The 72,089-nt window shown below is 34.5% G+C and overlaps 3 protein-coding genes and 3 pseudogenes across 3 annotated transcripts; 1 reads left to right on the plus strand and 5 right to left on the minus strand.

Moving 5' to 3' along the window:
* Positions 1 to 11,498: 11,498 nt before the first annotated feature.
* Positions 11,499 to 17,678, minus strand: LOC121392251 (silicatein-like). Its single transcript, XM_041523559.1, has 11 exons — positions 17,445 to 17,678; positions 17,352 to 17,380; positions 17,211 to 17,286; positions 16,983 to 17,097; positions 16,768 to 16,877; positions 16,566 to 16,718; positions 16,394 to 16,508; positions 16,240 to 16,338; positions 15,260 to 15,472; positions 12,967 to 13,185; positions 11,499 to 11,710 (listed from the first exon to the last, which is right to left on the minus strand). Exons 1-11 carry the CDS (start codon positions 17,676 to 17,678, stop codon positions 11,499 to 11,501), a joined length of 1,575 nt encoding a protein of 524 aa, XP_041379493.1.
* Positions 17,679 to 20,547: 2,869 nt separating this feature from the next.
* On the minus strand, positions 20,548 to 24,519 carry LOC121392252 (annotated as a pseudogene).
* A 735-nt stretch (positions 24,520 to 25,254) lies between these two features.
* Positions 25,255 to 30,045, minus strand: LOC121392253 (digestive cysteine proteinase 1-like). Its single transcript, XM_041523560.1, is given in 7 exon segments — positions 25,255 to 25,369; positions 27,879 to 27,992; positions 28,257 to 28,359; positions 28,411 to 28,490; positions 29,656 to 29,693; positions 29,743 to 29,842; positions 30,014 to 30,045. Coding segments are annotated over 7 exon segments (582 nt in total).
* Positions 30,046 to 30,493: 448 nt separating this feature from the next.
* Positions 30,494 to 32,329, minus strand: LOC121392254 (procathepsin L-like). The gene is given in 9 exon segments (XM_041523562.1): positions 30,494 to 30,599; positions 30,689 to 30,816; positions 30,874 to 31,026; positions 31,073 to 31,176; positions 31,228 to 31,246; positions 31,248 to 31,344; positions 31,395 to 31,425; positions 31,428 to 31,479; positions 32,321 to 32,329. Coding segments are annotated over 9 exon segments (699 nt in total).
* Positions 32,330 to 33,243: 914 nt separating this feature from the next.
* LOC121392255 lies at positions 33,244 to 37,914 on the minus strand (annotated as a pseudogene).
* Positions 37,915 to 48,623: 10,709 nt separating this feature from the next.
* Positions 48,624 to 56,771, plus strand: LOC121392256 (annotated as a pseudogene).
* Positions 56,772 to 72,089: the final 15,318 nt, after the last annotated feature.

Here is a 72,089-nt window from a genome sequence, read left to right on the forward strand (position 1 = left end):
CTATCCAACTTCTCTTCTCCAGGAATAGCATGTGGTATGTACACAAAACGAACTTGTGCCAAAGAGTCATTGATTCTTTGTTCCAAATTTCTAGCAAACTGCACAAGATCTACACAATATTAATGATAATAAATAGTATAATGTCATACTTGGTAATAAAATAGAAATACTTATTTATAAACATACCTGTATTGAAGCGATTAGCCTATAGGCATTTCTGTTTGGTAAATCAATATGACGACAGGCGTAGGTAGGTTGAGCATCATTGCTGATACTGGGGAAGTTGGTGGAGTTGAAGAGACTATTAATTCACCCCACGCATCTTCACTTTCATCACTGCTATATTAAATTCTTTTTTACTTCCTCCTCCTCATTCCCAATTGTTACAGAGCCACACGTTTGAGTAACACGTGCGTCTGAATTCTGTTAGGAGAGTTTGTCATTCTTATCTTGACAAACTATTCATAGGATCCTGTGTACAAAGTATATTATCAATCCACTCTTTTGAATTCAAACCTATCATTGTCACATGATGTATGTTACAAGATATTATACCATAATTTCCATATGATGACTACAATAATTCCATTGAAACTACAAACAGTATATTGTATTTCCTGTAACAATTGACACATAGTCTACATGTATATAAAGAATATATGGTTAGGATCAGTGACTTACTACCCTACTTACTACTATACTAGTGTTTGGAGGTTGCTGGTTATAATATTCCTCAAGCCGTCAAGCCCTTGGGCAATGTCACAAATGAACCTCCATGTTTCACAAGTCTGGCAGTGTTATCTCCTATGCTTCTACTAGCTAAGGTTACATTTCACATACCTCAATATCTTGATCATAAGCACTCTCAATGTCACATTTAAGATCCGAGTTTGTTCTTCGATGTCATGTAATGAAATTTACGGGCCTCATTTTCCAATTGTCCTTCTTATTTGCATCTGAGAAGCCATATCTAGTTGTAAGAGAAGACTAGTATATTTTTAAGGTGTTCAAAAACTGACCTTGTGCTTCAGCTCTATTTTTTTCTTATAGAAATAACAAGCCTAATGCATAAATCATTGACAATAAAATAACATCAGATAGTCTCTGCCTTTTTTTCAATAATGTTTACTATTTTAAGGAAACAGCTTGAAGCCTATATGTATAAAATATAAGTGATATAAATCATTGACAAATCTTATTTGTGCAATTATTAATTAAATTGAATTGAAATAGATTTATTCAGTAACAATTTAATTCCATTTACTAGATACTGTAGAGCCCACGCATACAAAAAACCTACCAATTTTCATCTGTTGTTATTCCACTGGCCTCTTTATGTATTGAATTGACAGGTGTTGTGCTATTTTAACAACCCCAATGCTCTCTCATACTGCATTTTCCATATATCTAAGTCAAGTTTTCAATGCCACATAGGGTAATCTTGCACATAGTGCCCAATATGCTGAACATGGATGATCAAATCATCATAAATATCACTTTTCACATCTTGGTTGAAACACGGCTCTAACATCTTCCTTGATTTTATCTGTGTTACAATTGGTTTTGCCTGGCTGGTGGCGGTGCTGAAAAAGTCCTATCAAAACTGGTTTGGCAACAATCAGGAGACGACCCCCATCTTGAAAATAGATCGAATGATAAGTTTTTGGTATGTTTTAATTGAACCCCATCATGCACAATAATATGTTCACAAATAGAAATGTCTGCAATTACATTATATTAGTTTACATGTAGTGTGTTTTTTGTGATTTAATTGATACCTTCATCTTTTATTTTAAGAAGAGTTAAAAACATCAAACATCTAATTGATCTCTCAGTTTACTGCAATCCATAACATAAATGTATGCACAACAAGAAAGGAGAGCAGATTCAGCCAATCATAACATGAGAGTTGCTTTTCATTGCGTGCTTCTCCTAGACCAGGAGTGTCCTTGTAAAATGAAAATCAGGCTCCTTCACAGTTGATTACAGCTAAGGCAGCACATTAGCAATAATTAAAAATTTTTTTCACTCCCTGTAGAAAAAAATCAATACAGAAGAAAATAATGTAAATTATAACCTCCTTTTGTTTACGAGCTTCCTGATTTATTCCAGTAATTTTCTCTGTATTAAATATGATCCACAGGCTATTTTTCCACTCCCATGTCATCCTGAGCCGAGGACACTTCTAAAGAATAAATTATTAACTTGTCGACAGTTAGTATAATTAACATACAAGACCAAAGGTCGTGGTTGGGGTCTTCACATGTCCTTTTGTGGAACAGTTCTATTTGTGACATATCCCAACTATTACAGAGGTCTCAGGATTACAAGAATCAGTTGGAAAAAACCTGGATAAAATGGTAAGAGTTGTGATAAGTGTACAGTGCTAATTGTTTCCATGCATGTGTCTGTTATTATAACCTTTAGGATTAAACATTTTAATTTAGCATTTTTGCTATTATACTCAGTTGGTGTATATTATATCTGTCAAGGCTTACTCAGATTGTGTAAGGGCATCAAGAAGATGTACTCTTCCTGATTTGAGCCTCCCAAATACACCTATAGTTTAAAGTTTTACTGCCCAATCTCTCTCTATTGTCACTTCAATTTGCCTCGTCAGTTTGACATCTTGATAAAGCTCGTTGAATTCTTTCTTCCTTTGAAGAAATTTCTAAAATTTTTATAATAAAAGCCATATTATCTTTGAATTTAACATATTAAATTTTTTACTTTTGTCAATCTCTTGACTATTGCCTTTAAAATCCTCGGTGTGGATAAGTGGACCTGGTCCTCGATCACGGGAGGACAAACCTTGTCTTTTTAATGTATTGATCTCTGGGATTAGGTATAACCTGATAATAAAAAGATATTGCAAAAACCATCTTCCACCTTAACAGCTTTTTGTACCAGCTTTGCTGAATGACTTCATTCTGTTTTCTCTGGAAGTATTTGAATTAGCTCTACCAGGCCTACGACCAATTCATCCTGGCACTTATAGATGCTAACCTTGGCGAGATATGATTTGTTCTTCAAGACCATCCTCTATTTCATGAGTGTTATTGACAACAACACTAAAGATGGCTTATAATTATATTATGTGCACTGTACCAATATGAAACAAACTTAATTCAGGTTCCAGAGATTCAGCCATGGTCACAACTGAATCCAGCCTTGTTGAAAATCACTCAGACTAAACAAGAAGGCCAAAGCAGTTACCTGGCATGCAGTTTAGTATTATTATAAAACTGTTTTTGTCATAACATACTATATAGTCAATCAGATTTCAGTATGTCATCAGTTATGACAGGTGACTGATGGGACAGTTAATAATATATTAGCGTGTATTTTTTTTACTTGGTTGATATAGCTCTGTATTGTACTTGTGTGTGGTTAAGGCATATATGATAACTATATTGGTAAGGAATTTTATAGAGTATTTTTCCATAAAGTAAATTTGATTGATAATGTGGTTTAATACTATGTCATAATTACATAATCATCAGAATCTCGATTTTAATGTCTCATAAATTGGAGGAGTGTTTAGCGATGGATGTTGTTTAACTGAACTATATGATACATTCTCTTCCACTTCAATTGATGGCTCATTATCTGGTGTCTTTATCTTATTTCCACTATAGGGTTCATTTTTGAACTCTATTACTGGATATTTTATCTGTTTAGTACTGAACACTAGTAGGACACATACAATATACGGTAATAGACAACTCACTACTATATAGTACTTACCTTTATATAACAAGATAGCCTACAATAGTTAAGACAATAATTATTAGTACTAGTAAGATAACAATACCAGTGACAATGCCAGCATAACTCCATCATTTAGTACTAAGATATAAGAGAGCTGTTGAATATAGTAGTGATAGATAACTTACTACTGGGTCCCTATCTGTTGGTGGACTTGTTGCAGTAGGTGTGGCTGATACTGGAGTGATAGTGATACCGGAAGTTTTACTGTGGCTACAGGAGTAGGTCCTACAGTCAACATAATACATAATCATATATTAGAAAGAGTAGACTGCTTATATAAGGATGGCCTGAATTGAATGGCAGAAACATTGAATATCTCAACTAGAATCACTTGAATATACTTGGCAGTCTTTATTTCCTACAACAATGTCCAAATGATGACTGATTTATACAATGTAATGAATATTTCTGAGAATTAAATAGAGAAAATTGTCAAATCAATGCTTTTGGTATTGTTAATTTCTTCCTTTTGTTATCTATCAAAACTCAAAAACTAAAGGATTTAGCTACCATTTTTGTAGAGATAATACTTCTTTCAAGAATGTGCCTATTTTAAGCCTTTTTTGAAGCACTTCAGAAACACAACTAGTGATTTCAGCAAATGAATATTACAGTTACTCTACTATTAGTCCATCATCAATAAAGGAGCATAAGGTTTCTTTAAATGCTATGATAATTTTGATGGTTTAGTATCAATCCAATTAAAACACAGAGTAGCACCAATGGCAATAGCATCCATCACCTCTATAATATGGGGTGCGTTTGTATCAAAATTAGAAAATTATCATACAATAATTCAACGTGCTGTTTTGAAGACTTTGCTTCTTTGAAGATTTTTTTGTTTCTTTATTTTTGTCAGAATGATGCTATCACCATTGTGCAAGCTAGTTTGTTTTGTTTGTGTGCGAACTTGTGGACATTGTTACAATGGCATGAGAAGTAAAAGTACCAGCAGAGGAAGATGGAGAGAGTGTAGGATTGGCTCCTAAAAAATGAAAAAGCAATATAATATCAAAATCAAATTAAAATTGATGATGTGTTAAATGAGTCTTTGGTATTGGTTGTATACTATAACTACATCTAATGTATTATACTACCTTTGGCAATTGTCTGGCAAACAAATTTTAGTATCAAAAACACCCAAAATTTGTGTAGTATGATTAAATGTAGCAGGAGAGGTGAAATTAGTCACAGTCCCATTATAAATCCACAGGATATAATTATCGACAGACATCAAGGTCAAAATCTTGAGTTTTATCAGAGCTAACAATAGACGAGTGAAGAAGCTGTTAAAATTCCATTGGACAAAGAGTTGATGTTTGTGTAAGGTCCTGCTGTGTATCATAATATAATAGGGTATTGGAAAGGTTAAACCACCTAAAAAAGAATACAATTGCTGCAAGGAACGTTTATCTAATAACAACAGACCTGTCTTCCACAAAGGTTTGCCCTCGTCCATTGTCTCCAGCAAAGATTATATCCATGTTTCTCTGCACTGATGACTGAGAACACAATAAATAAGTATTAGATATTTATATGATGCTCACAAAATCTAGACTTGAAGAATTAGAGAAACCAATCCCTATGTATGATTATTGTTACTTTGGAGCAGACATAGTGAACATCACATTTGTATCATCAGCAATCCAGCTGAGAACAAATGATGAGTTAGTAAGATTACCACTACATTGGCAAACATCTGGCAAACAAATTTGAGTATCAAAAATACCAAAATATTCAGGATTGGATTGAAATGTAAAAGGAGAGGTAAAAATTGGACACATTTCCTCATAAGCCACACAATATGTCGACAGATATTAAGATCATGATCATGAGTTTTATCAGAGCTAACAATAGGACGAGTGAAGAAGCTGTTAATATTCCATTGGACAAAGTAGTCGATGTTTGTGTAAGATCCTGCTGTGTATCATAAACAGGAGAATCATTCCCACCTAATAACCACCTAAGTAAGACAAGAAATTAAACAAGTTAGTACTGATTATTATTAACAGACCGTTCTTCCACAAAGCTTTTCTCCTTGACCATTGTCTCCACATAGACAAATCAAATTCAATTCTTTCAAACTGAACTAACATTAACTAACACTCAAATAATATATAATTACTCACATTAAACTTGAAGAATTAGAGAAAGCAAATACCTATCCATTGATTGCTGCTACCGGAGAAGACATAGTAAACCTTACATTTGTATTATCAACACTCCAGCTGAGAATAAATGATTAGTTAGTAAGATTACCACTGCATTGAGCAGTAGTAACAGTCAACAAGGTAGCTAGACTGAGAATTAGCAACAGTACTCCAGACATCATGTTTCAATAGTTCCTTTGTAGATAAACTATTTTGGTTAATAGTTCCTGTGGATAAATAAGAACAAACTATCTTGCTAAAGGAACTACTTGATTATCTTGCTAAATACACAAAATACGAACACCAAATATTAAAAAGGAAACTACTGGTACATTTATAGTCATCATTAGGTAACCATAGAGTCAACAAATTACAATGAATATGGTACACAACATAGAACATTGAATCAATTCAAATCAGTGAATGAAGCTTTATCTTAGATCATGCATATAAGTAAACTGAATCATAATAGAATCCTTGTCCTCTCAATATAATATAATCATATACCATAAATCTAGAAATTAGTACATAAATTGAAATAGAATGTAATAATAATAATAATAATATAATAATAATAATAGAATATTATTATTATTATAATGCAATTTTAAACACTATTGTTGACAATATAATCAGATTATACAGATCAACATGTAATTGTTGAACACAAATAGACAAATATTTTGATGACGCAATGTTTAACATCAATTATATTATGAACTCTACTTTAGCAATGGGTATGTTACAAAATACATTATCTCATAACATTATTAGGTTTTGTATTCACATCATATGACATTCATAGCAACATGACGAAAGTAGTCAAAGATAACATTTTGTTTGTTAAAAAACAAGAAAGATCAAATCAACATAATGATTAGAAGAGAGCATTCCTGAACATGAATGAACCAAAATGTAAATATCTAATAAAAACAAACAGAAAAAAGTAGAAATTAAGAAATATTATATTAACTGTCCACAATAGCTCAATACAAAGAGCAGACAGACAGTTATTGCACTCACATATAATACACAAAATACGAACAACAAATATTAAAGCTGTTGATTCAAATATTAAATATAATAGTAAAACTTTGAAAGTCTAGAGCAATGGTTTTCGACCCAATTCTTTTCAAATTAGTGCAAGACGAAGTGCAATGTCACCAATGAGAGGTCTGTTCTGTGTGTCTCCCTCCCAACACGATATCAATAAGTTCCCAACAGTCAGTAATCAAACCGAGGTAGGCGCTCGGTCTAGACCTTTACGAACTGCTGTCCATAATTGTTCCTTGTTTTTGACAAGCATCAAAGGCTCCAGGTAGTTTGGTGTCATTTGAGCATATATACCTTCAAAAACAAAAATAGAGTCAATCAGTAATCACTTATGTTATCAGCATAGATGACATACAGTATGTGTTTTGCTTACCAGAATAGAATGCCAAAGCATAAATGTCTACGGCACTGTCATATTGTCCTCCAAATAGCTCTGGAGCCATATGAATAGGTGTCCCAACTATGGGGCATGTCATCATGGCCTCAGGTTTACAGAAACCGAGATCTGTGAGAGTACCACGATTGTTGGCATCAAGCTAGAAAGAGAGAGATTCAAACAGCTCAAAAGAACCACACCCACATACCAATACATTCTTGAGTTTAATATCACGATGTAATAATCCTTGGCTATGTAAGAAACGTATCCCTTCGACAACATCAAGAGCTATTTGCATCCGACTACCAAAATCCAATCCAACTTTCAATGCAGCATGGAGATCACGAGGATAGCGGGCATGATAAAAAGCACAACAGCACTGGAACCATTAGAATAGTCATCATCAATAAGAGCACCAATAAGATTAACAACTCTGTCATTACGAGGCAAAGTCCTAGAGAGTAAAAAGAGAATGTGATCTAAACTGCATTAGAGTAACCATCCTTGACATGGAGGGGTAACAATTTATTACCAGGTGTAATGGAACTCCAATGCTAAGTCATTCCAATGTTTCTCGTCAGGAGGGACAACACTTTTAACAGCTAGCGGACCTTTTACCTGCCCATTCTGCACACTGGAACACAACCACCATATTGACCACGCCCTGTTATGAAATAATTAGTTATAATCAAATTAATTACATGAATTGTATTACATGTTGACACTTCAGAGATATATTAGGAAAGTATTGATTACACAAATGTCACACCCAATATAATATGATTGCCATATTAAGTAAACTGACCTAACTCTCTTCCAGTGACAGGAAGACCATGTACTATACCATCTCTTAGAGCAACACTACTTAATGACAACCTAGCCATTTTAGGAGTTAGAACCTGAAAAGAGACATCACAATCATGACGTGACCACGTGATAAGAAAAGTATGCTTCACTAACTTTTTTTCTAATTGTCTCTCTTTGTCCCTCTGTTTCCTTTAGACGACCAGAATGTCTGTTTTTCTAACTTTTTCATAGCAGCTAAAAATGCCTCATGAGGGATGATGATACTTTGTTCCTAAACTGAGAGCAGATACCTTTCGCTAGTCGAGAGGCACTGAGACTCTCTATAAGTTGACGAGTGTACTTCTCTCTCCAAGAACCATCACGTAGATTGATGGTCTTGTAGGAAGGACCAGAAAAGGTCTGTTTTAACACGCTCAAGAAAAAGACGTACAGCTGATTGCTTGTTCTTTCATTGAACTCTAAAGAATATGCTGAATCAAGAATATGCTGCAAAGCTTGAGAGCTCTCTCCTTCTATCATGTCGTTAGAAGCTCCCTCTTCAAGTCCCTCGATAACACGTTTAAGAGTGCCAATTACACTCTCGCGGAGATAATTGACAGAACCAACTAACCGAGACGAAATCTGTAACTAAGTTGCTTGAAAATGTGATCTTGTATGATCGAAGTACACTGACGTAAAGTCTTTGCATCAGATGCTGCCCCTGACTCTTCAAGATTGACTCCTTCCAGTTCTAATGCTATTACTTCTTGGACAATATCGTCAGTAGCTTCAATAATAGATTGTGAGACAATGTCTTGATTTCTGATTGTTTCCTTGAAGCTAGCTCGATCAATTGTGTATAGAGACGTTCCTCCATTTGTTTGCAGTACTTGATTCTTCGAGGTGTGACAAGTACGTCCCGGGCTAGGTCATGTGCATAAAGAATCAGAGTCTGTAAGCAACGGCGTGGGCGTCATGCAGGGAGTAGGCAGCACTGGTGATCTGTTGTCTCATATTACACTGAACAAAGTTGAGTATTCTGGAGTGAATTCAGTAAAACTTGTGACTATCGTATCAACAGGAACAAAGTTGAACGAGAGTTCTGGGTTGTGATCAGGGTTTATCATGAGGGTTTATGGAAGGGGGACCGGTAGGAGGTGCATCACTAGTCTCAGAATCCTTGAGATATCCGAGTTGACAGAGTTGGTCATAAATTCGGTTCAAACAGGCAACTAAAGCAGGATTGTCTGTAGAATGTTTTTCTTCCCATAGCAGCAGCGATAGTTGCCGAGGGTGCATCTTGAGCAATAACAGCAAAGAGGAGAGGAACATCAGGCATAAGTCTTCGCAATCATTTCTAACTCTTTACATTGCTAAGGAAGAGAAGAAGAAGTAACAGTTGATAAATTATGTCACAAAACAAATAGCAAGTACATCACATTTCTAGCACATCTGTATACAACACAGCATATCTTTAAAGCTAACCATGGGGCCAAAAGGGCATTATCAGACTATGAATATTATTAACTATACAGCAGGCATGTGTTATCAACCAAAAGGTTTATTTTAATAGCCTTTATTATTGAAGCTACTAGAGAAGCAACATGAATGACCTTTAAACATAATAATATAGATTTGATTTAGATATGACCTCTTCAAAGGCAATCAACCACAGTATACCTGATTCGTTTACATTGTATCACAACATAAAACAATGACCACAGTCTTTTCAACATGGTTACCATGCCTGTTGACACACAAGGGACTATCTGCCGCAGACAAGCTGACGAAACAATCAATAACTGTAGGTAGGTTCTTGGGCAAATTATTAATGGACAGTGGTGATTAGACAATAATTTTAAAGGAATTTAAAAGTTATTTGGGCTCAAATAATGCACTATTTTTTCTTGCAAAGTAGGAAATATGAGAGAGAATTGAAACCAAATGCCTCAGTAGTTTATTTATAAACACAGGTAGAAAAAAAAACAACTATGTCATTCTTTAGTTATGTGTAAGAAACAAATGTACCTGCTCAGTCAAGGGTAATTTAGCATCATGTCCATAAATAAAGAAAGGATGAAGCTCTACTTGACACACTTGTAGTGTCTTTTTTTATAGACTGGACACCTTCATACGCCGTAGGAGAGCATATAATTTCAAACCCCCGCCTCCAAAATTGGATTATTTAAACCTACTTCAAGTGTTGCAATCACCTAGAGAGAAGTCAACTCCAGGACCAGTGAAACAAATATTCTAATGAGAGAGAACATAAATAGAGTTTATTTACTAAGTACATTTATTGTATGTATATTTTTCTTATTGGACCATCCAACTAATACAATAACATTCTATTCATTTTCAAAGCAGTTCTTCCATCTGTTATGATATATACATAACTATTATGTCCACTTCTCTTATAATAAATTATAAAATTTTACTTACTTCTCTTGGTATACGACTAAATGGAAGAGAATACCCGCCTCCTCCTTTGTCAGTTGCCTAAATCATAACCATCCCGTGTATGAATCATGATTCGATGTTTTCTTGTACTTAAAATGGACCAACCGCCAATCCTCATTGCTCTCCCAAGGAAGTGGCAATATTTGCTTCACCTAGGATCTCGTTTCACTATACAAGAACGGAGGCGTGTCTCTCCGAAAACTACCAATGCTGTTCGTCCAGATACACATTAGAGATACATTTCTGAGCCTCCACAGCTAAAATACTATCAATGGACAGAGACTCTCGTCAAAATCTTGCAAATCGGATAGAAGTTTTGACAGTTTCTTTGAATATCTTTTAAGTTTCTTGGCATGGTGTCGAAATGACATCACCTGCTTGGCTAAGTGTCTTCGTTCTGGACCAAGAGCACCAAAACTACCAGGAGATGCCATGTTGGAAAGTGCTCAAACGAAGACGTAAAAAAACACCAACAGCAAAGAGTAGAAGTGATATTCAGTATGTGCCTACAGTTTACAATCGTTCGGGTCTTTTCTGTGTTTATTATACGCCTTTATACCATCCACAGTCTTTAAAGGGAGTAGCTTGCTGGCCAGCGGGGCACTGTAGACAAACTGAAGAACACTACAACCTCAGCAATAACTGTCTTCTCAGCAACCAGCCCCTTGAAGAAATCACGTGATAAGTCACGTGAACATAAGTTATGAATAATTTATTATTGAACATTATTCCCGCATTTACTGGTGTTTTCAAATGTGTGTAAAAACTCATTGATATTAAACACTGCAATAAGTTTATAAATAAAAAATTTGTTGGGAGAAAAAGTTCAGATTTTAAAACTGAATATGCTTTTGAAGTCAGGTGAGCGATAATACAATAACGAAAATCTTCAATCGTCAGAGCTAATCTAGCATTCGTGACTTTTTTTTTCCTTCCTCATTTTCAGTAATTTCCTCAAAGCTCAATTCTGATCCACCTTCTTCGTCGTCATTCCCTGATGATTTGGTTCGAACTGTTTCTCTTTTATTGCACTCAAAGAAGACACCATCAATCATCCAATTTTTAACACGGTCCCATCCCTTCTTGTCTGCTTCATTGGTCAATGGTTCATCAACTAAAGACAACAAATCAGGTTAGTACTAGTAAATAGAACCTTACATGTTAATCACAATTATATTGAATTAATCATTGATTGACCTCTGAAAAAAGAAGGCTCTTCAATCAATGATATCTAATACATTAATGGTAACTGATACATGATGTAGTAATAGTAAATAATAACTTAGAAATAAGTAGCATTAAAGGAAAACATGTACGACTACAAGTATATAATATACATGTACATATTCTTGAGAATAATCTTCAAAAGCGACATGTATACAATTACAGTACATGTAATTCCGTACAAGTTTGTTATAATTATATGTATTCAAATTCTGCACTGTCATTAAGCCATACAATTTCCTATAGTAATTGCCAACTAATGCACATACCACAGCAGCTGTACTGATTCTATCAATACAATTATACTTTAAAAGGAGGGAAAACATATAACTTTCAGTTTCAAAATGATAATAAATTGTTAACAATACCAAATGGAATTGGGTTTTTCTCTCTCTGCCTATATACTCATTCATGGTCAACACACACACACACACACACACACCACACACACACACACACTGACACACACACCCACACACACACACACACACACACACACACACACACACACACACACACACACCACACACACACACACACCACACACACACACACCACACACACACACACACACACACACACACACACACACACACACACACACACACATATACATATCAATATTCATTTAGGAATATCCTTGATTTAGTGTCATCTTAATACTACTATCAACTTAAGTAAATTATAATGCAGATCCAATTCAGAGTATGAAAGGATATCCTGTTATAAGATCGATATCTCAATTACTCAAATAGGATCTTGTCTCTGTTACCAATGTGCAAAGCATTGCACCTTACCTTTAAGTGATCTTTCATGCTTCGTGAATATTATTGGTTTATTTAATATACTATAAACATAGTAGTAGTACTACTTAAAATACCTTACCTATACCAGCCATCATATCCATTACAGTATACAAATCATTGCGACTCAGCAGACCATCACAGTCATATCAAAAATTTGAAAAGCGTGATAAATCTTTTTTCAATATCAGCTTTAGGACTGAAAGATGATACCATGTCTAAGAACTCTGTGAAATTCATTTGGCCATGTCTGACACACAGAACGCTTTGCATATACGATATTTGAACGGATTGTTTTTCAGTTCTGGTAATTCATCCATTATATAAGTCAATGGTAACGAACAAAGGGGATTGGCAAATCCATGATTGTTTTGAATATGATGAGGGGTGTCCATGTCAGTGGTGTCACGATAAAATGCCATGTATAATTCTCTAAATCGTGCAAAAGTATGAGTGATTTCAGCTCTATTGAATGGGGTAGTCTCTTCAAACTCTTGCAACGTTTCTTCTTGGAACTTCATCTGCTGGCTACCCATTGTGTCTTGTTCTGTTTTTAAAGTAACTAAACAACAAAGAATTGTTTTATAATCACACACTCATAGACGAACTTCAAAAACGTAAGCACATTCCAAAGCCACGACCCATCCCTCCAAATAACTCAGCCACACCTTCTATTAACTCTGTATCAGCAGACATCGATTAACAAAACAAAAATTCAATATAATACTAGAGCTAAAACAATACAATTAACATATAATATAATTATATACAATAGATACGCTGAAAATTAAGTTATAATATCTGGTAGCATTTAGCCATTCACAATGACGTTAACAATCAAACAATATAAAGTCTACTACACAATTTTTAGTTGCTTTATATGCTACAGTTTTCTATGTCACATCAAATGTTGTAGCAAGGTACTCATATGGTTGGATAGAGTGCTCTGGTCGCTATACCACATTGATTGTACTTTCCTCTGACCATCATGACATAACCACTGTTTTCCCCAATTATAGCCCCAACTGTAATAAAATACAAATCAATCGATGAGTCTGTTTATTATGCACTGTGAATGACTTGCCTGTTTTTAACTAGCCAATAATCTGTTCCTTTGTATGTACCATACCCTACTACAAGCATAGCATGTGTAAGTTTTGAGTAGGAGCATGAAGGCTCATAATATATGCCATGACTATAGAACTGAATTCATCATTAATAATAATCATGCATAATGGTATAGTGCAATCTTGTTTTACTTGAAATGAAGAATGTCTATGGTCTACACCAACAGTTACTGGTCCAGCAATAGCGACTGCAGCCATTAAGTCACTTTCGCTTCCTCTTCTCACTCTTACCATACCTGTGGCTTTCCCTCCAATTTTTGATGGTTGAAAGAGGCATAAAATATTGCTGCAAAGATAAACAGTGTAATATACATACATACATACATACATCATACATACATACATACATACATACATACATACATACATACATACTACATACATACATACATACATACATACATACATACATACATACATACATACATACATACATCCTATATATATATATATATATATATATATATATATATATATATGTATGTATGTATGTATGTATGTATGTATGTATGTATGTAGGCATGCATATTTCATCTAAAGTAAAAATCGTACCGACTCAATATAAGGATAGCTTTTTGATGTGTCCTATGCCATTGTTGTCCCCAACATAAAGAATGGCCACTTCTCTACTTCCTCCACTGCAACCTTTGTTGCCATATATAACTACAGAAGTATGGAGTGAATTAAGGTACTATGGTGTAAGTACTGCGCATGCTGTCTGTACCTGAACAGTCAATGATATTCTGTTCGCTAAGAGAAACCAGTTTCCGACTAGCCAATGCTTGCATACCCTCGATTGAACCAGCCACACTAAATGCATAACAACTTAGACAACGTCCCTAAAATGGAATTAATGGATACGTGTTACTTGTATAGCTGTTTTTCCAGCAAGAATTGAAAGATCGTGTTGAGTACTGTTATACTCTGAATGGGCAAGCAAGAGTGTTGGTATAGATATATGTGTTAGCAAGTACTACAGGGACATTTGTCATGTGATACTCTTACGTTATGCATGCCTACATAACGTAAGAAGTTGTTTGAAATGAGTCCATTTTTCTCACACTAAAACATATTTGACTACATTTACCATCTCTATTTTATGACCTATACATGTTAACATGATTGAATAGTAAGTCAGCTGTCATGCTGTTTAATCACAAAATATTGTGTTTTTTAACATATGAGCAGGTAAAATACAATTTCTATGCAGTATAATATATATATTTGTAAAACTAACTTGATCTTTAACACTAGTTACAGCACCCATAGTACGCCAATCAACTTCACTTGGTAGACTTGATACATTCAATCCTTTTGGCCATTTGAATTTTTTTTGTTTTAAGTTTAGGCTTTTCTTGTGTTGAGTTTCGATTAGAATTGTAAGAATATCGTAGAAGGCACCTAGTTGCATAATAATATTCAGAAGATGTCTGAAAAGAAATAACAATGAATTTGAAATAATTTTTACTAAAACAATTATATGATCATTGACTTTTATAAGCTACTTACCAAATCTCCAAACTGGTTTTATGGCCAACCTATAACCGAAGTCAGATTTGAGCTGATTGTGTGCCTCGATGAAAGCGCGATTTGATATCCACGTAACGTACTTCTCCAGTTCGTGAATGTCACTTTCGTAAGATTTGTCGTGTTTTTGTTTCCATGTTAGCCACTCTGAGTCTTGTTTGAAGGCCAGCTCCACTGCGTAACTACTTTTTACCGCTATTAGACAGAAAAAGATGAAGCTTAAAAGCTTCATTGTACTATACTGCAAAACGTTGGTGTCTGTTAGTCCTTCAGATGTGGTCAGAGTTTCAATGAGAAATACACTGCAGAACTGAATAGAAGTGGATATTTGTGAAGGTGGAGCTGTCACAGTACAGTCATGATGCAATGGCTATACAATACAGTGTGTGATTGTCATTGTCAATTAACTATTGAAGAGTACATCACATGCTATTGCAATTGCGAAGAGATTAACTATTGAAGAGTACATCACATGCTATTGCAATTAACTATTGAAGAGTACATCACATGCTATTGCAATTGCGAAGAGATTAACTATTGAAGAGTACATCACATGCTATTGCAATTAACTATTGAAGAGTACATCACATGCTATTGCAATTGCGAAGAGATTAACTATTGAAGAGTACATCACATGCTATTGCAATTAACTATTGAAGAGTACATCACATGCTATTGCAATTGCGAAGAGACAGGACCCAACCTGTGTTTTTAATTGCACAACTGAATAGAAGTGGATATTTGTGAAGGTGGAGCTGTCATAGTCATGATGCAATGGCTATATGTGATACAGTGTACTTTTGTCATTATATAATAACTATGGAGAAAATGTGACTCATTACATTTCATTGCACAGCTGAATTATTGATCAGTGATATAGGAAACAAAATTACACATGTAACAATCAATGAAATTTAAATTAAATGCAATTTTTTAAAGCAAAATTCTCTCAAACGTATCACAAGTAGGGAAGGAAGCATCTGTTGCAATACCACATTGATTTGATTTGTCTTTAGCCATCATGATGTAGCCTTTCATTCCCCAATTAGTACCCCAGCTGTCAAGAGTACATACAAAAATTTAAAATAATTCAACATCGTTTAATTTTCTTACCTATTTTTACTAGCCAATATGGCTTTCCATTATCCTTTCCATAACCAATAATTAGAACTGCATGTGTAAGTTTAGAGGAAGAACAGTTAGGCTCATCAAATATTCCTTTCTCGTAAAACTATAGACGTAATAAGAGTTAAGATAACATGCTATGGATGTAAGCAGTTTTACTCACTCTAAAAGCATTGGAGCTCCCATCAATTGCTACAGACACTGGCCCGGCAGTAGCTGTAGCAGCCTGGAGTTCAGACTCACTGCCAGGAGGGATCTGAACAATACCTGCCTCGGTTCCACCAATAGATTTATGTTGAAAATTGCACTGTCCTTGCTGCAGGAATTGTTTGTGAATTTAAGAGGATATTTTGTCTTATACTTACCCTTCCTTTGTATGGATAGCTTTCTTCTGTGTTAATGCCATTATTATCAATGACATAATGAAAAACTTGGTACATATTGCCTCCATTGCATCCATGATTACCATAAGGAACTAGAGAACAGGTCATAAAGATGATGAATTAAATGTCACTAATACTCTCTAGCTGTTTAAAATTATATATAGAGAGAGTCTCAATCTGTTTTTTAAGTGATCTACCTGAGCAATCTATGACATTCTGTTCACTGAGACGTACTAGTTCATCGTGAGCCAATGCATGTGCTCCTTCCAAAGCTCCAACAGCACTGAAGGCATAACAACTACCACATGATCCCTGCATATACAAACAATAGATTAACACAGCATGTTTTGGTAATTATTAGTAATTGTCCATGAAAAATACAACAAAAAGTTAGAGCATTTCATACAATTTTTATCTTTTCTTACTTGGTTTTTGACTTCAGTAACAGCATTTTTTGTTCTCCAGTCTACTGTGTCTGGGACTTGAAGTATATCTGGATTACTTGTTGGAGTATATTTCTTGAGTGTTACATTTGGTTTAAGGCAGCATTTTGCATTTCATAGCACAGATACTGAGCTTGATATTCCTCAGTTGTCTTATAAAGCAAACAAAATAAAGAGCTTTATATAGAGAGAGATATTGTATGTTGTATATCTTACCAAGTCACCTAGATGATTCATTTTTAACGTGTAGCCATGCTTATAAGCTTCTTGATTATGGTTATCAATATATTTCTTGTTTGCTAACCAGATGCTTTGTCTCTTGATTTCCTCTTTCAAACAAGGGTATCTCTTGCCATGTTCCTTTTTCCAGAGATGCCAATGTTTATGATGAGCAATTGGTGTTGATGAAACGAAGCAATAACTCACAGCCAACAAAATGATAAATTTCATTGTAACTGTGTCGACTTGACCAGCTGGACAATCTATCTCAACTTTTTTTTTGAGTTTCTGAGGTTTTGCACATAGCTATAAAGACCTGCAGATGGTCACTGACTTTTAAAGCTTTTGTCAACGAATAGCTTTTGATACAATGACTAATCCATTTCACACTTTATTGTTCCTTTCTATCGACATGACTACATGTACAAGTTCTGTAAATGTGATACATGTACATGTAATGTTGACATAGGGTTATAGAAAAGTTGTTAACACTTACAAAAAACAAAGAAATATTATTGTATCTATATAGACAGTGTTAACTAGTATGCTCATATGTTCTCAGTCAATATATAAGTTATAATAATCATTATAACTTTGGAAAGAGAGCTCTTGTAGCAACTCCACATTGATTGTGACCATTTCTGGCCATCATCATATATCCTTTGACTCCCCATCCATGTCCCCAGCTAGCAATAGGAGAAAAAAGATACACATACACTCAGTAATAGTACCAATGATACCTGTTCTTTATAACCCAATGATCTTTGCCATTTTGTTGTCCATATCCAACTAACAACATTGCATGACTTAATTTATTTGTTGAGCAACTTCTCACATCCAAAAAACTCCATAACTATAAAACTAAAAGAAATCAGATTGTCTCCCCTAATGATAAATGTTATACTTACTCTAAATGCAGCATGGCGATGATCAATGGCAATTGTAACAGGTCCTACCATAGCGAGAGCAGCCTGGAGGTCTCTCTCCTTACCTCGCTTAATACGAACAAACCCACTTACAGTAGCTCCAATGTTATATGATTAAACTTACACATCTCTCTTGCTATAGAAAATGAAAATAATTATATAAAAGAAATGATGTATTACTGAAATATGATCACTTACTGAGTCCTGTGTATGGGTAACTCTTAGCAGTATCAATGCCACCATTATCCAAAATGTACATAATAGTTGCTTCTCTATTACCACCACTACATCCTTTATTACCATACAACACTACATTATTAAAAAATGATTCATTCAAAATTTGAATAGTGTATTACAAAGTGACATAGTTGTCATAATAAAAATACAGCTGACTCAATTTAAAATTTGAATGTTTTTGAGATCATGAAATATACAATTCAAGCATTGTTTTCTTATTCACCTGAGCAGTCAATAATATTTTGTTCACTGAGAGGCTCCAGTTTATCAGTAGCTAAAGCATAAGCTCCTTCAATAGCACCTGTTATACTAAATGCATATGAACTGTGACAAAAACCCTGCATATAATCAATAGATACATATCAGAATATTCATTTGTCTTTTACCTGGTCCTTCACAGGAGTCACCACTCCCAAAGTTCTCCAGTCAACAGATTTTGGCAGACTGCTTTTGTTGAATGTTTTAGGTAAATGAAAGTATCCCTCTCTCGCACTCCATAGCATGTGACCACTTACAATCACCTGTTGTTTCATTGACATAGTGATGCATTTTGTTGTCCTTTCCTTTGTTGCCATGGTGATGATCAGAATTGTTGTTGTCATGGTGGTGATGATGATGATGATGATGATGATGTTTTCCTTTACCTTTCTTATCATCATCATATCATCATTTTCTTTTTCTTGCAATCATGTTTCTTAGATTCAAAATGGTACTCTTTTTCATGTACGAGGCTGTTTGTGTTTTCAAAAAACTCTGTAGATGTCTGTGTAGAAAAAATAAAAGTAAAGTCGAAATGTTGATACAGATCACTCTAAAATATTGTGTCATTTTACCAAGTCGTGGTTATCATGGTTTCATTAACATAACTTGTTCCTGTTATGGACAGTAAATACTGTAGTAAGACTGTAGTCAGCAAGTATGTGATTACTCATCATGCATTGTTGATGTAATATCATTCTCTTCATTGTTGCGTTAATTATTGGAAAATGTGTTACTACAAAGGCTCAATCTACATAGCAATGTACTTGTGTTGTATTATTACAGAGGCATCCTTGTAACTAGCACTGTGAAAATAATGATTCATTTCAAGTGAAAGGAATATAAGAATAGTAATAATAGTTAATAGAAATGAGTCACATTCTTAGAAACATTTTAAATAAATCTGAATGTACACACACACACACACACACACACACACACACACACACACATGCACACACACAACATACCATATCTCCAAAATGATTCTTTTTTAGTAGTGTGAACCCACATATATCAGCATGTCGATTGTGCTCTTCAATATATCTTCTATTAGCCTGCCAAATAGCATATCGCTCTAATTCTTCTTGCTTATCAGAATAGCTGCGTTTATACTCCATCTTCCAAAGTGTCCATTCCTTTTCTAGACCCACTTCAGCTGACAAAGAAGTACAGAAACTTTAATAGTAGAATAACAACAATCATGATGACTTATTACTGACAATGACTATTAATTTCTATAATACTGTGTACTGCTACACTAAAAGCTCTAAGCTCAGCTCCCTTTTATGTTTGTGGAGACTGACAGAAGGTATGATAGCTTTCCCTTATTTATCAAGATCAGCTGTCATATATTGCACGCTAGCTTTAATAGAAATCACCCTGTACTTGTGATCTGTTTAGCATTGTTTTTCTTTTGAATTCTTTTGTAGTAATTTAAATTTGAACATTTAAACTACATAAACACCTGTGAAGGACAAACACTTCTAATGGGACTGTACACTTCACTCTCACTTATATCTAGATGTTGATATCATTATTTTTATTTAATAATAAAAATTTAATAATTATTACTAATTATGCATGTATTATAACAGACAAATATTACAAAACAGCATAAAAGAATTATTATTAATCAAAACAATAACTTTTAAGATCAATTTCAGCATTAACTACTACTAATTATTTAAATCTTTTTCCTTGAGAATAACAGCTTTAAGCCTTAGGTATGAGGCCTGAGTGGCAATACACAATTATTGTTCCTATTGCGGCTCATCATGATGTAGCCCTCCATACCCCATGAAGCTCCCCAACTAAATAAGTAAGAAAAAGATCACAACTGGTCTGTCCTCTTCAATTTCTCACCTGTTCTTGACAAGCCAGTAGTCCTCACTATTGTAAGTACCATAGCCAACAGCTAACACTCCGTGATCAAGTTTAGTAGAAGAACACTGACTGCTTTAGTAAGACACCGCTATGATACAGCTACAAATATAATAAATCATTTAAAACAAGAACAATCTGATTAATGTCTGTTAAAACAATAGACCTCTTCAATTGTTCCACTATCTGTCTGTATTACTTGGAAGCTTGTGTGACCAGCATCAATGGCTACTGAGATAGGACCAAACATTAGCAACAGCGTCCTAAGAGCACTTTCATCCCCACTCGGGATATCTGTGTATCCACTGCAGGTTCCACCAACATTAGCTGGATTGTAACGGCAAGTAGAGTCCTAGAAATATATAAGAATTAAAAACATTGTCAACATGAAGGACTATCCAACACTAACTTACTTCAGCTAAGTAAGGATAAGATGATTCAGTGTCATCACCAGCAACAGTTTTAAGATATCTGAAAGCATTGTCCATAAGTCCTCCTTTGCAACCATGATTCCCAAAAGAAGCTGTTAAAATAAGATGACCATAGTTACAGGTCATCCTTTTAATATTTTTCAATGTACATTAGCATTTAGAGGTAAATGAATTTATTTACTTACTGGAGCAATCATTAATTGTTGCTCAGACAGAGATACAAGTGTGCCACTTTTTAAGGAAATTTTGGCCTCAAGTGATCCAGTAGCAGAGAAAGACCAACAGGAGCCACATCGACCCTAACAGAGTAAAAATCAACCAGCTATATATAAGATTAATAATTATCTTACTTGGTTCTTTACTCCAGTAACAGCTCCTTTTTGGCGCCAGTCAACAGTATCAGAAAGTTTAAGACCAGAGGACTGTATAAGTTTTTGGTATTGCTGTAGTTAGCAGGACGAGGAAGAAGACCATTATAGATGTTAGCAAATTCACCAGCATCCTATCAAGTAAGAAAAACTCATTTATAAACAATACAGTTAAGCCAGTCATTTGGCTAATCTTATGATAGATTAAAAATTTATATAGTAGTGAGAAGTTTCAAAACTTACTAGATCAGCAAATTCATTCATGGCCAGAATGAAACCGAATTTGTCAGCATTGGCATTGTGATTTAGAACATAGTTCTTATTTGCTTACCCAATTGTTTGTCTTTCTAGTTCAATGTTAGAAGTATCATATTTTTGTTGTACTTAGTTTTCCAGTCCTGGAACTCTTCATCATACTGGAAATGAGCACTAGCTAATGCCACAAGAGTAAAAATGCAAAGAGCTTCATTGTAATAGTGGAATGGGGATAAGTCACAATATAAAACAACAACATATAACGATGTAAGATAAGCATATAGGCAACTTTATAAAAGACTAACACTCTGCATTCATTGTCTTGAGTATCTTTGCTTAAAAATGTTTTATTGTAAAGCAACCACAAATGAACAACAAACGTAGTATAAACTATATACTCTATACACACAAATGATAAACAAGTGTAGTACAAACTATAGACTATACTCTATAGTAGTGAGTTGTGTGGTTCTGTTCACTATACAAGCTAATGACCACAATGTTACATTTGCATGAATCCACTTTAATAATATTATGCGAGGGAGGAAACCTTTGATTGTAGACAGTCACATGTTAGGTATAGTGGAGCCACAATATGTCCTTATATGGATCCAGTCTGATCAATATTCACATGATGTGATCAATATCCCTATCACACACCACACAATGTTATTTGTAGCAGGTCAAGTTAGTTAATAGATTCATAATGGTAATGAGTGCTGTTGGAATATGTCCCGTGATTTCCTTGAAAGTTAATAGACAAGGTATTTAAGGTGAAATATGACACTAAGCAACTGCAAAATATACAATGCAGAAAGGGTCAAATTATTACAAAATAAATGTGAAGTATGTATTAACTTGTACTAGGACTAACTTCAAAGTGTACGATACTTATAATGGAAAAACTATTATATTATTCTTTACACTTAGAAAAAAGACAACTTGTTGATGTTTTAAATTTTCCCAAAACCTTCTGTACTTCTATAACAATGATGTCCATCTTTATTTGCTTGATACAATAAAACTATCAAATACAAAGTGTTACAATAATTATGAAAGATACATTTCATCCAGACAAACACCTGATTCAATTACAACAAACATAGATCAACTGATAACTTGGAGCAAAATTCGTAGTCATAATCTTTTGAAATAATACATTAGATATTACAACACATAGAAAAACTACGTTTGGAAATACTACAACTATCATTTATAACAATAAATTGAGTTGCTTTTCAACTTACTCTCCTGAGGAAAATCAGCTACTTTTACAAGAAAACCGGAAGGTTCAGTTTAGTGACGGCCAGTAAATATAAATTTTATATAGGACTATTATTAGGATCATGTGATAGCAACCAACTACTGAGCATGCTCATTATTACAGCAATGTTTGCACAGCATGTCAATGGTCACATGTCCACACCGCATATAATCCATATAAAAAATGCATAATGTAAAACTATGAATATAATTAAAACTATTGCATTGATATAATAGAAATAAGGCTTTAAATTGTTATAGTTTCACAGTATTTGGTCATATTATGGTTCATTCTATACATAACGAGTTATAATGTTATTTTACCAAAAGGATAAGAAGCATCTGTAGCTATGCCACACCATGTTTCCCACAAATCGAGCCAACATAAAATAGCCATCAATACCCATTTGGTTCCCCCAACTAATAAGAAAAAGTATAATCATAGTTGAAATAATTACATGTATTGAATGTAAATTGGCTTGTTTGTACCTGTTCTAACAAAGCCCAGTAAGGTTGTTCCTTTATAAGTACCATAACCAACAGCTAGTACTCCATGATCAAGCTCATCATTGGAACAGTAATAGTTTAAATACACACCATTTTTATAAAACTAAAATATGAAAAGAATCAAAAAGAATAGAATATTATGACTAGTAATACTATCACTAATACCTGGAAACTTTGTAATGAAGCATCCATTGCCACAGATATTGGACCAATGTTTATAAGGCATTCATCAAAGCTTTTCATCACCTTGAGGTACGGTGGGGGGGGGGGGTGTGTGGGGGGGGGGGTTTCATAGAACAGAATCTGTTGCTCCAATTGTCTTGGGATGTGAAACGAAGCTTTCAAAGTCTACCTGATACGTCAATACAAATCTAAGTCATTGAAAATGACATATTAAAATACAAATCAAGTCATGTGACATATTAAAAAAAAGTGTTATATAAGTTTGATGATTTATAAAGCAACATGATAACATTGTGCTAACTTAGCAGTGTAAGGATAGCTTTCTTCGTATCATCTTGCCACCATTGTCTTTAATATAAAGGAAGGCTTGCTCCATTACTCCTCCAGTGCACCCATCATTACCATATTTCCCTAATGATTTAAGATACATTGTTCATTCCATTATCTACCCATCCATCTGGATACTGGCCAAATGATCATCCAGTTTTATCTACCCATCCATCTGATACTGGACCAAATGTCATCAATTTATCTACCTGTCCATCTGGATATTGACCCAAATGGTCATCCATTTATCTACCCATCCATCTGATTTGGATACTAGCCAAATGGTCATCCATTTATCTGGCACCTGCCAAATGGTCATCCATTAATACTTACCAGAACATCCATAAGTTGTTGTTTCTGATAAAGATACCAGTTTGCCTTTCTTCAAAGCATGTTGACCTTCCAAATACCAGTAGCTGAGAATGACCAACATGATCCAACAGTCCCGTTAATGAAAAGTTAATGCTATTATATTACGTTATATCCACCTGGTTTTTGACTTCAGTAACAACACCCTTTTTCTCTCCAATCCAACATTTCCGGCAGTGAGCTATTGGTCACTGGTTTATAAAAGTCTGCAACAATTAAAGACTTTTTCGATGAACCCATTATAAAAATATTGGAAAACTCTGAAGAATCCTACCAATATTAGATGTTATGTAAACATACACAATGCTCCTGATCTTACCAAATCACCAATTCATCATCTCAGTGTGTAGCCATGTTCGTTTTGATGAGAATTGTGCTCATTAATAATTTATTGGTTTGCTTCCCAGACAGCTTTGCGATGTAGCTCTTCCTCTCGTGTGCTGTATTGCTTGTTATGAAAGTCTTTCCCGTCCTCCACTCTCCTGATACAAAGGGAGACTGGTAACCTGATCAAAACAAATCCCAATGATAAGCACTGCTAACAGAAAACCCATATTCTTCCCTTCAAATATAAATCATGGTACGACAAAAATAAAAATCAAACAACGCAGGGCTATTTTTGAGATATAATATAAATAATGAATAATTGAATAGTAATATTAGCTTATGCAATTAACAAGCACCGCCCATTTTACAGTTTTCATAATTAATTTTTTCAGTTTTGCACCACCGCAAATTTTTTATTGAAATAAGTGTTCAAAGCAATTGCACTCATCTAAACTATGAAATGTCACTCTAGTTATTTGCTAGTTTTTAAAACTGTAGGATAACTGTGTACAGTAGCCACACCACACATGTTGTCTTTATTACGAGCCAGCATGAAGTATCCATCCATTCCCCATTTTGTGCTCCAGCTAAAAAAGAAATTATCAATTATAAACAGTTTTGTATATATGTATTTCACCTTCCAAACATTGATACCTTTTTCTTCCTATACTGACCTGTTCTTTATTAGCACATAATCTTCTCCATCATCTGAAGTACCCCACCAACCAAGAGGACAGCATGATGAGAGAAAGTGGTGAGGAAGAACAGTTTTTATTAGAATACACACCACTATGATAAAGCTAAATAAAATTAATGCATTTAAAAACTGAACCATCTGTTCCCTTATTGTCTCATACCTGAAAGTTCATTCCAGTGTCCATCCATGAGGACACTAATTGGTCCAAAATAGAATAGCAAGTAGACAGCAAATCTATCTTCATCTCCTAGGAAGAATGACATATCCTGTACAATTGCACCAATGTTTTCAGGTGTTTAAACTGACAAGTACCATTCTATAAAGTGTAGTACTGGTTATACATTCATTGTTACAAATTGTTACCTGTCCAATATAAGGATATGACTCTTCGTGTCAATTCCTCCATTTTCTTTGATATAAGTAAATGCTTTAAAAGGAAAACCACCTTGCAGCCAAAAATTTTCATCTAAAAAGTGCATTCGTCATTTTAGATTATACTGATCATGTCGTGCATACGTGAGCAATCACTAGTTGGTTGTTCAGAGAAGACACTAGTTACCAGTTGCTTTGTAATGCTGTCCCTCAAGAGCACCAGTAGTACTAAAAGCCCAACATGAACCACACATACCCTAAGCAACAAGAACTTAGATTTAAAAACACACATATAGGTACCTGTTTTTACAGGTGTAACATAACCTTTTTTCCTCCAATCCCAAGACTGTGGTACTGATGAGTAAGGTGTCAATTTTTTGGTTTCTTTGGCTTGATTTTCGTGGCAAAATCCCATTTAAGATGTCCACCATACATTTGTGAAAATTCTTCATTTGTCTAAATAATCATATATATAACATATTTTTCTATAGGCAAATATTTACCATATCTCCAAATATGTTTAGTTGAGTGTGTATCCAAGCTTTTTGTGAATTATGTTTTCTCGACCATATTTTCTGTTACTCTGCCAAATACATGTCGCCATAGCTCCTTTTCTTGGGTGGTATATTCCTTATTATAAAGGGTTTTCCAGATTCCCATTCCTCATCAACTGGAGCACAAAAAACAATTGACCACAGAGATAGCTACAACAAGAAAAATCTTCATATCCTAAGAGTAGTGGACTAGTGGATATGAATTCTGGGGAAGTGTATGTCTCTTTTGTGCTTAAATGTTTTGAAAGGGAACAAGATTCTGTGTCATATGATTCATTTCTTCTGATAAGATAAACTATTGAAATTACTAATTGAAACTGAACTGCATTAATTTCTGTATACATGCAACGATCTTTTCAAAATCAGTGAAGTCTTTTAGAAGTTAATTAAATATTTACTATTTTACTTAGTGTTTTTGGTATCAAGATTAACTTTAGTTACAGATATAGTGTTAGTATTAGCTTTCTAATGATTAGAAGCGTTATAGTGTTACTAAAATACTTTCAGTTTTCATTATAGTAGTGTCACAACAAAAGTTGTATTCATAACCTATTACAGTCTCAAGTAGTAACTTGATAGTCTTTCTTAACACACGAGAAGATCATATGACATAAATAAGTAGTACCAATTTTAAAACATCTAAGGTTGAAAAGATACATTGTTATTCTTCACATAAGTTGGGAAAATTAGGACATACTTTACATGTAGCAAATTATTTGATGCAATAAAGTATAAACATCATGTCCTAGTTTTCATTACTAATGTACTAAGTGTACTATGGAATTGACTATTTGTGTAACTAACTGTTAGAACTATAACAATGATAAGATACTGGACGAAAGCTGTTATTATGAAATTCATGCATCATTCAATGTATTTTGTAGGGATGTATGCAACCAAAATGAACATGAATTAATTAAAACAATAAAATTTATTTTAGCAGTGATATGAATCTGTAATATAGATGGGCACAAGATACAGTAGAAATGGAACAAACAGATGTAAAAGATAAATGTGACCACTTCAACTGTCAATTTTATTACCTCGTTCTACAGGCTATCATTAAACGTATGTCAATTGTCCTACCTAATGAGTAGCTCACACTTTAATTCTTATTGGATCTATTCATTTGAGATATTAATAATAATATTAGTTTATGCAATTAACAGACCGCCCATTACAGTTTCATAATTAATTTTTTTCAGTTTTGCACCACCCCGCATTTTTTTTTGAAATCAGTGATTGCAATCATCTAAACTATGAAATGTCACTCTTAGTATTTGCTAGTTTTAAACTGTAGGATTACGGGGTACAGTAGCCACCACACATGTTGTCTTTATTACGAGCCAGCATGAAGTATCCATCCATTCCCCTTTTGTGCTCCAGCTAAAAAAAAGAAATTATCAATTATAAACAGTTTGTATATATGTATTTCACTTTCTAAACATTAACACCTTTTTCTTTCTAACTGACCTGTTCTTTATTAGCCAGTATCTTCTCCATCATCTGAAGTACCCAACCAACCAAGAGGACAGCATGATGAGAGAAAGTGGTGAGGAAGAACAGTTTTTATCGGAATACACACCACTTATGATAAGCTAAATAAAATGAAATCATTTAAAACTGAAACATCTGTTCAATCATTGTCTCATACCTGAAAGTTCATTCCAGTGACATCTATGAGGACACTGATTGTCCAACAGAATAGCAGTAACAGCAATGTATTTTCACTCCTGAACGAAGAATGATATATCCTGTACAATTGGCACCAATGTTTTCAGGATTATACTGACAAGTACCATTCTATAAAGTGTAGTACTGGTTATACATTCATTGTTACAAATTGTTTACCTGTCCCATATAAGATATGACTCTTCCGTGTCAATTCCTCCATTTTCTTTTGATATAAGTAATGCTCTAAAAGGATACCACCATTGCAGGCCAAAATTTTCATCTAAAAGTGCATTCATTCATTTTTAAATTATACTGATCATGTCATGCATACGTGAGCAATCCACTAGTTGTTGTTCAGAAAGAGACACTAGTTTACCAGTTGCTTTGTAATGCTGTCCCTCAAGAGCACCAGTAGTACTAAAAGCCAACATGAACCACACTTACCCTTAATAAAAGAGAACTTAGATTTAAAAAACACACACACATATAAGGTACCTGGTATTTTTACATGTGTAACATAGCCCTTTTTCCCTCCAATCCCAAGATGGGGTGGTATTGATGATAGCAAAGGTGTCAATGTTGTTTGGCTTGATTTTCAGGCCAAAATCCCATTTAAGATGTCCAACATACATTTGTGAAATTCTTCTTTGCCTAAATAATCATATAATTATATAACGTATTGTTCTATAGGCAAAAAATATTTACCCATATCCTCCAAATATGTTTAGCTTAAGTGTGTATCCAAGCTTTGTGAATTATGCTTCTGACATATTTCCTTGTTACTCTGCCAATAACATGTCGCCCATAGCTCCTCTTCTTGGGGTGGTATATTCCTAATTATAAAGGGTTTTTCAAGATTCCATTCCTCATCAACTGGAGCACAAGACAAATGGCCACAGAGAAAGCTACAACAAGAAAAATCTTCATACTGCTATAAGAGTAGTGGACTAGTGGATATGAAGTTCTGTGGAAGTGTACATCTCTTTTAATTTGTGTTTAACTGTTTTTGAAATGGGAACAAGATTCTGTGTCATATGATAATTCCTTCTAAGAACTATTAAAAGCAATAATTATTCATGTGTACAATCTTTCAAAATCAGTGAAGTTTTTTAGAAATTCAATTAAATATTTACTATTTTACTTAGTCTTGTTTGGTATCAAAGATTAACTTAGTTACAATATAGTGTTAGTATTGGCTTTCTAAGGATTAGAAGCCTTATAGTGTTTACTAAAATACTTTCAGTTTTCGTTAGAGTAGTGTCCAAACAAAAGTTGTATTCATAATCTATTACGCCTCAAGTAGTAACTTGACAGTCTATTCTTAACACACGAGAAGATCATATGACATAAAAAGTAGTACCAATTTCAAAACATCTAAGGTTGAAAAGATACGTTGTTATGCTTTCACATAAGTTGGGAAAATTAGGGACATGATTTTCAAAGGATCCTGTAATGACAAAATGTTCTAAGTAAAAAACAATAGACTAACTGACATACCAGCACAGTCCCATGAGCTACTGTTCAGAAAGAGAACACTAAATTTCCTGTTGCTTTGTAGTGGTGTCCTTCCAATGATCCTGTTGTGGCAAAGGCCCAACATGAACCACATTGTCCCTGTCAAGTATGAGAAAGGTAACACTTTCAAATTGCACAATTTTCTCACTTGATTTTTGACTTCAGTCACATAACCTTTTTGCCTCCAGTCCCAAGAGCTAGGAATTTGAAGGTTAACACGAGGAACATATTGTTTAGTGTTGTTTCCTCTGCTTTTAGTAGTGTCATGCGAAAATCATTTTAAATTCAGCAAATTAACTCAGCACAGACTAGGTCTACAAGTGATAATAAAATGTGAAAGAATCAAAATGTAAGAAATTTACAATATATACAGTGGTTGTCTATTTACTAAATGATATATTTTGTAATATACACAATACTCTGATCTTACCAAATCACCAAACTCATTCATCTCAAGTGTGTAGCCATGTTCGTTTTGATGAGAATTGTGCTCATTGATAAATTTATTGTTTGCCTTCCCAGACAGCTTTGCGATTAGCCTTCCTCTCGTGTGCTGTATTGCTTGTTATGAAGTTCTTTCCAGTCCTCCCATTCTTCCTGATACAAAGGGAGACTGGTAAATTGATCAAACAAAAAACCAATGATAAGCACTGCTAACAGAAACCCATATTTCTCTCTTCAATATAAAGTATGGTGCGACAAAAATAAAAATAAAAATAAAAATACGTAGGGCTATTTTTGAGGTATATAAATTAATATATATTAGCTTATGCAATTAACAAGCACCTCCCATTACAGTTTTCATAAATAATTTTTTTCAGTTTTGTAGTACCGCAAATTTTTTTTGAAATCAGTGATTGCAATCATCTAAACTATGAAATGTCACTCCTTAGTATTTGCTAGTTTTTAAACTGTGGGATAACGGGTACAGTAGCAACAACACACATGTTGTCTTTATTACGAGCCAGCATGAAGTATCCGTCCATCCCCCATTTTGTGCTCCAGCTAAAAAAGAAATTATCAATCATAAACAGTTTTGTATATATGTATTTAACTTTTTAACATTTGACCACCTTTTTCTTTCTATACTGGACCTGTTCTTTATTAGCCAGTAATCTTCTCCATCATCTGAAGTACCCCAACCAACCAAGAGGACAGCATGATTAAGAGAAAATAGTGAGGAAGAACAGTTTTTATTAGAATACACACCGCTATGATAAAGCTGAATAAAATTAATGCATTTAAAACTGAACTATCTGTTCCATTATTGTCTTCATACCTGAAAGTTCATTCCAGTGACTTCCATGAGGACACTAATTGGTCCAACAGAATAACAAGTGGACAGCAATGTATCTTCATCTCCTGAAGGAAGAATGACATATCCTGTACAATTGGCACCAATGTTTTCCAGATTATCCTGACAAGTACCATTCTATAAAGTGTAGTACTGGTTATACATTCTTGTTACAAATTGTTACCTGTCCAATATAAGGATATGACTCTTCAGTGTCAATTCCTCCATTTTCTTTGATATAAGTAAATGCTCTAAAAGGAATACCACCATTGCAGCCAAAATTTTCATCTAAAAAGTGCATTCATCATTTTTAAATTATACTGATCATGTCATGCATACGTGAGCAATCCACTAGTTGTTTGTTCAGAAAGAGACACTAGTTTACCAGTTGCTTTGTAATGCTGTCCCTCAAGAGCACCAGTAGTACTAAAAGCCCAACATGAACCACACAACCCTAAATAAAAAATAACTTAGATTTAAAAAAACACACACACATATAAGGTACCTGGTATTTTACAGGTGTAACATAGCCTTTTCCCTCCAATTCCAAGATGGTGGTATTGATGATAGCAAGGTGTCAATGTTGTTTGGCTTGATTTTTCAGGGCAAATTCCATTTAAGATGTCCAACATACATTTGTGAAAATTCTTCATTTGTCTAAATAATCATATATAACATGTTGCTCTATAGGCAAATATTTACCATATCTCCAAATATGTTTAGCTTAAGTGTGTATCCAAGCTTTTGTGAATTATGCTTCTCGACATATTTTTTGGTACTCTGCCAGATAACATGTCGCCATAGCTCCTCTTCTTGGGTGGTATATTCCTTATTATAAAGGTTTTCCAAGATTCCCATTCCTCATCAACTGGAGCACAAGAACAAATGACCACAGAGAAAGCTACAACAAGAAAAATCTTCATACTTCTATAAGAGTAGTGGACCAGTGGATATGAAATTCTGGGAAGTGTACGTCTCTTTTTGTGCTTAGATTTTTTGAAATAGGAACAAGATTATGTATCATATGATCATTTCTTCATAAGGAAATTACTAATTGATACTGAACTGCATTTATACATCTTTCAAATCATGAAGTCTTTTTTAGAAGTTCAATTAAATATTTACTATTTTACTTAGTCTTGTTTTGGTATCAAAGATTAACTTTAGTACAGATATAGTGTTAGTATTGGCTTTCTAATGATTAGAAGCATTATAGTGCTACTAAAATACTTTCAGTTTTCCATTATAGTAGTGTCAAACAAAAGTTGTATTCATAACCTATTACAGTCTCAAGTAGTAAACTTGATAGTCTATTCTTAACACACGAGAAGATCATATGACATAAATAAGTAGTTACCAATTTCAAAACATCTAAGGTTGAAAAGATACGTTGTTATTCTTTCACATAAGTTGGGAAAAATTAGGGAAATACTTGTACCATGTAGCAAATTATTTGATGCAATAAAGCATAAACATCATGTCTAGTTTTCATACTAATGTACTAAGTGTACTATGGAATTGACTATACATGTAACTAACTGTTAGAACTATAACAATGATAAGACACCGGACAAAAGCCGTTATTATGAAATTCATGCATACACTTCAATGTATTTTGTAGGGATGTATGCAACCAAAATGAACATGAATTAATTAAAACAACAAATTTATTTTGGCAGTGATATGAATCTGTAATATAGATGGGCACAAGATACAGTAGAAACGGAACAAATATAAACTGCAGATGTAAAAGTTAAATGTGACCACTTCAGCTTGTCTATTTTATTACTTCATTCTACAGGCTATCATTAAACATAATTATATCATTGTTTTTACTAATGAGTAACTTACACTTAAACTCTTATTGGATCTATTTACACAAAGTGATTGGTTGATTTAACTAATATATATTTATAAACGATATATAGTTATACGAGTTGTAGTAAACTTATTTTAATCAAAAGTAAGCACAATACTGTTTTGATTACTAATGTAATACTGCTGATTAGTAACTATATTAACATTCAATTCTTAATACATTAGTTATTAAAATGTGTTATGTTATTTTTATATATATTATAACTATGTATTATTAAATCAACCAATCAAGCTTTACAGTAAATTATTGTACTTTGTATGGTATCTGTAAAGACAATTTTTGTCTACTGTTATAACGAATCACAAGAAACAATGACTGTATAGAATCAAACAGAGAAAATCAGTGTTTTTCAAAACTGTTTTATCACTTTAAAAAATATTAACAATTTCTGTTACATTGATATGTTCAAAATCAATCAACATATAAAAAAATATGAGAAATAATATGAACACTTTGTTTTTGTTTATTAAAATATCTTAAACTAATGGATAAGAAGCCATTGTAGCCACACCACACATGTTATTTTGATTACGAGCCAGCATAAATAGCCATCTAGTCCCCAATCAGTACCCCAACTAATAAACAAAGAGATTAATTAAGACAGCATCAATAGAACTAGTGCATACAAACTATACCTATTTTTGACTAGCCAATAATCTTGTCCACTGTAATTGCCCCAACCAACAACCAACACTCCATGATCGAGAAGAGTTGAGGAGCATAATGAGTTACTGTATACTCCACTGCTGTAAAGCTGCAATGATACAGTGCACGTATAATAATTATATGTCCATATATTTTCACATTATATATACCTGGGAGTCTTTATGAGATGCATCCATGGCTACAGCAATAGGACCAACAGTATAACAATCACTTAACAATGCAGATTTTCGTCTCTGCTAGGCACATCTGTATAGCCCTACAAGTAGCTCCAAGATTTGGCTGAGTTGTAAGAACATTCACCATCTGGAATGAAAACAGGAAATTAAATGGAAGATAATACTCTCTGTCTCACCTCAGTCTGGGTATGGATATGACGACTCTGTATCAATGCCTCCATTTGTCTTCAATATATTGAAATGCCCGGTCTGGGTTACCACCATTACAACCATGATTTCCATAGGATCCTCCTATAAATGACAAATGTTCTAAGTAAAAAAACAAATAGACTAACTGACTTACCAGCACAGTCACGAGCTGCTGTTCAGAAAGGGACACCAAATTTCCTGTGCTTTGTAGTGCTGTCCTTCCAATGATCCTGTTGTGGCAAAAGGCCAACATGAACCCCATTGTCCCTGTCAAGAATGAGAAAGGTAACACTTTCAAATTGCACAGTTTTCTCACTTGATTTTTGACTTCAGTCACATAACCTTTTTGCCTCCAGTCCCAGAGCTAGGAATTTGAAGGTTAACACGAGGAACATATTGCTTAGTGTTGTTTTCCTCTGCTTTTAGTAGTGTCAATGCGAAAACCATTGTAAATTCGAGCAAACTCAGCAACAGACTACAAGTGATAATAAAATGTGAAAGAATCACAATGTAATAATTTACAATATATATACAGTGTGTCTATTTACTAATGCATATATTTTGTAGATATATTCAACACAGTATATACTGACTAAATGAACCTACCCATATCAGCAAACTGATTCATTTTTAGTGAGTATCCAAATTTGTCTTTATGAGCATTGTGCTCTTCAACTATTTTCTTGTTGGCCTGCCAGATGACTTGGCTTGTAGCTCTTCTTCTTTGCGTTATATTTTTCTATTGTAATACATTTTCCATGACTCCCATTCTTCAACTAATGGAGCACAAGAGCGAGAACTACAAGGCTAGCTATCACTAGTAGAACCTTCATACTGCAAATACAACTTGAATTGATATCTGGACACTGTTGAATCAGCTGAGAACTGTGCTAAGTTACTGGCTTGTTTGACTTAAATAATTTGGGAGCATGTGACTCTTAAAAATCACGTTTGCTTTTATAAGGAATAACTTATTGTTTCTAATGTCTATGTCTATAATAACGGTTAGTTTAGGTGAACTGTCCTGTGTAGGGGAATTTGTTAGGAAGTTAATGTCACAGTTTAGATTTTTCAACATAGAAGTTGCGGACAAAACTCACAAAATATAATTTAGTAAACATTAATGCACTTATGTACAATATATATATAAGAATAAAGGTTTTAGTTTCAATATTATCAATATACATAAAGTTAATTTTAAAGAGTCTGTGATGATATGCCAATAACCATCAACTGAATTTGTAATACCTGTTTATTCACTATATTATATCTAGAAGACTGTGTGTGTGTGTGTATGTGTGTGAGAGAGCGAGAGATTCCAATGAATTTCAGTATATCAATATATACAATTTACTGACTTTGTTCTGAGCGCCTTGCTCATTTTATGTTTTAAGTTTGGCCATGTTTCTTCAACCTCTAGCTCACTATTATGTGAAAAATATATGCATTTCACATGTCACAGTTGTGATATTAGAAAATTGGCATTCATCTTTATTTGGTATTTATGTTCACTACTGCTGATACAGTGTAACACATTATATCATTCTTGTGTCAATTACGTAATGATACAGTGTAACACGTTATATCATTAATACGTCAATCAAAACAGTTACATGTAGCATATACATCACACCATATTTGGTCATAGATTCCATTGCATTTCTTTATTAGGTTTCTATTATTAGATTAGTTCTATATTATTAGAATTTCTTTATTAGGTTTTATATTATTAGAATTTCTTTATTAGGTTTTCTATTATTAGATTAGGTTTCTATTATTAGAATTTTCTTTATTAGCTTTATCTATTATAAAAAATATTATAGTTTAGATGAGTGCAGTATATGGATACTAGATATAACAAGTATTGTAGATAGCAGTGTGTTTTCAGTAGATACAAATTAGGTTGTAATTTACCTTGCGTTTGGGGATCTTCTATGTTAAATAATACAATGCCTTCTTCTTCGAGACATCTCATAATATTTTTCACCAAACGACCAATCACCTTCGTCCATAAGAACTTCAATGTCTAAACTACTGCATTGATCGAGTTGATTTTGTAAGCTTGTAGCATGTCTACAAATGGATAGAGTCGACATTACATCATCATTGTCATAAGTGGGTGCTTACGTTATTCTTCTGTTGATAGTCACAGATGCTGTCGACCAATTCTTACTTTTGATATATCATGGTTGATTGTGATCTTGAGCACCTCGAATCAGGTTCCAAATTCAAACCTTTTTATGGGATGTGTATGGTCAAAAATTCTCTGTCTCAATTCAGGATAACTTAAATGTCCTCTGAAGCTTGTCATCATTTGATTGGACAGATCTAGAACAGAGGAACAGAGAGCATTGTAATGTAATGTATGACAAAAAACAAGCAGTGTTTTGACCAGCAGTGTTTTGACAACTAATTTGAAATTATTTTAGTTAGTTTCCATCTTGTGAGTATTCTGTTGACACTATTCTATTGATGTCAGAGTTCATGATCTAATCAGTATGTCTGTTACAGTGTCAATAAAAGGATGCGTCATTAACCTTATATATGCCACAAATATGCTAGATAAAAAATCTAAGTCAAACAGAGACTTTATAATGTCTATAACTGTTAGCCTTATTTGTTAAAGAAGCTGAGTAATCAATCACTAATACCAAATACAATACAAATACAAAGACAACACAGCAAATATCTGTATGGTGGATACTTTTGATGCTCAATATAGAGGAAGTTCCCTTGATACACAAATGTTGAAAATGAATTAACATGGAACTAGAGCATGAATGTTTATAACTTATTTCTTTTGACTATAGGAGATCACCATATATTCATTTCCATTGAATTTAATATCATAACAGAAAATGGAGGTGCTTACCCAGTAGGTGTACTGATCTCTGTTTCCTCAGACTCTCTATTCTACCATATTTCATGAGACATAAGTGATATACTCCATCTTTGTATTCCTTTGTCCATTGTCATTGTCACAAATTGTACTACAATCATTGATGTTGATGTAGTTGAATCTCTTCCAGGAATAGAAAGAGAACCGGGATAGTTCCATTTTATTGATAGTGGTAGTGGTTGTACTAGTTCGTACTGCCATTGTTTACAGTAATGTTGGCGGCAATGGATGAGGTTTGGGGTAGAAGAAATCAATTGAGTGATGTTTGAAGATGTGATATGGATTCTTCTGAGACTGGATCCAAGAAGAGAGGGATGTGTGGATCACTGGAGAGAGGAGAGAGAGAGAGGAAACACATATCAGTGCCATCATATCGGTGTCAACGTTTTCCTGTTATCATTCATACATATACTCTTAGGGAATTTACAGAATATAGCTACACAATTTATCAAGGAAAGAGTTTCTGTGTTTGTTTTAAACAAGGCCATAAAGAAAAATATTATGAAATTTTGTCTCATTCATTGAATTACATCTACATAACATAATGAGAGGGGACAACTATTTATCATGAAGCCAGTCTCAACATGGTCTACCAGGCATCAACATTCCTATACTACCAGGATATAGCAAAACGCCGACAACAAATCAGTCTGATAATAAATCTATTTAGTTGAATTTGAGCAGGATGTTGTATTACCAAACATCATGCTGCAATCAACAAACAACTCATTAAACTATTAATTGTTCGCTAACCACTGAAGCTAGTTGTGAGAGCCGATACTTTTTATCTCTTTAAAGATATACCTCACAATTATTATGCTTGTAAGTTAGTACAGCTTTTGTTAGTTCTTCTGTTATGATACAATTTGAACTGTCTCTGGTTTTCTTAGAATACAGTATTTAAAAGTCAATAATACATTGTGTACATATCTTCACACTTCCATATATAAAGGACGTGTGGTTAATTCTAATATGTAGTCACCTGATGAAACAAAAAATCTCTTAAAATTTGGTGTTAATGTTTAATACAAATGCCTTTAATGTCTTATGTAATCACAGCAGCCAAGAACTAAATGGAATTTTTGTGTCAACAGTAACAATGTTGTTATCACTATTGCAACGATATCTAATACCATGACCTTGTAATGACTTACCAGCATTTCATATTTGCGACTATCCAGTCTCTTTAGGAAGGATGATCCAATGATGTTTCTCATTAATTATTCTGTGTTGTCTTTCCATAGTCTTACTACATATTTGAAGTTTTAGTACCTGGGTCTGTTGACGGAGTCACGTCTTCTTTGTTTCTCTATAAGACACAATAGATCAAAAATAATAAAGTATATTTTGAGAACAAAAGGATGATACAGATTGTTATGATACATGGAGGGAGACTAATATTACTATTTCAAAGACTAAATATATTTTCATATACTGTCTTCAATAAAATACAATCATAGTATACTATTTATCATGTGATCTAAGGCAAATGATCAAGGATGGAGGCGATTGGCAAGTAGCCACATTCCAGCACCAGCACTGACAGCTGGTACTTCTAATAGAGTGTTTTTGGGTGAAGTCTTACTATATTATATCAACTCCATCTTTACCATCATGTCAAACAATATCATATCATTCAATACACAAGCACTTAGAAAACTTCTGTGAATAACTGGCATGGGTGGTTGGGCGTGTGAGGTGATATATGACAAGAACTATCAACAAGTAAAAAGTACATTTTCTACTAAGCTCCTATTGTTGTCAGTGATACAAGTAACAGATAAAGGCTTGTCTTGCAGTTAAAACATATACAGTTAACAGCTTCTAATATTATTATTATACAACCATCCCTCATCTGTGTAAATATGTTAACACATATAGTGTTTTACTAGCGCCTACACGGCTGTTCCTTTGGTTTTTGCTGAGAATCTTTCTTTCAAAACCACTAGAAACAGAGAAACATATAACTTAGAAGACAGCAAATATGACAATATGTTTGGACTTATCCTTTAAATGAAATCTATTGTTCTTCTAACACAAAGTACAGTGATCAAGTCCAAAAAACAAATCCATCAGTATGTATAAACTTAAACAGATCTTCATATATCTGAGTCTGTTGATAGCACAAAGGTCTTAACATGATATATCAATGTGTGTTTAACCCAATGAGATGTTTTATTAACCCTATTTAAGTATTTTGACAATTATGTCATGCGATGACATTCACTGTGGAGGAATCATATTAATGACATTGATACAACATGCATATTACAAGCAGTATGCATTGTATTAAAGGTTTCATTGTTGTAAAACATTGTATATGTGTTGTCAGTGACCTCACTAATAACATCTAACTATGCCAGTATTAGGTACAAATTAATATTTACAAAGTACAGAATAAACACTCGTACTTCATGACAAATAGCAAACTAAATTACTGTTATAATCCTTTTTAGAATGTGGAGCAAAAACATTAAATTTTTTACCAATAACTATTTTCCTATATATATCACAGCTCTTAATTATATTATATACTCACTCTCTTGTATTTTCCTAAATAGGTTTAAAATATGTGTTGACTCTTATTTTTTAGCAAGGCATCACTCTAATTTAGTTTATTATCATGACATACCGATATCCAACGGTAAGCAAATATATGGTCAAGTTCATGACTAACTTACCAAAAAAAGCTTCTCAATGTGATATTATAATGATGTGTATGAGTGCCAAAGTCAACAAGAAGAAGATAACTGATATGATATGTCAGTCATGTAATCAAACACCATTTAGTTGTGTGCTGATTATTGTCAAATATTATAATAACTCTTCAAGTGAAATGATAATTATTATCTAGAAAGTTTCCTCAGCTGTATTAAACATTATATATTTATTACTAGTTTATTACCAAGCTCATATTTACTTTCTCAATGGAGTCAACTGTATTAATACAATGATCAAGCAGTGAGATATCGTTTCATAACAATAGCATTATATATTATATATATATGTATGTGTGTGGTGTGTGTATGCTAGAGTAGACAGATCAAGAGAGAGAATTTACATTAGAATACGAGGTTATAGTTTATGTTATACTTACACATTGTACTGATAAGTTGATCCCATATTGAATACAGTATCTCAGCACTCGTACTAGCTTTTGTATATACAACTGGCCTAGACTGTCTCCTGATAACTCTACAAATAGACTGGTTTTGTTTATATAGACGTGAATCATAATAACTGGACCACAACTTCCTGTTGATATATAGTTAAGAGTCCAGCCAAACTCAATGACAACAACATACACACCCAGATATATCTTAAGTTACACTCTGTTAAAGGGGTGGATCCATTTGAGCAGTAGATGAATTTGTCTAGGCCATATTACTTATTGTTTGAGGTAGGAATGTTTCTGGGACAAATTTAGATCATGCATCTTAAATAAGTAAATGCTGTACTGAAGAGTAAACTTCACCTGAATTTATAATTAATATATAAATTTTTGTTCAAAGTAATGATCTTAAAAAAATAGCTCATGTCAATCTATGTCATTTTCATAATATCCAAAAGTATGCATTAGTCACAGATATGGCTTATTAACCATTCATATGTCTTAGTCAGCACAGTTGTATTTAACATTACTTAGCATACAGTCTGAACGCCGACGTCGGATATTGTTAAATGATATCATTTTTACAAGGAATAATCTTATGTATATTCTAATAAAAATAATAGCATTATATATTATATATACAAATGTGGGGAAACCTCCTCAATGAGCCAATATTTCACGTGTAAAAGTGGTCAGGGAGCCATGGCAGCTTTTGATCACGACGACACAGCGATACCTCGAAACGCAAAACAAATGGGCAGATCGAAGATGGGTTGTATAATTTTGAAGAAACTCGACGAAGGAACTTTCGGTACGTATTTGCAAGCAACAAAGAGGCAGTATGGAGGAAGAATGGACAGTTTATTATTCGAATTGCCCTGGGGAGGAGGGAGCGTCCGCCAGAACAAGTTCAATAAATCTACACGTTTGAATCACAGAAATCTAGTCCATGCTTACTGAATGCTATGAGTGTCATAATCCACCACTCTCACAAATGTCCTTGACTCAATTTCCACACTACTCCACCACCAACTGCTGTAGCTGTTGTGATGGAGTTTTTTGCTTGAGTGGTTCTTTGGAATATTATCTCCACAAATATTCGTATCAACGAAAGAGACGAGACTAGATGGTACAAGGATCTAGCATTAGGTCCCAGTATCTACACACTGAAAATGTCCTGCATTGGGATATATGTCCAAGCATATACGAATTCAAATGGACAAATTGAAAATTGCTAATGTAGGTTTCACAAAATTAGCCTGGGATGAATTCTCGTTAGAAAACTGAAATTGGTCTTATGGTGAATTCCTCAATACTCACATCCAATCTTCAGTACCTTTCATGGCTCCTGAGTTGTGCAAAGGTTCATCGTATAAATACTGTCCAGTGATATATTTTCATTAGCACTTTTGTTTCTTGCTGCTATTGCCGAAGCAGCCTGATGATGGCCACCATAAAGCTGTCTGGGCAGAAGACAAAGATAGCCTTGGTCATTTATTGTACTCTAAAAAGCCACCTCGTACAATGTCACCTGTACACTTTACTTGTTCCTTCAGTTTTGGCGCATGGCAGACCACAGGAGACCAATCTTTTTAATGAGATGCTAAGATATGATTGTCATTGAAAGACCTGATATAAACACTGTAGTCAGTGTACTATTGAGTATGAAAGAAGGTGGTGGGCGAGTAATGGAATTGGTTACGTATAGCTGGTTTTGTTCATGTTGAAAGTGTAATTTGTAAATAACAATGTAATGTATTATTTTTTATAAGAGATCCCCCAATTGACAAATTGTTTTCATGTTTATGTTCAGCTGAGAAAAATATTACATACGTGTGTATATACAATGTTTATGTAGACACTTTATAGTAATTTTTAAGTGTGATGTCTAATGGAACTGTCATGAAAAACTTTAGTCTGGTGCAAATTAAATTAATCCGTCTTGCAATATTTGGACCCAAGGGTGTGAGGACTGTAAACAATTTGGCAAAGAGAACATGGAATTCGTCCTATGGCAAATCATTTGTTTTTTTTAATCACTTCTTAGGTTGTGTGTACTTAAATGGAGAGCTTTAACTACTTAGGGTTCTTTTCAAAGTGTCAAAAAAGCAATGTTCACTCACTGCAGAGAGATCTGAACCTGACTGCTGAAGCAATAAACTAAATAGAAATGAAATTTATGCCTCAGAATTGTCCTGCTAAACAGGAAAGAAGCATTTGGAAAAAAGCCCGCAAACTAGCATTGAGAGGAGGAGAAGTGTACTATGAGAAGACACCAGGGGACAAGTTTTAATAATTATTTTTTTTAAATTTTCCTTATTACTATCTTACAATAATTTTATAATGTTTTATTATGAACAAAGACATCACCATCAAGTAAGGACACCAACTTTGTCACTGTCTTAAAAATAGACAATTAACTATCCCCCTGCCAGCAGTAAAAAAAGGAAGCAACAATATGTTGCTTGTTATTAATTTAATTTCAGAGTATATACTACAAGTGTCATCAAGCAGAGGAGGTAGAATGATTGAGTGTGAAAGATGCCAAAGACTGATATTATGAGATTGTGGTGAAGTCCCAAGTGCTTTTTGGCAGACAAGAGGGCACATATTATGGATATGAGACACTTGTGAAAGACTCTTAATTAATTTTAGCATTACCTATATCATATAATCTATAATTACATAAACATGTTATCATCTTATTTAGATTTAAATACGAAATCTTATTATAATCAAGATATCAAATTGGAACTACTAGGACCTGCATAAAGTAGACCTAGGACCAAATTTTGCTGCCGAAAGTGGATCCATCTCTAGAACAATTTTTGCAGTGTAGGTCCAAATTAGGCAGCAAAATTTTGCTAGGTCCAATTTTAACTAGGAACAAATTTGCAATGACACTAACTATCAGTAACAAGAATTCAATTAAATAAATATTAAAAGACCTATTAACAATTTTTAAAGAGAAATAATTTGTCATCCTTCCAGTCATAATTATAATAAGGAAACTAACAATATAATAAATTAAATTGTTGTCTAAAGTCAGCAAGTTTAATGGGACAAGCTTCTTTGGTTTTTCCCAAGGGAATTCCTCACGACCCAAATGACCATAGGCACAGTTTTTCTGGTAAAATGGTTCACGAAACCCAATTCCCCCGGACAGATAATTTAGTTCTAAAGAGAACATTCAACAAGTTGTTACTTTATGATCACACCAGGTCGTAGGTCAAAATTTTTATAGATTATAATCCAGGAGTTCATCATTTGTACCTTTGCTGTACCATAAAGTATCAATGTAGATGGAAAGAGGCTCAGCTACACCAATAGCATAAGAAACCGTAGTATAATTATAAATAGTAAACACAGTTTGGTTTTTGATGCAAGTTTAGTCCAAAATAATAATCTTTTTAACCTGAATTAGAACTCGTCTTGCTAAACCAGATGCAAACAAGGACTTAGCGAATCCAACAGCAGCAATAAGCATCTGAGCGATCCCCACCTAGGACGGATCCTTACCCATAGAAAGCTCCACCTACATTACTGAATAATTATTAAGATCAGTCTAAAATTAGTATTGCGGACCTCCCATGATCTCCCCAAACCACCGTATGTATAACACAATGATCTTGTCGCACAAGTCGGTACCAGCATCACCCTATATAGTGGTCATTGTTTATCCATCATTAGAATGAAGCGTTCTCTGTACCTGAGGTCCTCCAATAATGAAAACACCAGATGTTGTAGGTGATAAATAGTATTTTCATCAAGACTACTTTTGCAGGGATCACCTCCTATGAGTAAATAATCATTAAAGTAGATAAGTATAACAATGTCACATGTTGAATGGACCTTGTGGGAAAGGTCATGAACCAGACTTTTAGTGGAGTCATCTATAAGTCTGTGATTAATCCTGAACCTGGTATTTACTGTTCCCCTCATACAGTATACAGTATCCTTTTCAATAGCTTATACAGCAAAAAAGGACATTAAATAATGTTAATCAGGGACACTGAGATATCTGTACAGAGTGAATTCCAACGCCAATCACAGTTGACACAGATACAGCATTTTATAGTAAAATGTAACCAACTATAGAGAATAATTTACATGACTACTTGTTGCTATCTAACTATCAAGGAGATACCATTTGTATACCAGCCATGAGTCTAAGAGTCTTGAGTTTTTGATATTAACAATATTTTTTAGTAATACTGCGCAAGTTCCAAGACAGAACTATTGTGTTCAATTACTTTTGATAAACAATTTCTTTCAGTTGTTTTCCTTCCTCCATCTCTTCTTCGCACTGCAATATATCTTCAGAGTGTTTGGACACTGATGCAGCTGTGTGGTACTCTTTGAGGAACACGGCCCCACCTCCCTTTTTACTCCACAGGACCTACGTAAAACATGTACATGGAATCAGCATATATTGAGAACATAAAAAATCCGACAGCTAAAGAGAATAATGTTTCATATATCCATATTATTATTTATTATTATAGTACAATATATGACAATCTTAATATCAATAGCAAATAATTCCTTGAGTTTTCGGAATCACGGTCTAATCCAAAAAAACTCCCACCTTCTACAAACGCAGTTAGCTAGTTTCCTCCTAGGTAATTAAACAATATTCTTAAGTCTGTTTTTAATACCGTTCACAAGATGTAAGTACTAGTCTACTGTGAGTCCTCTCTTCCCCTCACAGAAGGTCTTTGTGGGTTGTTGAAAGCATCACTAAAAACCCATGATATTAAGTATATGATAAAGGGGTATTGTATCACATGTTGAAGGTCTTCAAGGATGATTCTATTTTCTAGTACTGTGGACTATTTCTTTGCCTCTTGTTTGCTGTACAAATAGTCATTGAAACTAATTCATGTTTAAGTTGTTGGATTGTCAATGCTCTTTTAATTGTTCCTAACTTAATAACCTGTTCTGTAAATTTCATTCAAAATTGTGAAAAATTACAAAAAACTTTGTAAAAACTAAGTCCTTTGGAGATGGGCTAACTGAACCAACGTACCCACTACTCCCGTGGTGTGGCCTCAATCAGGTTGTTGTTTTGTTTCTTTAATAAAAAGTCTTTTCTAATTTAATAGCAATTACAGCGCCATATTTGTCGTTTGTGTTTACCGTTTGTACATGTCATCAAATAACTTATTTCGTTGGTTTTGAATATTGAAACGGGGTATAAGCACTTCAGTTTGGTTTCTTTCTCTCGCGCCAATCATTATATTTATACATCAAGACAACCAAGCCAGTTTTCATGTGTGGACCATAGACCTCGAGGTTTTTGGTGGATCCGGTACTTCAGATATCATGACAACACCAGTCCCAAGAGAAAATACATCACTGGACATATGGTAATGTTTTTTTCCCCTACCTCTGGTGCCATGTATGGGTCCTGTCCCTGCAATTGTGCTCATATATATTGATTGAAAGTATAAAACTTCAGGAAGCTCATTGCATCACTCTTGAAATCCCACATAGCTTAGCTACAAACCAACATCAGCTATTTGATGTATCATTCCTGGTCAAGAGTATATTAGCTGGTTTTAAGTCTCTAGGAACTATGTTTCTTTCGTGTATGAATGAAGGCCTTGTGAGAGGTTCTTTGTATACCATTTTATACAAAGATCTGTACTGGAATGTTCATTTCTCTCAGCCCTTTTATGTAAGTACATCAGAAGCTTCCTTTAGCACAGAACTCTGTTACTATGGCAAGTCCTGATGAGGAGACGTTTTACCTTTGATTCATAAAAACGTTTTCAATGCACCATATATGAGGATGCTGTAACTGTAAATAGTATATCCACTTCTTGGCGAGCTTCATTAATGCTGTTGGCTTGCGTCTTCGGATGAAATTTAGTAGAGACTTTTTGGCTTTGACAATCTTTATGGCCACCTGTTCTTGTTGCCTTCGTTATCCATGCTTCAAAAAAACTGTACCAAATGACCCCTTACCTAACAGGGATCTAAACTGAAACTGTCCATTATTAGAAGCACAGCTATTTAGCTTCTCTACTTCACTGCCTCTGTCATTCTGCTTGCCTCCGTCCAGCCACACCTCAAATATATTTTTTGCTAAAGCCACTCCTTCATTAAAATGGCGTCCGAGGGGGAGCAGGAAAAGTTTGGTTGGAGAGCACGTCGGGGGAGAAGAGTCTAGTCAGGTGGAACATGTTACAATTGAAAAAAGAAATCTTCTCATTGTCATAAAATTGACTGTAAAAATGTTGATAGAGATAACCATGAAGAGTGACCCCAACCTCTTGATGATACCAGTAATGAACTGACACAATTTTTTATTGCACATAGAACGCTGTCTAAGACATAGATTAAGGGGGTAAGGGACTCTACATCTATTTGTAAGTTGGTATTAGCTAGTATCATCCCCTAAAACTAATAATGCCCCACCCCTCAGATGGAAGTTGAATACAAATTTACAATGAGTGATAACATGTTTGCAGAGTCTACTGTTTAGTTCACTACATTGCTCAAATCTATAGATAAGTTTAGAATACATGTGTATACTGGATATTGTTATTATGGAGTGTGGTTATCTTGGCTTGACTACTATAATTATCGTACAGTATCATTGGTTATCTTCTGATGACATAGGCTTTGAAAGAGTGGCATAGACCCCCAAGAGTAACAAAATTACTGGATGCTGGATGTGGATGTGCTTGCTATTGAGACAATACCAGCTTTGGTTAGTACCAAGTAGATTACTAATAGGTATACTGGTATCGTTAGTGATATGATAATAGAGTCCTTGATGGCTAATCACAATCTGAATTAAATGTCTGATTGATAATTGTTTTTTATGTACCCTCTTATTAGAAAGAAGCTGAAGTTTAGTTATCTACTGAAGGAATTTTCCACATGCAAAAGCATGGATTTCATTTAGTTGTAAAGTCAGTATAATATATCATTTATTAATTTATGTATATGATTTAGGATGGACCTACATACATGTCATGGAGAGGTTTTTCTCTGATGCTGTGAAGTCCGTTAGTCATCCACTCAAATAATAGCAGTTGGAGTGAACTGTACTTACCTCAATATGTGAGGTATTGTACTTTATTAAAAGGACTATATCTCACTATGTTAGGAAATTGCTGAACAATGCTAGTGGATGTGAGAAACCTTTGATAGCATATCCTACAGTGGTGAAGAATGGCATCAAGGAACAGGTACCATAACACATAGTGGCTCCTGTTAATAACTTGTCTTAATAGTTGGTATGGGAAAAATGGTTACTTCTACTCTGTGTCTACCAGCTGGTAAAACTAGGAGCTAAAATAATAGGTTTACTAGCTATTTGTTAAGAGATGTAGATTTGATTTGTTTCTAGGTGGTTGTTGTCGTTTCACTCCTGAAGATATCAATCAAATTAGAAAAATTTTATACAATAAATAACACCTAATTAACTCTTACATTTTAAACAGAGAAATTTATTTCAAGCTTTGTTACTTATAGAGTCTAGGGCATGGTTCTAGTATTAATTTCCCTGTGAAGTAAGTTAATATAGTGCCTAGTACTGGCTCTCTCTCTCTCTCTCTTTATCCCTTGAAAGTGGTGAGTATGCATCTATAATTGTGTAAAGGGATAACCATCATTCAAATATCTATAATACTTTTGAGATTAAAAAAACTTTCATACAAAAAAACTAATTAATTAAATGTGCACACACAAAATCTACAATATAACACAGTTACTCCATGCTGACTCAGCAAGGTTGTTCTGTTCCCTTTACAGAATAACTCTTTTCTATATCTTCAATAGCTAAAATAACAGTGTTCATATTTGGGTCGTTTGTGATAACTCGTATGTAGCATGTCATCAAATAACTTTTATTTCTGTTGAGTTTGAATATTGAATGACAAGGTATAACCACCTCAGTTGGTTCTTCTCGCGACAATCAGGATATTTATACATCAAGACACCAAGGCAGTTTCATGTGTGGACATAGACCTCGAGGTATTGGTGGATCGGGTACTTCAGATATAAGGGGAGACAAACACCATCCAAGAGAAAATACATCACTGGACATATGGTAATGTTCTTCCCATACCTCTGGTGCCATTATGGGGTGTCCCTGTAATTGTGCTCATATATTGATTGAAAGTAGAGTCTTCAGGAAAGCTCATTGCATTCACATTCTTGAGATCCCACATAGCTTTGGCTAAACCAACATCAGCTATCTTGATGGATCATTGCTGTTTAGGATCCCTATATTAGGTGGCTTTAAGTCTCTATGGACTATATTTCTTTTTGTGTATTGAATTGAAGACCTTGTATAGAGTTCTTTGTACCATTTTATACAAAGGTCTTTACTGGGATGATTCCATTTCTCTCAGCCATTTCATCTAAGTTACATCTGAAGACTTCCTTTAGCACAGAACTTTCTGTTACCATGGCAAGTCCTATGAGACCAGTTTACTTTTGAATTCATATTTTAAACGTTTTCAATGGCAACTACATGAGGTGCTGTAACTGTAATATAGTATATCCACTTCTTGGCGAGCTTCAGTTTTAATGCTGTTGGGCTTCCGTCTTCGGATGAAATTTAGTAGAACTTTTTGGCTTTGACAATTTTATGGCCAACTGTTCCTTGTCTTCGTTATCCCATGCTTTTCAAGAACTGTTTCCAAATGACCCCTTACCTAACAGGGATCTAACTGAAACTGTCCATTATTAGAAGCACACAACATTAGCTTCTATCACTGTCTCCGACATTCGTGCTTGTTTGCTCTCTAGCCACACCTCAATAGTTTTTGCTAAAAAGCCACTCCTTCCTTAAAAATGGCGTCCGAGGTGGAGCAGACAAGTTTGGTTGGAGAGCACGGTGGGGGCGAAGAGTCTAGTCAGGTGGAACAGGTTGCAATGAAAAAAGAAATCTTCTCAATGTCATAAAATTGACTGTAAAAATGTTGATAGATGATAACCATGAAGAGAGCCCAACCCCAACTCTGTCCACTTGTGATACCAGTAATGAACTGACACAATTTTTTATTGCACTAGAACATTGCCTACGACATAGATACTAGGTAAGGACTCTACATCTATTTGTAATTTGGTAGTAGCTAGTATCATCCTCAAACTAATAATGCCCTACCTCTCAGATGAAGTTGCATATGAGTGTAATATTTTGCATAGTCATAAAATTTGTATTGTTTAGTTCACTACAATTGCATCAATTTTCTAATAGATAAGTTAGCAATACATGTGTATACTGTGATTGTTATATTGTGAGTTATTTATGGACGCGTGTAGTGTCCATCTGGCTTAAGACTATCTTATTATGTCCTAATTGATATAATTTCTCTCGCCTCCCTCCTCTCTCTCGAGAGCTCCCTAGTATTCTTATCTCTCTCTCCTCTCTCTTTCTTCTCTCTCATCATTCTCTCTCTCTCTCCCTCATCTTTTCCTCCCTCCCTCCCCCCTTTTTTTTTTTTGTTTTTTTTCTCCCTCCCCTCTCTCTCTCTCTCGGTCTTTTTCCTCTCTTTCTCTCCCCTTTTTTTTTTTTATCCCCCCCCCCCCCTCCCCTCCCGCTCCCTCTCTCTCTCTCTTTTCTCCTCCCCTCGTCCCTTTTTTCAGTCAAACGAAAATCTATTAGGTCAAAGACGATCATTTTTGGGGTGTATTAGAAGCTTTTGAAAAAAACCTCATAATGATTTTATGGAGACAATATCTAGCATCTAAAAGTGTTCAATGGAGTAAAGGAAGTTTGTATGTTATTATAAACGCAATTTTAAACTACTGTTATAATCTACTCAATATTATCTTATGTAGTATAGATAACGGTCATAATAGTATGAGAATAACACCTCCCAATTCTATATATAGTTATTGGTTAGTAGTTGTCTTTGATAATTATTGTTGATTTTTAATACAGAACTGCATTGGGTAGAGGAAGATATGGTTAAGAATGTCACTGATGCAAAAGAAATTGGCTGACCATTTAGAGTACTCTCAGAAAACAAATCATCTTTGATGTAAGAGAATTTTATGAATTGTTTTTGCGTTAACTTAACCATCCATCCATCCTCCCACTCACTTATCAATCATTTGTCTATCAATGTATCTATTCATTAATCCATCTATTGATCATTTATCAATTTCTGTACTTTACATAGTGAGTGGTATGATTCAGATGCATTAATGATGTCTGAAGAATGTACTGTTGTTATTGCTGGGCTTCTAATGGGACTAAATGTTATTGATTATACTATTTCCTTATCTGGTGAAGAATTTTTGATAAACCAGTGAGTTATCATTTACTATCATCAGTAACGGACCACACCCCTATGATTTAGAGTGGTGTTCTTGATTTAAGCTTGTTTTTAAAAGACGGAAATTATTTGGAAAAGCACCTGAGGTGAGGAAGAAAAAGAACAGTGAGTCATGTGGACTTGCATAGGATAGACAGATGATTATGTAATTTTCAACCAATCAGATCAGATGAAGAGAAATCATTACAGTTAGCACAATTATTAGATCAAAAAGCATATTTAGAAGAACTCAATAAGAATTAGAGTAAGGACCACTTTAATTAATAACTGGCCTTTAATTACAATCTCAATGACTAGGGGCCAGCTGGAACTCTTCAAGCTCAATTTCTGACTCTTGAGAAAGAGAATGTATGTGTAAAGAACAATTAGCTAGTCTGATTGGTTTTCAGTGGAAACATTGACAACTGAGAGAGAGATCAATTAGTTGAAGATAAAGACAAAGCAGAAAGCAGAGATGAAGAAAAAAGTTAGAAGTAAGAAAAAAACATTGTCTTAAGATGTACTATATAGACTAAATAATAATGTTTGTGATTTTCATGTGTGGATGTTTCAGACTGAAAAAATTATTCATCAGTCTCATGATTATCTAGTTACTGTTCCTTTCACTTTCATTTCTCCAATAGACAGTAGAAGTGATCAAAAGACAGAATTAGATACATACATACAATCTAGGTACTAATCTCTAGTATGGAAGGTGACCAATTGAAGTGTTTGTTGTCATCTCGATCTGGTCTCAACGATTTATATGCTGCATCTCAAAAGAGTTTAGATGTTGGAGATAAATTTAAGACAACAGCTTGACAAGAGGTTGAATTATTGAGAAGACAAAGAGAAGAGAAAGAGGTATGTCATCTTATTGTAGTTTAAGGAAAGTAGAAGAGTGTCCCTCAAATAGACTGCTCTACACAACTATTAGAGAAAAGTGTTCATGAGAAACAGGACACATTGGTAAATTTAAGAAAACAACTTGAAGAGATGAAAAGCAGCTAACTTAAAGATCAAGACTCAATTAAAGGTAAGTGTATCTTATGTATTACTAGTCTAGTTATATGTCATGTTATCAGATTGCTAAAGAAACTCACCAGCGACTCTGTCACACTCCGAAACTTGAAGAGAAAGTATCTCAATTAGCTAAAGAAAACAGACAACTTGAACAATTGTAAGTAACACACATCATTATATATAGAATTATATACTAGTCATAAGACCTCATGTCTGTTGTGGTCTTTAGGTTTACAAGAGACACGTACTTCACTCAGGGAAGCAGATAAGGCGTCTCGTGAAGTTGGGGCAAAATTACAGGAGGTCCAATTATCTCGTAGTACAGCTGAGTCTGAGCTGGCTATAGAGAAACAATGGAGATCTACTCTACAGGTGACTGAAGCAAAGGATGATATCAGTTAATATTGGTTTTCTGTAGGCAGACCTACAGAAAGAGAAAGATAGAGTTGTAGAGTTGACTAATGAGACTAAAAAATTTCAAGTCTTTAACACGGCAAGAGTAGACTGTAGTCACTGTACAATGTTTTTATATATCTTCTTCTCTAGGAACATGCTCAATTACAAGAGAAGTATACTTGTCTTCAAGAGTCTGTTTCAGAACAAGAGATAGCTCTTGTAGAAATGGAAGGCAACTTAGTCTGTGGGGGAACTAATAGTATTTAACTTACGTTACTCTCTCTCTCTCTCTCTCTCCTCTCTCTCTCTCTCCTCTCTCTCTCTCTCTCTCTCTCTATAGGTCACAGCAAAAGTTAGTTGATATGAAACAAGTTCAAAGTATGACAGAGAATGTATGGCAAGATGATAGAGGACATTTAGTGTGTCAAGGTTGTGAGCAGCTTTCTCAGTTGCCAGAAGAAAGGTACAACTACTATAATACTGGCATATTTCTGTAGTACATGATATGTGTTCTGGTTTTAAAAATGGCTTCTCTTTTTAGCATCATTGTAGAAATTGTGGTGCTGTATATTGTGCCTCATGTTCAGACAATACAATGCAGTTAGCATCTAGTGCTAAACCTGTCCGTGTATGCGACAACTGCTATCAAGTACATTGGAGAGAGCATCAAAATGACATCATAATATTAATAAAATTTTTGTTACTATCTATTAACTAATAACTAGTTCTGTTAATAACTAACTTGTTTAATAACTAGCAGCCGAGTGAAGTGTATCTTTTGTTTGTCACTGGCTAATGATATATGCTTTGTTTCTCTCTCTATAAATTTCTCAATTTCTAATAATATTCATTATAATATTACACTCTTGAAATATAGAATTAATAATAACATGCTAGGAGAGCTCAGTTGACATTTCCTATTCATAGCTTAACAATACAATACTATCATGTATGAACACAAATGGGAATGTCACTCTGGGTTTCATAGATAATAGTATGAACTAATATATGTAACATATAAACATTCTGTTTATATTATTGCCTGTATTAAAGATTGATTGCATCATCTTGTATATATGATGTATTAGTTTATGTATTGTTTAGTATTTAGCTGGTGTATAATATTGTGGTATTATGATATTGATATTGAATATCAGTTTTAGGACAGTGGTGAAGTGGAATATTGGTGTACTAATGAAGGCAGTGTACTGGACATGCCCAGCTACACCAAATAATTTTTTATATGCAGCTATATTAAATCTTCAGTGCCTTGTTTTGTGATTAATCCTCCAAGTTTTATTGAAGATATCTTTGAATTCCTCTGTATGAGGCAAGTCATGGTAGCAGATTTGTATTCTTTCTATCTGTTTGTCTGTTGTATTGTCAATTTTTTTACTCATTGTTAGGGTAGTAGACCGTCCTCCATTACTAATGACACATTCTCTAAGAATCATGTCATCATTGCAGTAGAAACAGGAAAAGGAGTACTGAACAATGCATGCAATCTCTTACAACAAAAACCTGATGACTCTGTTTTATTCTTCTATGACAAAGAGACAGCAGAGTTCAGTTTACAAGAGGGAAAGGAACAATTAGTCAGTCGAGATACATTGGTCATATTGTAGGTCATGGTGGTAGACCTGAGGGAGCCCTGATTTAGGTGATGTTTGCTGATGAGTTAGCAGATGTCTGGTCGTCTCTCCTTCAAAGAGCCAAAAATAGGTCACATTAGTTTGGTAGCTTGCAAGGTTCATCATCATGAGGGATGATCAAAATGGTTTCCTGCAATCATTTTTACGAACTCTATTTCTAAGTATCATATGAGACCAGCGTTAGTGCATGGAAAACTGAGGTTGCAGTAGATCCGAAGGTCGATTATTAAGTAAAATAAATGGTTCAAAATGGTACATGAACTATCCTGGTAGCTTAGTAGTAGCACGTGTTGTTAAACCTAATGACACTGAGAGTAACAGTTCTGTTATGCTGGCTCTAAACTGGATCATGTAGATTTGATAAAGGAGCTGAATGCTGTTCTAGAGGACGTTGTAAATACTATATTTTCATGAGTCAGATTGGATTGATCATGGAGAAGATGAGAAACATGATGAACACACACATGAAGACACTAGTGAATCAAATGAACGAATCTTTCTTGTTCAACTGACAATGAGCACACTGGTAACACTGATGATTATGAACATTGTATTTCAAATGGTAAACAAGCATGTTCATTATTTTGACACTGACACTGAGAATATGATATTTATTCAACTGTGAGTGATATTGATAAAACATATCAATGATATTGATGAACACAGTGACTACACCTCTTCAACTAATACTAACACTAATGAACATGATCTTTACACTGATTCTGATAACGATGACAATACCTATACTACTAGCAATAATGATTATGACATCAATGAACACATTATTTCACAGATTCTGATTGAATATTCTGTAACTGATGAAGAGAGTATATTTGAATGGCAAAATAGTTCAGATTTGGAGTCAGATGATAACAACATTGAATTCAGTCAAAGTGATTTCAATCATAACAGAAAGAAATACCAAAGTAAAAAAATTACTGATAGAGTGTGGAAGAGATAAGTATAAACTAATTATTATTCATAGTTAATAATTAATAATAATACTAAATAATAATAATAATTATTATTATTATTGTTTCCGTATACTACAAAGTCATTAGTAATCCTCCGTATAATAATATGGTGAGGAGGGAGGCACATTGTGAAGCTTTGAAGCTTTGGAAAGTGTAAAAGACGTAGAGAGGAGTATAGGTACGTAATCCCAAGTCCTTTTAGACTAATTAAAATTTACTTTATTGCTTGTTTCTAGGAGAGAGAGTCTACAAGACTCATATACTCAAGGCCAGCTCACCTTTATTGATACTGGTGGAGACTATGGAGCTGATACACAAGGCTGGACTATGACTACCCATTCACTCCATTAAGTCAGACACAGACTCAAACCCAGGCTTCTCAGTGGACTCAGCCCGATACCCAAAATGTCAAAAGTTAATAATATCATCATATTTGATGAACATTTTGATTCTCTTAACAAGGTAACAAGCAATTAAATGAGGATATCTCGTTTACTCTTGATGTTGATGGTGTGGAATATGATGAAGAAGATGAGAGTTTACCACAGGAACTGCCTTCTCATGCTTGCAAGTATGTTGACTCTTCCCATTCATCCATTCCTATATCTCATACTCCATTCTGGTCATACCAATACTTCATTCTATAGATATTGTGGTATACATGATCCTGCAGCTGTTGTAATGTGTAACTCCACTAAGAATGGTTTTTGTAATGGAAGAGGTAACACGTCAGGAAGGTATCCCTCCCTCTCCTTCTCACCCCCCCTGACTTATCTCTCCTAATAGCATATCATTAATCCATCTTGTCGTGCACGTTGTCATGAGGTCGCACTTCATAAAGAAGGGACCACTAGGAGAGACATACTAGAATGTTATAACTGTGGTTGTAAGAATGTATTTAAGTTAGGATTTGTACCAGCTAAAGCTGACTCTGTTGTCATGTTGCTATGCAGTAAGAGGATATAAGAATGATCATTTATATGAGTAATGTTCTTTTTTCCTTAGAAATCCTTGTTCTCAATCTAACAGTCTCAAAGATATGGATTGGAATCCAGCTAATTGGCAGCACTGATAGTTGACAGGTCAGTCTTTAATATCTCAGATATGTTGACTCATCTTGTCTCTTGTACATCACTGACATGTACTCACATATGCTGGCATGTGTGCACATGTAGATGTTTCCTGCCATGGTTAGTTAAGATCCCATCTGATCAAGATCAAGCCAGAGCTCGTCAGATCAGTCTCAACAGATTCAAAACTAGAAGAGTTATGGAAAGTCAGTCAGTGTATCTTATTAATAGTATATAGCATATCACTATAGCAAAATCTGAGGCTCTTTTAGAAGATTTGCAAAAAACCAGAGTTGATGATGAACCAGCTCCTATACAATTAGGTAATTAATAACTCATTAAAACTATACTGATACTGTTCATTTATTAGATACACTGATGCTTATCAATATCAGAATATTCTAGGACCACTGGTAAAATTAGAAGCAGATTATGATAAGAAACTCAAAGAGAGTCAGACACAAGATAATATCACTGTACGTTGGGATATTGGATTGAATCAAAAGAGATTGCTTACTTCAACTTTCCAAGACAAGATGGAGGCAAGTTAGCATAACAAATTATCACAATATGACTCCTTCTCCACAACACACACACACACACACCAGTTATGATCTTATGCAGGGAGAGAGTTACGTCTCAATATATTGGCAGAAATCGTTCAGCGCCTGGGATGGGATAGGTCATGTGACCAAAGTACCCAACAGTATGTGAACAATATCCACATATCATTCATTACAATGTCTTGTTCCAGGTTTTGGTGAGGAGGTGGGCTTGAATACGTAGCAATATTGGTGTACCTGTTGATTGTACTAGAGACTTTTGTGTTGACTTTGTGTGGAAGTCTACATCATTTGATAGAATGCAAATGCATTGAAATGATAGCTGTTGATGAGAACAGTGTCTCTAATATCTATATCATCGTCTGTTAGGACATGAAGTAATAGAAGAACCTCAAATTAACCTCCTAAAGCAGTACCCAAACAGTAAGTGCATTGTATATGTACCAAGTGTGATTATCTCTCTCTCCCTTCCTCACTCTCTCCTTCAGTCTTTCAGCTCCTAATCTTCCCAAGTTAAACAGTTCTCAGATCTTTGCTGTTTAAAAACTGTCCTTCAAAAACCTCTTGGTTTGATACAAGGTCCTCCTGGTACTGGAAAGACTGTCACTTCTGCTACTATGTCTAGCACTTAGCTAAGATGGGCATGGGGTAAGAAAATAATGTAATTAATAAATAATTAATAAGGCTCTTCTCTTTAGTCAAATTCTGGTCTGTGCTCCTAGTAATATAGCAGTTGATCAGTGACAGAAAAGATTCATAAGACTGGACTCAAAGTTGTTCGTCTTTGTGCTAAATCTCGTGAGGCTATAGATTCCCCAGTCTCCTTTTTAGCATTACAAATCAAGTACTCCAACTTGCTAAAGATAGGGTTAGATATTATGAGGTCATTATGATGTCGTTGTTGTTACTACTTTTAGTTATCCTGAGCTGGAAAAGTTGCAGCAATTGAAAGATGAACAAGCGAGCTTTCAAGTTCTGATGGTAAACGATACCATCTTTAAAGAGGACCACTTGAAGAGAACTCCTCAATAATGCTGATGTAAATTTGTTGTACTTGTGTAAGTGCTGGTGATCCTCGATCTAATTCAAATTCAATGTTTTAAAATGGTTCTTATTGATGGTAGAGCACACAGGTATTACTGTATTGCTTGAAAACTAGAAAGGACATCTCTCTCTCTCTCTCTCTCTCTCTCTTCATGCCGGCTACAGTTAGCCAGAATGTATGGTACCTATTGAATGGGAAGTAAGAAGTGATATTAGTAGGAGATCACTGTCCACTAGGACATCAGTCATTATGTGTAAGAAAGCTGCAAAGTAAGACCATTATACTCAGTAAATAATTATCCTTTTTTCTAGTGCTTGGTCTCTCTCAATCGTATTTCAGAGATTGGTTCTCCTGGGCGTAAAACCAATACGACTTGTTTGCGCAGGATCGTATGCATCATCATTGACAGAGTTCCCTCTAGTGCCTTCTATGAAGGTCAACTACAGACGCTGTGTCAGACTCTGAGAGAGTATTGGAAAGTGAGTGTTTGTACATTGTAATGTGTTATTACAAGAAGTGATTAGTTTTCCAGCTGTCCAAGAACACTTCCCCTGGCCTAACCCTGAGAAACCAATGTTCTTTTGGTGTTCCACTGCTGCAGGAAGAAATTCTAGTAGTTGGACGTCTTATCTTCAACAGGTTTTGTTATAATAAATAAAGGTTATCATTTTTTATTTATTGTACAAACTAAAGGCTGCTAATGTGGATAAAAGTAGTGAATTAAACTCCATGAAAACTGGTGTCAAACCTCATCAAATTGGGGTCATTACTCCTTACGAGGGTCAACGTGCTTATGTTGTCCAGTACATGCAATTTAATGGAGGAATGTCTCAAACATTGTATGAACAGTTAGAGTAGCAAGTGTAGATGCCTTCCACGGACGAGAGAAAGACTTTATTATCTTATCTTGTTTCGTTCTAATGAACATCAAGGTATTGGATTTTTAAATGATGCTCGTCGTCTCAATGTACATTGACACGTGCTAAATATGGAGTGATCATCATTGGTAATGCTAAAGTACTGTCTAGAGTAAGTTAGTAATATCTATATTTGTAAATAACCTTTGTCGCTCCAGAATGAGTTGTGGCATCGTCTTATTAAGGAGTACCATGATCAAGACCCAGGCCTCCTTGTAGAGGGACCCCTCAATAATCTCCGTAAAAGATGAATGCAACCTTAGTAAACCAATCAATATGAAAGCAAACCTGTACGTATATGGGCGTGGTTTTTAGTTTAATTAAACATTTCTAACTACAGGGTGATCCTCTAATTCGCTCTACTACATAAGTGGCCAAGAAGCTCTCCTTCACCAACCATCATCATCAAATCATGAACCCTATCAGATGTATGACCCCCATTTTAGTTAGTGCATTACTCATATCAGTAAATATAAGTATATTATTATTATATCTCCTTCAGATGATGAGTACTATAATCACATGATCACATGAGTTATAATTGGTGTCTGATCGTAATGCCTGCTATTGCAGCTGCTTCCATGAACTTACCACAACAGTCCCTGTTTATGGCCACCTGTACCACCTCCACAACATTATTATAATAATCAGGTAGTTAATGAACGGATTTACTCTCATTATTGTATTACATATACTCCACTATATGTATCAGATACCTAATGGAACCAAGAAAATACACGGGAAGGAAACTCAACCTGACCAGTTCCTGCTTCTAACCTTAAATAACAGGCAAGTCCGTCAAGTAGTGTTACTATTACTACTAGTATATAACTATTAATATATAATTGTGTGTTTTGTTAACTATATAGGATCTTAATCCAACAACCAAGTCAACCATTAACTCAACAGAACTTGACAATGAGTCCACCTACACAACCTCTCTCTCAATCGAACTTTCTTCAGGTTAGCTCTGTGGTGGTGTCATACTTATTTATACTTCTGTATATAAGATCTCTCTGTCTCTTTCCTCCTAGAGATATTTTGAGGGAGTTTCAAATCTCAACCAGTATGGTGCATTACTCTCAGGCTAATTACCATTGGGCCGGGGGTGGAATTAAATAAAGACCCTCACGAGTTATGACCATCCTATGTATCCATTCAAACATCAAAGGACCCCTCCCCTTTTCTTATCACACCCACATTCCGATAGTGCTAGGAACCAGTGTAGAGGAGGAGGTGAAGAGAATTTAACAGTTTGATAATACCAGAGGATCATCAAACATAATAAGAGACTGACACATATAGTGAACTATCTTATAATAATAAAATCATCATAATAATGAAACATAGAAATAAAATCTACTGGAATTAATAGAAAAAAAAACTTACACTTTATGATCTCATAACATGTTAAGTTTGCATGAGTAAGGGAGAAAAGGGTAAGAGCAAAGCTGAGGACATTGTGTTTTTTGAAGATGTATAGGTAAGGACAATTTTTAACGATTGGTTTTGGTAGAGTGCTGTACAAAGTTCAGTAGCTCCGTCCTCCCTAATTTATGCTCCCCAATGAAGTCCTTTGGTAGTGAAGTGTTTTTTTATAACGAGCATATCACTGAGATAATAAGCTCCTAACTGAAGTGAATACCCATTGTTACCACCCAATTCACAATCCTCTTAATGTCTGTTTAATTTTCCAACACTCTGAACAACTCCTTATACCATTATCATAATACCACAGTTAGAAAGATTGAACTTTCTTTAACTTATTCCTTTTAAAATTGCGCAATATAAACTTGCTCCTTCTCCCAATAGTTTGGATTTATGCATTTAGTAGTTGGTTCGAGTTTGATAAGCTATAAACATAACTAATTCTTTGTTGAAGGAAGGTAATTCGTAGTTTCTTTAAACTTTTCATTGTACTTTTAGTAAGAGCTGAATTTGGACATTTTTTAAAAGTATAGTTTCCATTCCTCCATAAGTCAACACAGACCAACCCGCGTCTCAGTGGACTCAGCCTGCTACCCAAAATGTCAAAGTTAAATAATATCATCTATTTGATGACATGTTTGGATTTCTCTTAACAAGGTAACAAGCAATTAAATGAGGATATATCTTCCGTAACTGTAACTCTGATGTTGAGGTGTGGAATATTTATGAAGAAGATGAAGTTTACACAGGTCTGCCTTCTCATGCTTGCAAGTATGTCTGACTCTTCCCATTCCCCCCATTCCCTATATCTCATACTCCATTCTGGTCCCTACCAATACTTCATTCTATAGAATTGGTGGTAGACAGATCCGGCAGCTTTGTAATGTGTAACTCCACTAAGAAATGGTTTTGTAACTGGACAGGTAACACTCAGGAAGGTATCCCGCCCTCTCCTTCTCACGCCCTGACTATCTCTCCGAATAGCCATATCATTAATCATCTTGTTCGTGACGTGTCATGAGGTCGCACTTCATAAATGCAGGACCACTAGGAAGACAAATACTAGAATGTTTAAACTGTGTTTTGTAAGAATGTATTTAAGTTAGGATTTGTCAGCTAAAGCTGACTCTGTTGGCATGATGCTATGCGGTAAGGAGATTAAAATGATCATTTATATGAGTAATGTTCGTTTGTGTTCCTTCAAAACCTTGTTCGCAATCTAACATCTCAAAGATATGGATTGTCACCACTAATTGGGCAGCACTATAGTTGACAGTCAGTCTTGAATAATCTCAGATATGTTTACCTCATCTAGCTCTTTACATCACTGCATGTATCACATATGCTGGATGTGTGCACATGTAGATGTTTCCTGCCATGGTTAGTTAAATCCATCTGATCACGATCAAGCCAGAGCTCGTCAGATCATGGCTCAACAGTATTCAAAAACTAGAAATTTTTATGGAATCAGTCCGTTGTCTCTTATTACAATCGTATATAGCTACACTATATCAAAATCTGCTGCTCTTTTAGAAGATTTGCAAAAACCGGATTTGATGATGAACCCTCCTAACAATTAAGTAATAATAACTCATTAAAACTATTACTGTACTGTTCATTTCTAGATGACACTCAGGTCTGATCATATCCAGAATATTCTAGGACCACTAAAATTAGAAGCAGATTAGATAAAGAAACTCAAAGAGAGTCAGACACAAGATAATATCACTGTACGTTGGGATTTTGGATTGAATCAAAGAGATTTGCTTACTTTCCATAACTTTCCAAGACACATGTCGCAATATTAGCATAAAATTATCACATATGACCCTTCTCCACACACACACACACCACACACCAGTTTGCGTCTTATGTCAGGAATGAGTTACGTCTCAGATATATTGGCAAAATCGTTCGCCTTGGATGGATAGGTCATGACCAAAGTACCCAACAGTAGTAACAATATCCAATATTCATTCATTACAATGTCTGTGTTCCCGGTTTTTGGGTGAAGGAGTGGGCTTGAATACGTAGCAATCTTGGTGGACCTGTATGATGTACTAGAGCTTTTTGTGTTGACTTTTGTGGAATCTACATCATCATTATGATAGAATCAATGCATTGAATGATAGCGGTTGATGAAACAGTGTCTCTACTATCTATATCATCGTCTGTTAGGAACATGAAGTATAGAAGAACCTCAAATTAACCCTCACTAAAGCATACCCCCACCAGTAAGTGCATTGTATATGTAACGCAAGTTGATTATCTTCTCTCTCCCTGTCCTCACTCTCTCCTTCACTTTCAGCTCCTAATCTTCCCAAGTTAAACAGTCTAGATCTTTGCTGTTAAAACCTGCCTTCAAAAACCTCTTGTTTTATACCAGGTTCGCCTGGTACTGGAAAGACTTTCACTTCTGCTACTATTGTCTATCACTTCGCTAAGATGTGTGCATGGGGTAAGAATAATGAATTAATAAATAATTAAATGCGCTTCCTCTTTAGTCAAATTCCGGTCTGTGCCCTATTAATATAGCATTCTATCAGTTGACAGAAAGATTCATAAGACGGACTAAGTTGTTCGTCTTTGTGCTAAAGCTCGTGCGGCCTATAGATTTCACCATCTCCTTTTTACATTACATAATAAAGTACTCCAACTGGCGAAAGATAGGTAAATTATAGGTTCATTAGAATGCTTTGTTTGTTACTACTTTTATTTACCTGACTGAAAAAATTTGCGCAATTGAAAGAGGAACAGGCGACTTTCAGTTCGATGGTAAACATACTCCTCTTTAAAGAGACAACTTGAGAGAGAACTCCTCAATAATGCGGTATGTAATTTGTTGTACTTGTAAGTTCTGTGATCCCCGCTCCTAGCTAAATTCAAATTTTCAATGGTTCTTATTGAGGAGGCACACAGTAATGACTGTATTGCTAACTAGAAAGGACCTCGCCTCGCTCTCTCTCTCTCTTCGCCTCCCTCATCCTCTTCAGGCTACGAGCAAATTAGGTACCTATTGTAATGGGAAGTAGCAAGTGATATTATAGAGATCACTGTCACTATGACCAGTCATTATTTGTAAGAAGCTGCAACTTAAGACCATTATACTCATATAATATATCTTTTCTAGTGCTGGTCTCTCTCAATCTTTATTTCGAGATTGGTTCTCCCGGGCGTAAACCATACGACTTGTGTCCAGTATCGTATGCATCCATCATTGACCAGATTTTCCCCTCTAGTGCCTTCTATGAAGGTCAACTAAGAACGCTGTAGTCATACTCCTGAAAAGTATGAAAGTGAGTGTTTGGTACTTGTAATGTGTTATTACAAGAATGATTGTTTTCCATCTGTCCAAGAACACTTCCGCCTGGCTACCCCTGAGAACCAATGTTCTTTGGTGTTGCCACTGCTCAGGCAACTTTCTAGTAGTGGGAGTCTTATCTCACAGTTTTGTTATAATAATAAGGTTAATCATTTTTTATTTATTGTAGACCGGAGGCTCTATGTGAAAAGTAGTGAACGAAACTACTCATGAAAACTGGGTGTCAAACCTCATAAATTGGGTGCATTACAATCTTACAGAGGTCACGTTCTTATGTTGTCAGTACCTGCAATTTAATGAGGTGTCCTCAACATTGTATGAACAGTTAGAGTAGTCAAGTGTAAGAATGCCTTCCAGGACTAAGAAAGACTTTATTATCTTATCTTGTGTTCTTCTAATGAACTCAATGTATTGATTTTTAAATGATGCTGTCGTCTCAATGTAGCATTGACACGGGCTAACATGAGTGTCATCATTGGTAATCTAAAGTACTGTCCTATACTTTAAGTTAGTAATACCTATATTATGTAAATCCTTTGGCGGTCTCAGAAGGAGTGTGGCATCCTCTTATTAAGGAGTACCAGATCAAGACCCGGCCTCCTTTTAGAGGGACCCCTCAATAATCTCCGGAAAAATGAGATGCACCTAGTAAACCAATCAAATGAAAGGCAAACTGTACGTATATGGGCGTGGTTTTTAAGTTTTTTAATTAAACATTCTAACTACAGGTGTCCTCTATTCCTCCGTACTACATACGTTCCCAAGAAGCTCTCCTTCCACCACCATCATCATCACATCTGAAACCTCCATCAGATGTTGACCCACATTGTTCGTTTATTCATACTAATATCGTAAATATAATTTTATTATTATATCTCCTTAGAGATGAGTACTAATAGATCACCTGATCACATAGGTATATTGGTGCTGATCGTAATGCTGCTATTGGCAGCTGCTTCCAATGAACTTACCACACAGTCTGTTTATGCCACCTGTACCACCCTCCACAAGCCTTATTATAAGAATCAGTAGTTAATACAGGGATTACTCTCATAATTGTATTACATTACCTCCATATATTACTCAGTACCTAATGTACCTAGACCACGTTCCTTTGCATTCTAACCTTATCAACATCACAGCGCCAATCAAGTAGGGTATATTAACTACTAGTAGATACTATATTGTATATTGTGTGTTTTGTTAACTAATCGATCTTAATCAACAACCAGTAACCATTAACTCAACAGAACTTGACATGATCACCATACACAACCCCTCTCACTCATAACGTTCTCAGGTTAGATCTGCTGTTGTGTATACTTATTATACTTATTTATATATGATCTCTCTGCTTTTCTCCTAGATATATTTTGAGGAGTTCAATTCTCAAACCAGATTGTGATACTCTCAGGATCATTACCATTGGAGGGGTGGAATTAACCAAAACCCATCACTATTTGACGCATCTATGTCATCCATCCAAACAATAAGACCCCTCCCCTTTTTCTTTCCCACACAAGTGTGTAGGAACCATGTAAGGATGGGGTTGAAGAGAAACAGTGATATATCAAGATCATCAAACTAATATAGCACTGACAACATTAGTGAATCTCTTATAATAATAATAATATAATTAATAATGATAATCGAGAGAAAAATATACTGAATTAATAGAGAAAAAACAACTTACACTTTATGATCTCATACATGTTAAGTTTCTGGACAGTGGTTTGAAGTGTATAGGTAAGGACAATTTTTAACAGAATGTTTTGGTAGAGTGCTGTACCACGTTCATAGGCTCGCGTCCCACCTATGTTTATGCTCCACATGATAGTCTTGTGATGCAGTGTTATTAAGAGCATATCACTGAGATAATAGCTCCTAATGAAGTGATACCATTGTTACCTAACCAGTTCAATCCCTCTTATGTCTGGTTAATTTTTCAACATCTCTGCAACTCTCTATACCATATCCGTAATAGCCCCACAGGTGAGAAAGAATTGACTTCTTTAATACTTATTCACTGTTAAAATTGCGCAATATCACTTGCTCCTCATCCCAATAGTTGGATTGTATGAGCATTTAGTAGTTTGTCAGGTCAGAGTGTTTGCTATAAGGCTATAAACATTACACTAATATCTTGGATGTGAGGACAGAGTACATTCGTAGTTTCTTAAACTTTTCATTGTACTGTTAGTAGTAAGAGCTGAGATAGTATGGACATTTAGTAATCCCAGCTGATATGTTTAGATACATCACTGATGATCCCTCCAATTTTGTGATAATTTCCTTTACTGTATGTGATCAGAGGCTTGTAAACCTAACATTGTAGCTCCTTTCTGTTTTAACTTGTCGCTTACATCTCTACATTCATCAAGTTTGGGTGAGAGATGATAACATAGTTACTCTTTGCCAAGTAGACTGAATGGGTATCTGTAACTCAAGAGATATAAACTAATACTATTCTTCATGTTATATTAACAGAGTTCCTGAAACATGAACTAAATATTCCACCAACATACGGCTAGCTCTTAAAAATACCCAAGATTTCAATTAGTGTTATTATTGTTACAATCCAGTCATTGGGGGTTTTTTTTTTTTTTTTTTTTTTCTTACTAACATGACCATTTAGAACTACACATGTATGTATAGTAATTTATGAATATATTAACAAAAGGCAGTTAAAATTAGTTTGATTAGTTTAAATTTAGAAGACACTTATTAGTTAATGACTTATTCATACCCTTCAAGAGCAAATGCTTCAAGCATCCCATATAATGCCAACACCACAGGTTATGTAAGTTACTAAATGGAAATTATATGAACACCTTAATTTATTAATGATATAAAGAGGACAGGATAATTAATAAAATTTATTACAATACTATTTTTAAATTACTCCGAATCTATATTATATTACATCATTGATCACATCATATCTATGGCACTTTAGTTACTAACCAGTATTTTTGTGTTAGTGTATTCCTGTTGTCTTTGATGATCTGAATATGAACTAGACCCGTTGATACTGAAACATTATTATAAGTAGCTTAGTAAGTAAATATAATAAATACTAAACCAAATATATGAGACTATGAGTAGTAAATATGGACTACTACTGACTATTGATGAGTGGAAACCTGAGTTCAAGCAGGTATGGTGGATCTTGACTGTGTTAAAACGCTTGATTTGCAATGGGATGTGGACCTTTGATGTACCAAATATTGGTTGAAAACTGAGTTCTAACAGGTACTGGATAATGGAGAGTGTTTAATTCTAACTGATTGGGTGAAGTGTCAAATCTTGGTTGAAACCAGCTTGATTAGCAGTACTTAAGTTTGGTTGGAACTGAGTTGATTCAAACAAGTACAGATCTTGTTGATACAACTGGACTCACCGCTGTACATGATACTGAGGATTACTCATTGATGACTGCCACTTAAGTAATAGATGTTTTAAATTCACACTTATACTAATGAACTTGATCTTAGCTGGTTGAAACACTGAAGTAGCTTCTCTTCTACTTCTTGTTCAGACTGGGGGCTAGATATTATATCCTTGAAGTCTTTCAGTCGCCTGTTTCATTCTCATTATTGTTACAGTAGCTTCTTCTCATTGTGTTTGTAGAATCTAGTAACTTACTATATTACGTAATAATCTAACCAAGATACACCACATATAATGAGCACACCTATATACTAACTATATCAAGTTCAGTGAGTCATTAGAACGTTTTTCCCTACTTTTTGTAGGTTCTGTTGGAATGATGTATACTTCTCTTTCTTACACTACCAAATCTATGAATATTATAATAAAGTTTAACTATGTGATATTTTATAGGAATAGGTTTATATAATTTAGACATTAGAACCTATTATACTAGTAATTATACTTACATTTTTGTTTAAAGTATTTTTCTTTTCTGTTAAGAGATACACTATTGTCCCTTCAATTGTTTAAATTTTTCCCATAAATACCTATTATATATATTAATAATATAACAACAACCAAACTAAATAATAATAATATTATATATTATAACTAACTTTGTAATTAACTTCCATGTCATTTCTTCTTCCAATTTAAACTTCTTTTACAAATGATGTCAGAGCTTCTTTCAAGTAAATATCTCTTGAAGTAGTGTTACCCTACACTAAATATAATATCAGTAGTAAACTTTAAAAATCATGAATTTTTAAAATGTTTTTTTTATATACTATATAAATATAATATAATATAATCCTGAATTATAATATATTATTATAATTTAATATTACTATATTATATAGTATATACATTACTAATATTAAGTATATACTATAGAATATAAGATAAACTATTAGTAATATAGCCATGACTGACACACCCATATTATGTTTACCTAACCTCCATCACAAGTTGCTTACATTACGATAATATGATGACCAATAGCCCCTAACATTGACCATCCCACACTCCTTTTAATAACGCAGCCATTATTTGAGGCCTCATTACTAACACATCTGTCATGTGTCAGGAGCATAAACAAGTCACGGTAACTGTAACCTTCTCCAATAGTTAGGATCTGTCTTTCTTACCATCCCTTCCAATGCTTTTCCTGCATTATACCCTTGATATCACTAAGTGGTGTGTTCATCTGTGACCACTGTACAACCAAACTGAACTGTATCACAGATGAGGAGTGTATCAAGTTTCTCTTCTCTAAAAGTTCTTGTTAAAAACAGAGACTCAGAGCAGTGTTGTCAGTAGATTCAAACTATTTCAGTATTGTTATGCTAGAATGAGACTGTTGGCTTCTTGTCAATAGTGAACTGTTCTACTCTAGCTGTAATTATCATGATATTCAATGAGAGTACACCTTGTTACGACTATCTCCATCACATCTTCAATAATTAATGTGTGATTTAATTGATTCCTTTAGATCAGGAGGAAAGCACATAATAAGAAAGAACTTAAGTTTGTCACAGGCACAGTAACGTTTACAAATTGTGTTATTTCGTAGATCAACAAGCCAAGTTTTATTTTTATTTCAGTAAATCTTTTAGAAATATGTTTGTGGTACATTAATTTTAGTGATATGTTCATTATCTATAAGACACATAATAAGATATATAGTTATAATATAAGACATACTGTAGTATACTACTAGTAGAAGGTTCATTGATAACTTGTTTATCTATTCATAGCTATAAGATAAATATAAACCAAAGTTGTAACACACATTAAGAATTACTTACGTTCACTTTTGACAACATTAACATCAGATAATGTGATGATGACTCACCCAAAGACTTGATCTACAGAGAGAGAGAGAGAGAGAGAGGTAAAGACATTAACAAAAAATATATTATTTACTGTATTCCTTCAATATTGTATAGCTACAGGAATCACTGTCAGTAAATTTGAGTAGTATACTAGCAAACACTCTCAGACACTTGTGTTGCAGTGTATATCTACGTACAGCACTCAAAATAGCTCTCTTCAGTTTCTCATACGACACTTGGGTAGACTCAAATTTTCATATTCTTCATCAGATAGAATCTTCTCAGAATATAACTTTAAGCTAACTTTCATTAGGTGAAGTAAATAACATCATAGAGTGTAGATAATGTTGTTCTTAAAATAGAGGTAGCACTAGTCTCATTGTTCTACGGACGCCTCCATTTATACTGGTCTAGTCTCCTCCTACACATCAACCACGTGGTCAAAATGGTCATGAATCTGTCCATAAGAGAGAAGAAAGCGCTCTATTAGACCAGCAACTACGTGACACACGTCGTCTTTCTCTAGAGTAAGACCACACTATTACTACTAGATAGATGGTACTTACTGACTTTATTACAGGAGGATCTACCAGAGACTGTAAGACATCTAAGCAGAGAGTGTAGATATGTTAGTAGAGGGATTGGTGAGAGAGAGAAGACCAACAGAGAGAGAGAAATCAACAAAAGATACAAATGTCAAGTTCTTTGGTAAGATAGTTTCACATTGTTATGATCAGATAAATGTTTAAACAGAGAAAAGAAAAACTAAAACGTCGACTCAAATCTCTCTGTACCAAATCAAGACATTATCAGATGAAAAGACAAAAGTTAGTATATGATAATGTAATACATACTGGATGTGTGTCTCTTTGCTATATGTTAGGGAGACCATTTTAGCAGAATACAAACATTACGAGGAGACTTAAATTATATCACAGGTAAGTTCTGTCCAGTCCATCGTCACACACACACCTCTCTCCCTCTCCTGTAGCACTTTCCCAGTGGAAGTTAAATACATGCTTTATAAGTCCTAATTCAGATAGCAGTCAATATGCATTAGAAACAAGAGGTAAATGATAATAAACATACTAAATAACCTACATTCAATGTGCAATGTAGGTAGTATTTTATAGAGATATTCTATCTCAAGTATGAAAAGGGACATAGCTGATGCTACTGCCCCCCCCCCCCCCCCCTCTAATATCGAACTGATATTATTGCTCAACTACTCCACCACTTGACTCCACCCTCTTGTCTGATGGTATGCTGATGATAAAGGACAGGACAACATCAACTGATGGTTAGTGAACAGAGTTATATATAGATCAATTTTGTTAATAATAGTGAATCTATTTATCTTCAATGAGAAACTAAAGGTAGCATAGAAGAAGTTGTGATGATGAAAAGAGAGAAAAGAAAAGACCGTGTCCCCTACTCTTTAAAGTTAGAGAAAAGGGACAACTTGTGATGACCAAGGAAGATTTGTTTGTGTTAAAGAAAAGAAAAACAAAAGTCAGAGCTGCTTGTGATGAAGAAAGTATGTATATCAAATTTTATGTATCAGTTATTTTAATAATATACTAGAATATCTGTATTGTATTTTATTCAATGTTTTAATTTTAGTTTAGTAATCTTTTGTATTACTAGATATTAAAGAGTCTCTATCACTATAAGAAATTCAAAAATGATCCAGTCTTTATGTGATATTCCACATCAACTTTTCGACTTATAAGATAATATATATATATATATATTATATAGAATGTGTCCATAGACTGTACAAAAACAAATAAATAAATGATTACACCATAATTATTATTATTATATACAATAGTGTAAGAGTTTTGGTGGGGAAATAACATGCAATATATAATACAATAGCAGCTGTTGATAACATACAATATATAATACAATAGCAGCTGTGATAACCTACAATACTATAATACAATAGCAGCTGTTGATAATCACACAATATACATCAGTTGTTTTATGATACATTACATGTACATACTTAATGAAACAAAAATAAAATACAATGAGACTACCAAATAAAAATTGGATACTTTAATCTTCGAGTTTATCGTTGCGCATGCCAAACTGGGTTTCAACTTGCTGTGTATTGGTAAAATCTTTTTAGCTGCATCATTTGTATTTTGTAGCACCATGGCAACTGTCATTGGGACCAACCCCTCTGGTAAGGGGGTTATTAGAGAGGCAACATCAGCGACTTCAGCAAAGTCTACATATGCCCACAAGCTTTGACTTGCCTTTGTCATCATAGACTCTTGTGATACCTTTTGAAGAGAGTGATTTGATGACATCATGACTTTCTTTGGTCATGTAAACATTAAATGTCCTTTATATACATGTCACACATACCAATATCAATAATTGGTAGCTTCCTTCTTGATCCATGTTCCCACGTATATAACCCGGTTTACTGTCAAACAAGAATGGATTAACAGTTTTAGACTTCTAACACTTACCAGTAGCTGTGATAACAATGGTCAGCTTGTTGAGTCAACCTCTTTAGTTCATCAGGTGGAGTATACGGTGACAAGTAATAGTAGTACAGCTCTGCACCAATCATTGGAGGGGTTACACAACTCATAGCCATCAGAGTGTAATAGTGCTGACAATGTAAAACCTAATTGTATTAATTCAATGAATGAGTCATATTATAAAACACAGTTATTATAGTCTAATGTGCTGTCAATAGTCTTTTGTTTACACTTACCAATATTCTTAGATCGACCAACAATGCATGCAGTTTTAACCCAAATGTATCAACAATGACATCGTTTTAAGATCTCTAAAACCCAATGGTGTGGGGCTGCGAATGAAGCTGGTTTACGAGACAGTAGCAGCGACCTATAATAGGAGGAATGTACTAGTACATTAGTATTCAACTACTCTATTCTCTTTCTACAACATATAATATATGACCGATTGTTCTTCTTAGTGATGTAAGAACAAATGTGAATGTGTTAAACGAAATGTATGTAGGATGATAGAAAGAATGATGACACAGTGTATAACTTGCCAAGCCCATTACTCCATTTACTAGGTCATTCATTATACTCACCTACATTATTTAAATGGAATCCTCTAATCTTTCCATTGATCCCACGCCTGACAGATTGTCCTTCTCAATCAATATGACCAGGTAATGGAAGTTATTGTACAAGAAGACCATCGACATCAATGTCTTTGTTAAGTTGATCTATTAGTTCCAGTCAAACTCCACTAGAGGGGAGAGATAGAGGGCAGCGATAGAGAGAGAAGAAAGAGAAATACTGCATAGTGTTAATACATCAATGCAGCTGTCATGTTCTTACACTAGAAGATATTTATACATTTGTCTATTGGGACACCCATATATCATGATCAAAAACATGTCTACCCTTCCTGTTATGACTATTGACACATATCTGTACATACATAGTAGCCTACAGATATTCTACCTACCTGTGTAATGGAAGCTGGTAGATTAATAACATTCCCAGTCATTCCCACTTTGATAGCTGATTGGCTCTTATTTCGTACATATATGTTTTAGATGCTGGGTCCTCACCAACAAGTACTACAGTCCGGATTTGGAGGACGATTACTCTGATGGATTGATATCATGCACCTCTGATGCTATTTCTCCATGAATCTTTAACATAAATCATATGAATTGATTGTTGGAAACTAGATCAAATGAACTACCTTTCCAGCTAAACGTTTTCCATCAATTATGACTCGTTTTACTCCGATCTTCTGACAACGTGATTAAAATGAGATCGATTGCTGGTTGAGTTTTCTCATCCACTATTGTTATTACTACCGATAGTGGTGGTCGTGGTTTCTGCATCAAGCTGTTGAACAAAAACTAGATATGTCGAGACGAACGCCGAGAGATCTGCAAAGGTAGTAGCAGACGAGGGACGAGTAGTTTTCGATAAATGATCAGTAAAGGTAGCTAGTCTGTTAGTCACTCTCACGCACAAAGTGAGAAACAAACATCAATCTAACAACGATTGTACTGTAAAATTTCTGAGAAAATCGTGAATTTGTGTGGTCTATTTTATTTCATGATGTTCAGCCAGCTTGTTTACAGGGGTGGGAGTAAAGGCTCCGTGGATGTCATGTGATAGAAAAACCGTTCAATGGCGTTATTTCAGTCTACTTTCTTAAAGCCACGTGTAGTAGTTTATAGTTCTAAAGCATGGCCTCATCTGAGAGACTGTGGTACCATCAGATCTGTAGCCTTTGTTCTACTCATATCTCAAAGACAATGGGCTTAGAGACCGACAGCAAAAGCTTTATTAAAGAGTCCAATCTTGTTAGTAGAAAAA

Source organism: Gigantopelta aegis, unplaced genomic scaffold, assembly GCF_016097555.1.
Source record: "Gigantopelta aegis isolate Gae_Host unplaced genomic scaffold, Gae_host_genome ctg3587_pilon_pilon, whole genome shotgun sequence".
NCBI classification, from domain to species: domain Eukaryota; kingdom Metazoa; phylum Mollusca; class Gastropoda; order Neomphalida; family Peltospiridae; genus Gigantopelta; species Gigantopelta aegis.

Excerpts from the sequence above, each read along its gene's own strand:
- LOC121392251 (XM_041523559.1), bottom strand. The coding sequence starts at position 17,678 with ATGAAATTTATCATTTTGTTGGCTGTGAGTTATTGCTTCGTTTCATCA. Across the intron at positions 17,381-17,444 it reads TGAATCATCTAGGTGACTTG|ACAACTGAGGAATATCAAGC; the intron begins GTAAGATATACA and ends TTGCTTTATAAG. Across the intron at positions 11,711-12,966 it reads TGGATTTGCCAATCCCCTTT|TTGATGAACCATTGACCAAT; the intron begins GTTCGTTACCAT and ends TGTTGTCTTTAG.